Source organism: Mytilus trossulus, chromosome 3 (assembly GCF_036588685.1).
Source record: "Mytilus trossulus isolate FHL-02 chromosome 3, PNRI_Mtr1.1.1.hap1, whole genome shotgun sequence".
Classification (NCBI taxonomy): Eukaryota; Metazoa; Mollusca; class Bivalvia; order Mytilida; family Mytilidae; genus Mytilus; species Mytilus trossulus.
The window spans coordinates 82,099,781-82,157,881 of record NC_086375.1 but is presented as its reverse complement, the minus strand read 5'-3'; the positions used below and the strand labels follow the sequence as shown (position 1 = coordinate 82,157,881).

The window sequence follows — 58,101 nt, the reverse complement described above, 5'->3', positions numbered from 1 at the left end:
TAAAATAAAGGTATTAAGATCTGCAGGAGCCACACCTGCATGAGTTGCCATTCCAGTTGTTGATCATACTTTTAAACTGGTTTAGGAACAAATTTACAGCCAGTAATATCAACAGTAAGAGGACACAATGAACGATTTCTCATTCCTTATGCCAGGACTCAAGTTTATCGTCACTCGTTTTTCCCAGATACCATCAGAATCTGGAATGGACTGCCACAACACATAGTAAGCTGCACAACCCTTGAATCGTTCAAAAGGGGTGTGCAAGTGGTCCAGTTTCGATAGATGTACAACCTTGTTTTTATCGTTATTTTAAAAATCACCGTTTTCACTGTAGATAATCCGCACTTACCGCACATTTGTTGTTCTCACATCGAACATGTACATAAAACAGTACGATAATACTCCCCTGGGAGGCCTGTACTATAAAGGAAGAAGAAGGTTAGCTTGTATTTTTTCGACATACTACCTCTCTGCACCTAACGTATACAAATCATGGCTCCGCCTCTGTATTTTTGTGTTTTACTTCTATTTCCTTCTTATTTTATAATATATACAATTTGGCCAACATATTTGCTTTATTTATTTTCATTTCTAAAACCCAGCTTTTTATTTTGTACCGTGATATTTTACCACTTCCCACGTTCTCTTCTCTCTTTTACCCTAGACCACACCTTTTTATATCACCCATATCCCACATCCCAATTGTGTTTCTCTCTTTCATCCCACATTTCCAAAAGCCTGTCTGTCGCCTCTTTTAAATTAGCACTTGTTTGATTTTTTTTCTTTCACAATAATTTTCCGTATATCTTTCCGTCACCAAACAGGAGCTTAGTCTACTAAACGAACTTCCTGTTGTTAATGTTGTCTGCTACCAAAACAAATCAAAGCAATTTACCAGAAATTACGCAGTCAAATGGTCACTTACCAGGACGAAATTTTATATAGTATGACAAGTATAGGAAACGGTGCTGATTTCTTGTTTTATTTACAGTAAGACACATTCAAAAGCCCTTAAATAGGTCTTGAAAAGGCAAAGAAAATCAAGGCAAACCCCATAGGAATTCGACGTGATGGCTCCAAGATTCGCCAGTGGATTTTGGGGCATTCCAACTGCCACAATAGATTGGTGTGAGGACAACTATAGTGTTACAACATATATTGCCGAATTTTGTAAGTTTTATTAATATTTGATCAATGACAATGTATTTTACATGTCAGTTTTCAGTATTGAAAATGAAGAATTTCATGAATATAAATTTGTACATGTCTTTTTCCTGATGGTATTTCAGTCATGGTGTGTTTAGGCAAAATTTAGTCCTTTACCTAAATATTTGTGCTATGAATGTATGTAAATACGGCTCTTCACGGTTAGTTCAGCAATGTTGGATAGGGGGCAGATTTTTTAGAAAGAGGTGGAAATAGTATGAAAGTATAGGAAATCCTATGTGTGTTTCCAAGCAACTGCTCTGTTTCTATGATGTTTTCCCTTATTTTTGCCCCCTATCTAATATGGCCGAACTAACCGTGAAGAGCCCTATTGAAAGCTTATATTTTTATCACTCATTAGGTACATAGTATAAGCAGGATACAGGAATCTGACAAAACAGTAAGCGGGATCCGGGATCAGAACCCCACATGAGATGAGACCCCCATGCCCCCCATGGTAGTTAGAAGTTTTTGATTATTGAATTTTGAAAATGCCCATAGAAAGACAATTGTCAAACTTCTTGAAAACTTTATTCTGATTCCAAGCAGACCAGTAGTTGATCTTACTCTATAATGCTGCATGCCTAGTGAAAGCAGTAAATAACAATTTTAAAGTCTTTTTGAGTGTTAAATATGAAAAAAAATTCTAGAAAAGACATGAAAGATGGTTCAGTTCTTAACTCTATGAGTAACTGTACCATGTCATTATACTCTGATGGGACTCACAATTTCAGCAAGTGATAAAGTCCCTAGAGTAACCTCCAAAATATTCCAGTGAGAACCTTTTATTTAGAGTAATACAATATTCTTTATATAGAAGAAATGCAGTATGATGCCCAACAGGTATGTCTGGTTTTTTTATGAGACATATTTCAAATACATCATTTGTTTTACAATGAGATCAATATCCTCAAGTCCAGTATGTTCTTGTGTCCAGTAGTCGGTTTACTTGGTTAATACAACATAAATGAACATACAAATGAAATTACTGTTCAGCATAAAAATGTTGCTGCTGCTGAATTGCAAATTGAAAAATGGTCCGTTGTCAAGCTTACAAAGAAAATCATGAAACTGAAAAGTAGAAACAAAATAGGCATAAGCATTTACAAATGAATAACCAATTCGATTTAATTGATAAGACATCCTTTTTATTCTTGAATCAAAGGCAGTAAAGTGATTGGATAAGCAAATAGTAAGCTTTCAAATCTATATTTTTTTCTTATAATTGAAGACAGTACCTCTTTGATGAAATGCAAAGTAATTATATATAATTAAATAAAACTTAATTGAATCAGTGATCCATTTACTGATTTAGTATTTAGTTTAACATTATGGATGATATGCATAGTCCTAACGTTTATTTGAACTTAGAAATTTAAATGGGTTTCCAACAGAAATCCAGCTATTGATTTCATGTTGTAAAAATGAACATCAATGACCCATGTTTTGTCAGGAGTGCATTGACATGAAAACCATTCAACTAAAGCTTTTTAAGATGTTGTTATTGAAGACAAGTTTTTAAAATGGACATGATGGAGGTAAAATGTCATATTGGTGATTTCTTCTTTTGTTGTTTATGAGTTATGATCCTTGACTTATTGAAAAACACTTTTTAAGTGTTTTCTGCACAATTAGTTAACAGTTATTCAACTAAACTTATCAAAATTTAATATGTTGTTATTCATGAAAAAAGAGATCAAGTTCCATATGGGCAGTTTTTGCAATTGAAAATCAAGGTTCCATGCATTAAATTGTCTTTGATAGGTTGAACCATAGATACAAAGGCGCTATTACATGTATATCTATGGTTGAACAGTTCTCAAGTGCTGATACAGAACAAGCATCCAAATATTTTCACAAAACACAGTCATTTTGAAATGACTCGAAAGTTGACTTCTGTTTTTAAAACAGTTAATTTATACCAATGAATCAAGAACAATAACACCTGAATGGCAACCCTTTTATCTTCAGTATTGAGCTACAACATATTGAAATGCGAAAAGCACTATTTAGGCAGTCCATAAGTTACAATGCATTAATTTTGCACCCTAAAAATCAGTGTTTTCTTAGCTCCATTATGAGAGACTATATCTCCTGAACACAAAAGTTGAAAACCATTCATTTGGAACTTAACTTACATGATGTTAGCATCAGTAACAACATATAAGAATTTGAAAAGCATTAGTTAAAAGTTGCAAGGTTACAGCAACAGAGTCACTAGATAAAATATAAAAATATATTCAGGATTATTCAGCTAAAACAATAAGTAAACACAGTTTTATGAAGAAAGACATTACAATAACTGTCCTTTAACTGCATGGTCAACAATTATTTACATGTTTAAACATACATGTACTATTGTTCTGGTTTATTAATAATATGGACGAAAAATAAACACATCAACAAATGTACATGTAAAAAGCTTTCTTTTCAATATATATATTGTATTTGATATCTTATCTTTCCATGATAAGCTGCATACTATTTATCTGTATTAGTGACATAATCAAAGTAACCTAAACTGTAATAAATCCTTTGTTTATTTTATACTTCCTAGATTCTGTATTCTATGTTGACATTTTATACCCTCAGGGAATTACACAATAATGTACTTTACACCAATCACACACTGTGAAGTTTGTCTTAATTATTTATCAAGTCAATTATTTCCTCAGCTGTATTAAGTTAGATATTTAACCAAGTTCACTGAAGCTGGATATAATTACACTATGACATTTAGATTATATATTGGCTTTACTAGTCATGTAGTTACTTTTCTTATTTTTATCATGTTTTTATTCGTTCGTCAAAGACGGGACGTATTATGGTATACAAATGTCCGGTGTCCGTCTGTCTGTCTGGCAGAGAACGACTTATCCAAATTTCATGAAACTTAATATAGTTGTTTCTTATGATGGTCAAATGATCTGTATGATCTGCAAAAATGCAGCTACCGTTGATTATTTTTTAGCAACCCCAGACCTCCTTAATATTATTTCAAACTCTGATGTACTACATTTTAGTAATTTATATTCTGACGCCCACTGTCCTTTGGACATTTCTATAAACATCAACACTACAACATGCATCTGTATTGTAATGCATGTAATACTCGAACGGATATCCAACCAAAAAAAGAACAGATTAAGAAGTGGAATTTAGCCCAAGCGGATGCATTTAATGAATACTTGGATCTTGCAAAAATTGAAACTATTGATAATGCTTTGGATCTACTGACACATGCCCATGTTAACTTAAATATTATTAATGATACTGTAAAGAATATTGGTGATGTATTTGTCAACGCAGCAAAACAAACGTTTGGAACTTACAATCCAAAAATTGATAAATCTGATAAAAGAACCTACAATGCGCAAAAAGAGAAATCGAATAAACCATGGTTTGACAACGAATGCAGGCATAAAAGAAAAAAGACGAGGCGCACTCAAAGATTATACAGACTGTGTAAATCCGAAGAAAATAAAAGAATTAAAAACCAAAGCGAAAAAGAATATAAAAAGATCTTAAACAAATGTATTAAAAAATATAGGATCGAAATGAGAAATAAAATGAAAAATATGAAAACAAAAAACCCAAAGGAATATTGGAAATTACTGAATGGTGGACATAAACAAAAACAACCAAATATACCTATACAAATCTTATATGACTTCTTTAAGGAATTAAACGAGACAACAAGCAACGATGCAAATGGAAACACACAACAAAATGATCATGATGATACCGATGTACAGAAAGAGTCGAACGAAATTATTAATGATGTAATTACAGCAGAAGAGATATTGAAATGTATAAAGAAGCTTAAAAACAATAAAGCTAGTGGCGATGACCTTATTATTAATGAATACATAAAATCAACAGCTGATAAAATGATAAATATATATGTGAAATTGTTTAATATAATTTTTAATACTGGAATTATACCGGAAAGCTGGCTCCTTGGAAATATAAATCCGATGTACAAAAATAAAGGAGATGTGGAGGATCCGAATAACTTTAGACCAATAACGATCTTGAGCTGTTTTGGGAAATTATTCATGTCTGTCTTAAATGAAAGATTATCCACTTTTATTGAAACTTTTTCTATACTTCATAATAACCAGAGCGGATTTAGGAAAAATTACTCCACCACTGATAATTTATTCATATTACATTGTCTTTTTGAAATGATGAAAAACCGGAGAAAAAAACTGTTCTGCGCTTTCATCGACTTCGCAAAGGCATTCGATACTGTCTGGAGAAATGGACTCTGGTATAAAATGAACTTGAATGACATCAATGGTAAAATGTTTAATGTGATATTAAATATGTACAATGGCATCAAATCACATCAAATCACGGATAACATATATAACAATGAAACTTCAATATTTTTCTCTTGCAATATAGGCGTTAGACAGGGTGAAAACCTATCACCACTATTATTTTCTTTATATATAAATGATTTAACAGATTATTTGAATAGCAAAAATATTAATGGCTTATCGTCCATATCTGAATGTTTGGAAAATGATCTAAATGTGTACCTAAAATTATTCATACTACTTTATGCTGATGACACCGTCCTTATGTCAGAGAATAAAGACGATCTTCAAAACCAATTAGATATATTTAGTGAATACTGTGATATTTGGAAATTAAAAGTAAATGTGGCAAAAACAAAAGTTATGATATTTTCAAAGGGAAGACCACCGAGTAACGTACATTTCTTGTATAAAGGAAACCATCTAGACATAGTAAACGAGTTCAACTATTTGGGTATAAATCTTGCCAGGACAGGAACATTTACAAAAGCAAAGAAAAAAATTGCAGAAAAAGCAACGAAAGCCATGTATGGTGTTATACAAAAAAGCCGTTTATTTAACCTTTCAATAAAATGCCAAATTGATCTGTTCGACAAAATAGTTAAACCTATCCTTCTGTATGGATGTGAAGTCTGGGGATCTGAGAAAAATGATGTCATCGAACAAGTTCACCTGAAATTTTTAAAACATATTTTGCACTTGAAAAAATCAACACCAAGCATAATTGTGTATGGTGAAACGGGTAGATACCCACTTGACATTAGCATAAAATGCCGAACTATTTCGTTCTGGTGCAAACTATGTTCAGACGTAAACAAACTGTCTTCATTAATTTACAAGACTGCATATTACCAACACTGTGTGAAAAATCAAGGCATTAAATGGATCAAGTATGTTCAAAATATTCTTAACAGGAGCGGGTTTTCAAATATTTTTCTACAACAAAATGGACATTTCTCAAAGTGGCTGAATCAGAGCATCAAAATGAGGCTAATCGACCAATACAAGCAGACGTGGTACTCTTCAATACAAGACTCACCAAAATGCATTAACTATCGACTGTTCAAAATAACATTGGAGTTTGAGAATTACTTGAATATTCTTGAAGATAAACATTTGTTTACATTATGTAAATTCAGAGCAGGTAACCATTCGTTACCTATAGAAAAGGGAAGATGGCAAAACATTGCCCGAAATGAAAGAACATGTTCGTTGTGTAGTTCCGGTGAGATAGGCGACGAATTTCATTATTTGTTTTGCTGTTCGCATTTGAAGAACGAAAGACAAGTATTTCTACAAATCAAGTTTTCAAATAATCCAAATATAATTTCATTTTGCTCATTATTTAATAGTAAAAAACAATCTGTCTTAAGGAAGCTGTGTTTATTTATTAAGTGTATTAATAAAAAAGTTTGTCCCTCCATGTAAATGTAATCGCATAAGCATCTTACCGATCATTTTTCCTTCTTATATCATTAATTATACATCTTACTTTTAAAACATGTATGTCATCATATTAACTGTATTTGTTACCTTAACTATTGTGTCTGTGTTTATATTGTATGTTTCTCTGTAAACTTGTATCTAGTTTTGAGAGAATAAAGTATCTATCTATCTATCTATCTATCTATACTTTTTGGTGAAAATAAGATTAAAACTTTTTGAGTTACGGCACATTGTATCTTAAACAGGGGTGTGGTTTTTTTCACATGTCGCACTGTATCTCAAAAACGATTCTTGATTATGGCTTAAAACTTTAAACACTTCTTAGTTATATTAATCTTAATATCTGTATACTTTTTGGTGATGATTCAAAATTTCATTTTTGAGTTATTGAGTATTTTGTAAAAAAGGGGGATGTTTTTTTTACATGTCGCGCCCTATCTCAAAATCGATTTATGATTATTGCTACAAACTTTACACATGTCTTTGTTATATTAAACTTAAGATCTGTATACTTTTTGATGATGATTCAAAATTTCATTTTTTAGTGATTGAGTATTTTGTAAAAAAAAAGGGGGAGGTTTTTTTTACATGTTGTGCCGTATCTCTATAACAATTTATGATTATTGCTTAAAACTTTACACACTTCTTTGTTATATATTGATCTAAAGATCTGTATACTTTTTGGTGATGATTCGAAATTTTATTTTTGAGTTATTGAGTATTTTGTTAAACAGGGGAGGTTTTTTTTACATGTCGTGCCGTATCTCAAAAATAATTTATGATTATTGCTTAAAACTTTACACACTTCTTTGTTATATTAATCTAAAGATCTTTATACTTTTTGGTTTTGATTCAAAATTTTATTTTAGTGATATTTAGTTTTTTGTAAAAAAAAACCAGGGTGGGGGATTTCCTGCCATGTCTCAAAAACTATATATGGTTATTGGCTATTGCTTAAAACTTTCTCAGAAACTATTTATGATTATTGCATATAACTTCCACATAAGACGTCGGGCGTATCATGCACTCATGGCGCAGCTGTTTATTTTTTATTTCACATACATTCTCTCATGCTGGAAGTTTGAGGTGACACTTTCCTGGCCAACTAAGTTCTATGTAAATTTATCCCTTTCCGAACCCATTGTATAAAAAAAAATTAATCAATGTGTGGTTGCCGGTGATCTCAGAAGATCATTGGATGATTGTAAGGGTCATGACCTTTTTAGCTAACAGGAATGAATCAAATTATGCTATAACAGGTGTTAATGAAATTGACAACTTCGTGCAATGTGAAAGGTACTCGAAGGGGATATTCGGTTGACAAAAAAAGAAAATGTATGTTTTAATCATTAGAGAAACAAATTCTTACATAGTTACTCGTGAATTATCAGATTTATCCAATCTCGATAGTTAAATTATAAATTTTAAAGTCCTGGCCAAGGCGGCTCGGACTTTAAAATTGATAATTTAACTATCTCGATTGGATAATTCCGATAAGCCACTGGTACCAATGTAAGAATTTATATTTCTCCTCTTTCTAAATTCTTTTTTTTTGTCATTTTCATTTTTATAAAGTAAAGACATTTGATGGATTAAATTGAAGTTAATTGAGAAACACAATTTGGAATAACATTACTGTTACATATTAATGCCACTGAATAATAAATAGAATCAGGAAACAAGCTGTTAACTTACTATACTAATCTGTTTCTTAACTCAAATAAGAACATTTCATATAGTTATTACAAAAAATATTACTTCAACATAATTACTGGATATGATTATGCATGTATGAAATTGATAGAAATATTGGGAAATTCTGAACACTTATAGTTATATATTAAATCTTTTTTATCAAGAATAAGTCTTTTTTATAACTTTTTCTGAAATAAAAAGAGACATGGTGTAGTTATTTACACATCAAGAATTATTCTGTAAAATGGTTGCGTTTTTGTATGTCTGGCTATATAAATACTTTATGTCAATGTAGTAATGTTTCCATGGTCTGCTAAAATCATCTGTTGGGATGAAGGACACTGATAATACAGATGTGATCAAATTGTAAGATATTAAATAATTACAGATAAAATCTAAATGAAATTTTGTTATAAAAATCAAGGATTAGTATAGTAGCTATTCAAATCCTTGGTAGAATATAACATCTGAAGTTTATAATGATATTATCAGAGAGTTCACAAATAAGTAAATAAATATATGAGAATTTAAACCTTTTTGTATCATTATAATTATTGTAATTTATAATTACAAATTCTGATCAGTATTGATAATCTAATCTTTATATGAGCCTTGATCATATTTTTTAATCTGATTCTTAGATATAATGTACTTAAAGCAACAAGTTAACTATATTTGGTGTACAGAATGATTGTAAGGTTCACATGTCTGTCTGACACCAGGGTTTATTTGACCTTGACCTCATTGTCACAAGTTCCCTAATGATGATTTAATGAATGATGAGTCTGTAAAGCAGTAAAATATAAATCAAGTAAGATCATACCTGTAGCCTCAGGGGTTTCGGATGACCCCCCCCTCCCCCTTGAAAACAAATAAGCACAGATAAAGTCAATGTTCTGTTCAAATTGTGACTGTTAAAGTCAAGTTTGTGAGTCCAACGAACTCCCCCTTGGAAATTCCTGGCTACAGGCCTGAAGATTAAGAGTAAGTTATTTTTATATTTTCAGGGAACACCATTAGTAATTTCATATTCATCATACCCTCAGTGGCTGCTCTGTATTTTGCCTTCATTGATCACATGGATGACAGATACAAATGGTGCAATGGATCAGTATTAAGTAGGTATTCTCAAATGTCAGATACAAATGGTGCAATGGATCAGTATTAAGTAGGTATTCTCAAATAATGGGAAATATAATAGTTTTAAGATTTTTCTATTATGAAACTTTTAAAAAAAAACCAGACTAATACTGTAGTTCAACCAAACAATATTGTGATTGTAATTTTCACCCTTTAAATCATTTTTAATACAAATTGTACACACAGATTGGATTTTTTAAGTCATCTTGAGAAAAATGAACTTAAATTTTTTTTTTGTATCCTTTAATTACCAATATATACATGGAAAGGTTAAAATTGCATTGATACACCTTGTTCATAATTTAAAAATTATGATTATTCTGTTATCAACCACATTTAATACATTGTATTATATACATGTATTTATTTAAAAGACATGATATTTTTGCAGTAAGATTTACAAATCTTTTTCTCGTAATGTTTGTACAACATGAAGATGTATGACATACTAATTATAGGACAGTTATTACATGTTATTATCCAGTTTATGGATGTTATGTGTCACTGATTTATATAGTATTATGTACTATTTGGTCTAATAAATTGTCAATTAGCAGTAATGTTATATTTATCTGTGTGATGTCACTTCCTCCTCTTACATGTACATGAAGATCTGACTAATTTTTAAAAAAAGATAGAAATCCATATTAAAAAAAAAGAATAAAAAAAATTATTAAGAAAAAATAATTTCTTTATATTGAGAATGTGATAGAAAACAATGTTGTTCTATATTTACAAATATGTCCATCTTCATATAAGTGTAGCTTGATTGTAAGTATTCTGGAAGATAAAAACATTAACAATGTCTTTATTTATATCAAATTTCTTTTAATCACTTGAAGGGTTTCTATTACAAGACCTACCTCTTATATTTATTATTAACTTGTTTTCGTCCTGAACATGCATGAAATATTTGCCACTGGACATTAAGCAACCATCAATCAATCAACCTTTTAATCACTAGGGATTAAAAGCTCACAAATTGGTGCCTCTTTATTGAGATGTATTACCATATAGCAGGTCTAAGTATAAAAGCCCAACAGGGGAAATAACTTGCTTCAAATTGTTATGCAGGATTCTTGAAATGGCTATAGGTACTAACACTGATTATACACATTGAGAATATAAGGAACTGTTAAGGATGTAATTGTGTTTACAGATAACACTGTCCCCAACACTTTGCTTTATATGTATAACACAGTTCTCCTCTTAACGCATTCTTTTGTCACCAGAATCTTTAGTTTTGACTTTGTATAAGACCTTTATTCAGCTAACAATCAATGATGTATTCAACAGAACTAGATTTTCTGATGTCTATAAGCCTGTTGGTGGTTAGGGATGTCTCGCAGCACCAGAAAGTCCCTAAAAATGCTTTATTGTACATTCATGTAGGACTTATCTCAAACGGTGTAAACATGTGCACATTTAAGTATTTCCATATTTGATATGACATTTTGAATGTTTGTTTCAGCCGTTGGTCTTGGATCCTGGTGCTTTCATATGACACTATTATATAGTATGCAGGTAAGGATAAACATTTAAATATATACCCGTTGACTTTTTTATAAAAATGTCATACACAAATGTAAGCTGTCATTTCTAGCATGAATTTTGACTATCAGTTTAAGAAATCGTGACTGAACAGAAAAATGTCAGTTTCTAAGTAGAAAAAAATGGCAGTTTTGATTTAAAGCTAGGTTAAACTACAATTGGGTCAAGATTGACATGAAAAGTATAAAGATCAAGATTATTAACAGTTTTGAAATGCTAGCTTTGCTGACTGTTGTGTCAACAGTACTTGGCTTTATAAATATTTTAATATGATCGTCACTGATTGGTCTTATGTAGACGAAACGTGCATCTGGTGTACAAAATTATAATCCTGGTACCTTTGATAACTATTAAGTTATTTCAGTTGGTCCTGCATATGTGTTAAGGAGACATCAACCTAACATAGAACACATTTAAGGATGAATTTCTTACTCAAGTATTAAAATTATTATAGATGTTATAAGTCTGCATTTTACTTAGGTTTGATATAAGAAATTCATGGAACTTAAAATAAAACTGAAGTTTTTATATAAACTGTTTTTTAGTTTTTAGATTTCTTTATATATATATTTGTATGTCAAACATGAAAATAATATATATTTATGATAATGTTGATGTGAATTGTTATAGAATTATATATATTATATGTTCTTTCAAATATTATATTTAATTTTTCAGCTTTTCGATGAACTGCCAATGATTTATGGATCAGCATTTCTGATTTATTCACAGTATGTATTATTTAGAAACATGGATATTAAAAGGAGTATTTGTTATTGAAAATTTGCAAATTGCAAAACTAGCTTGAACTATTATGTGTGTCGATAAGGTCCTTGGTTAGGGTAAACAATTTGTCCTTCACTACAGATATAACACCATAAACCATTAAAACATGAAAATCTAATAGAGAAACCAATATCATTGTTTACATTAAAACTATTAAAGAGAGTGTCCATTATGACAAGTTGTTTAATTGATATATAAAGTGGTGATATATATAATATGAGAGTGTTATCAATGTCTATTACCAGGTAGTTATAGGTAGACAACTTTATTATATACAGAATTTATTCATGTCATATTATGTAATATTCTGTGAAATCTTGATCCAGTTTTAGGACTTGAGAACTTAATGGTTTAACCGGATTATTAACAGATGGTATTTATTATGTGTTATCAACTCCTTAACATTTTTTGACTGATGATTACCTACTTAAAACCTTATTGAATATTTATAGGCCGGAAAATTAATGAACATACTCATATCATTAATTCATTTGCTATTTTATTCTCGATTTTATTTAAATAATTCTTAAACGTTTTCTAAAAATTATGTTTGAAAGCTGTATAGTAATGCAGTACAGTTACTGAAAGAAGAAATTATCTATCAAAATGACAAGGGTGTGAACAGCAATAGCTGAGCATTAAACCTTCAAGTTTTCAATATACAACTGGTATTTGTATTGATGATTGTAGTGGAGCATATAAACTTATTAACTATGGATAAAAGTAAATGTGAGATTAAGTGAATGACAGCTACCTAACAACACTAATAACCAAAAGACATCTAGTCCTAATTCTAGAGGCCAATAAACCATCCTTATATTTATAGGCTGTCTATACAATACCTAAAAAACTTCATTTTCCTGAGTCTATAAAAATTTGTGAATAAAATCATCAGAAACTGTCAGAATCAAAGATTTTAAATCAACACCCTCCCTATGAAACAAAAAAACTAGATATGACAAAAGACAACTAGTTCAAATGAAATGTTGTCTGTTGTAGAAACATATGAACTCTGAAAAGATATTGTCAAAGTAAGTTTTGAAACAACGAAATTGTATAAAGATGTTTTTGTTATCAAACTGATCTAACAAATAATACTGTGATTTTAGCACATGCCATTATTTCTGCACACAGAATTCCTGCTTTTTTTTAAAAACTAAAAACATGATTCTACGTAAGTATATAAGTATGTCTAAACAAGACATTTCAACTTATAGAGAAAAACATGTTATGTTAACTATTGCCATCACTTGAGCATCCAAAACTCGTTTTCGAAAAATCCCACTGGTCCAATCAAGCCATTATCAAGGTACAGGTTCTTGATAGTGGTTCCATAAATTAAAAACTTTAACAGTTGAAATACAACTTTCAAAGCTTATTTTTTGTTTTAAAGCCTTTTCAACTCTATTTTAGAAAACAAAACAATTCTGCATTTTGAGTTCCTGTCTTTTACTTTAGGGCTATTCCATTTAAACATAGCTCAACCCCAAGGAAGGCACCTGAAATTTCAAGGTACCCCCCATAGAAGTGATATTTTTCAAGTTCGGCAATGGTAGAGAAGTGTTTTTTTCTGTTCCACCACCACCAATAGAAGTGGGTTTTTTTTTACATGCAGACACCTCCTACAGAAGCAATTTTTTTTCTATATAATTTACAACCACCAACAGAAGCAAATTTAAAATTCTTAAATTTTTTTTGTAAAGGCAAAATTGGAGGGTATCAAAATTAATTTAATTTTGAGATGAGAAAGGTTTTTTTTACAACAATCACTGTCAGAACTTTGCTGGGTATATCATGTTGTTTTGTTATATAATCTGTATGTACCTATGTTTCTGGGATGTGGAATGGCATAAAACACTGTCAGAATTGTGTGAAAGTCAAGGGTACAAGTTCACTATATTATTATTTTATCTTGATATCTTAAAATTCATTTTGTAAAATTATTTTGTCATTTTTTTTGTAAGGCAATACAAAGTATTCTGTTCAAATACTCCATGTATACCTGTATATTTTTGTTATCACTTGTTCAATGAATTTATGCAACTGTTTGCACATCATGATTGGATTTAATTGAGTTGTTTGTTAAAATCACATACCCCTGGTTGCAATCAGAGATTGATCAATGATTTGATGTTGGGGGCAATGGAAGGCTGATGGCTTCTAGGCCTAAAAATAGGGAAAATGGGCTAAAAAAGAAAAAAAAATAGTGGAGGGGTGGGACTGTGGGAGCACACATTTGTTAAAAGACATCCTGGTCCACCCCTGGCAAGCACACTGGGGTTTGATAATAAATATTGATAACTTGAACTTTTAATCAGTATTAAGGCAGTCTTTCAATATTAAAGAGATCTTAAAGTTATGCATCTTAAAATTTCTACTTGCACAGTTCACAATCATATAAAACTGAAGCAGCTGTGAATGTGTAAATTGAACTTTGACCTTGAAAATCAGAGAGATTGCTACGTATATTTGTGTTAAATAAAAAATCATGGAATGTTGCAGGAAATTTAGGCCTAAAAATAATAATGTTGTGTTTCCGATCACCCCCTTGAAATTTTGAAGGGACGGTAGGTAGGCATTTTTTTTTTTTTTTTTTTTTTTTTTTTTATATATTAACAACAATGTAAACATAACATTTCATGTATAGAATTTTTGACTTTTAGCTTGACAAAAATAGTTGACGGACAGATAGACATAGACAAAGTGAAAAGTATAGAGCTCATGCGTCCTTGATGCAGCAACTGAAATATAATACAGCAAGCTATAAAAGCTAAATCAAACCCTAAAAAAGGGCAGCACTTCCCCTTAGAAATAAGCTTAAGTTATATATAAAACTCATTTTCCAGTTAACAGACAAAAGTTTGGGATTTAATAGAAAGAGATTGATTTCCCACTTTAAAAATCTCCCCGAGATAACTTTTAGTTTACCCCTTTTAAAATCCCCCTGAAATAACTTTTTGTTCACCCCCTTTAAAAATACCCCTGAAAAAAAAACTAAGTCCAAACCTAACAAAAATTTGGGCAGCACTTCGCCTAGGAAATTAGCTTTTTAAACCCAATTCCCCTATTTCAGGACCAAAAGTTTGGGATTGTCAGAGAAAGAAATTGAGAAGATGTGTGGCAGATTCATTTATAGGAACATGAACCAAACATCATCCCAAACCTACAGATAGACAAATATATATATATATATACACTGTACCTGGCAGGACACTTTCTTGTGTGTTACTTTCTGTAAAATTCAGAAATATTTTTTCTCCGCGAAATGGTCACACTTTCCGCGTTGAACATTGAATAGGACGTGTTGTGTTGCCATGTTCAAACACTGACAAACGAAAATAACTACAGCTCCCGCATATATAATTAGCCAAGAAGATTCCACTTTCCAGTACATTCTAAAAATAAGCCTCGAGTTTAAAATTAGCGTTGTTTTCTTTTGGGGCAATAAAAAGATTGAGGGACTTACAATTATTTTTTTTCCTTCAGAAAAAACGGTCGGTAGGTCAGGTATACAAATTATTTTTTCCCACATCAGCTTTAAAAACTTTTGAGTCGAGGGTCTGAAGGACGGTCGGCAGGGTGACCTTATCAAAATTTGCATTTATTTTTTTGAAACCAAATTGCCTGTAGATTGCTACTAACATACTTAGTCTGAAAGTATATGGTTGCTAGGTACTTTTGTGTTAATAACAGGTCTGAGAGCGTTGCACTTCAGTATAATAATGACCATGATGTGTGTCCAACAAATATGAAGTAAATATTTTATTATTTATCATTTTGTTGCAACAAATGATACCTGTAAGGCCAAAATTTAAAAAAAAATATGTTTGTTTGCAGTAGCCTGACTGAGCCGATTGAGAGCCTCCCGACTGTAAAATTTTTATTGAAAAAAATTTTTTTACGATTTCCGGATTTTTTTCGTTTCTTTTCCGTATCCGGTTGCCTTTTTATACGACCGCAAAATTTGAAAAATTTTCGTCGTATATTGCTATCATGTTGGCGTCATCGTCTGCGTCGTCGTCGTCGTCGTCGTTGGCGGCGGCGGCGTCCGAATACTTTTAGTTTTCGCACTCTAACTTTAGTAAAAGTGAATAGAAATCTATGAAATTTTTACACAAGGTTTATGACCACAAAAAGAAGGTTGGTATTGATTTTGGGAGTTTTGGTCCCAACATTTTAGGAATTAGGGGCCAAAAAGGGCCCAAATAAGCATTTTCTTGGTTTTCGCACTATAACTTTTGTTTAAGTTAATAGAAATCTATGAAATTTTGACACAAGGTTTATGACCACAAAAGAAAGGTTGGGATTGATTTTGGGAGTTTTGGTTTAAACAGTTTAGGAATTAGGGGCCAAAAAGGGCCCAAATAAGCATTATTCTTGGTTTTCGCACAATAACGTTAGTTTAAGTGAATAGAAATCAATGAAATTTAAACACAATGTTTCTGACCACAAAAGGAAGGTTGGTATTGATTTTGGGAGTTAAGGTCCCAATAGTTTAGGAATTAGGGGCCAAAAAGGGCCCAAATAAGCATTTTTCTTGGTTTTCGCACCATAACGTTGGTATAAGTAAAAAGAAATCTATGAAATTTAAACACAAGGTTTATGACCATAAAAGGAAGGTTGGTGTTGATTTTGGGAGTTTTGGTCCCAACAGTTTAGGAATAAGGGGCCCAAAGGGTCCAAAATTAAACTTTGTTTGATTTCATCAAAATTGAATAATTGGGGTTCTTTGATATGCCGAATCTAACTGTGTATATAGATTCTTAATTTTTGGTCCCGTTTTCAAATTGGTCTACATTAAGGTCCAAAGGGTCCAAAATTAAACTTAGTTTGATTTTGACAATAAATGAATCGGTTGGGTTCTTTGATATGCTGAATCTAAAAATGTACTTAGATTCTTGATTATTGGCCCAGTTTTCAAGTTGGTCCAAATCGGGGTCCAAAATTTAACTTTGTTTGATTTCATCAAAAATTGAATAAATGGGGTTCTTTGATATGCCAAATCTAACTGTGTATGTAGATTCTTCATTTTTGGTCATGTTTTCATATTGGTCTACAATAAAGTCCAAAGGGTCCAAAATAAAACTTAGTTTGATTTTAACAAAAATTGAAATTTTGGGGTTCTTTGATATGCTGAATCCAAACATGTACTTAGATTTTTGATTATGGGCCCAGTTTTCAAGTTGGTCCAAATCAGGATATAAAATTATTATATTTTAAGTATTGTGCAATAGCAAGAAATTTTCCATTGTATGGTATTGCACAATAGCAAGAAATCTTCAATTTCACAGTATTGTTCAATAGCAAGACTTTTCAATTGCACAGTATTGTGCAATGGGAAGAAATATCTGATTGCACAATATTGTGAAATATCAAATTTTTTTTTTAATTAGAGTTATCTTTCTTTGTCCAGAATAGTAAGCAAGAAATATCTAATTGCAAAATATTGTGAAATAGCAAGATTTTTTTTTAATTGGAGTTATCTTTCTTTGTCCAGAATCAACTTAAATCTTTGTTATATATAATATACAATGTATATTCACTTTTTACTACCAACTGATAAATTAAAATAATCTTTACCATTCAGTGATAACAAGCAGTTTTTTTACATCTTAATATTTTATGATGTATTTAAATGAGTAGTTATTGTTGCAAACTCCATTAGAAATTTTAATTGAGATTAGTTTTGGAATAAGGGAAAGGGGGATGTGATTAAAAAAATTGGGTTCAATTTTTCTCATTTGAAATTTCATAAATAAAAAGAAAATTTCTTCAAACTTTTTTTTGCGAGGATTAATATTCAACAGCATAGTGAATTGCTCTTAGAGAAAACAAAAATCTTAAGTTCATTAGAACACATTCATTCTGTGTCAGAAACCTATGCTGTGTCAACTATTTAATCACAATCCAAATTTAGAGCTGAATCCAGCTTGAATGTTGTGTCCATACTTGCCCCAACCGTTCAGGGTTCAACCTCTGCGGTCGTATAAAGCTACGCCCTGCGGAGCATCTGGTTCTCTTCTACTTCGATCCCGGTCGCAAATGCGCTTTGAACTAAACCTGGATTCCTGCGTATACACGTGGTTCAAAGCGGTAAACTGATTCGGATGTCAGATGTTTTGGTTTAGCTAAAATTGTCATACAAACGCACAAAAAAAAAACACTCCTAAAACAGCCCCCCCCCCCCAGAGAAGCATTTTCATTCAAGCTAACAATATCCATGTAGAGATGCATTTTTTTATTAATACACGAACCTGGATAGAAGCAATTTATTTCAGACAACAGCCAGGGATAGAATTTTTTTCTTTGCCGTCCGTGGGTACGAGCTATGTTTAAATGGAATAGCCCTTAGGTACTCCTTTTGAAATCACAGAAGTCAGTATAATGTATAGATGTCAGGGGAGTGATACAAGCCTTTGAGAGTCTTAATTTTATTTATAATTTTAAAATTTTTAATGCTTGCTTATAATCCATATTGCTTCTTTCAGTTTAGAAGTAGAGAAACCTCGCAACCATGAAAATATACCATTGAAGATAATTTTAACATTGTATTGTTTAATTGTTACTATAGTAAGTATCATATCAGTAAATTACTCATACTGTTCAAAAAACACTCGGGCCACCTTTTTATTGTCAAAAGTTATCTGATTTGCTTTTTATACGCCCTTCGTCTTTTAGACGGGACGTATTATGGTATACTGTTTTCCGTCTGTCGTCCACACTTCGGACAATAACTCAAAAACACTTTCACCAATTTCCATGAAACTTTGGTGAATTGTTTATATATATTGACGTAAGCTCCCTTTCGTTTTTTTTTAATTTCAGATTTTAAGTTTTGGATTTATGGGGCTTTATTCATAAAAAAGGGGGGATTTTCAACACTTCGGACAATAACTCAAAAAGGCTTTCACCAATGTCCATGACACTTTGGTGAATTGTTTATATCTATTGATGTAAGCTCCCTTTCAATTTTTATAAATTTCAGATTTTAAGTTTTGGATTTATGGGGCTTTATTCATACAAAAAGGGGGATTTTTAACACTTCCGACAATAACTCAAAAAGGCTTTCACCAATGTCCATGAAACTTTGGTGAATTGTTTATACCTATTGATATAAGCTCCCTTTCAATTTTTTTAAAATTTCAGATTTTACATTTCTGTGTTATGAATTTTTATGCTTAAAAAAGGGGGGATTTTCCAATTTTGGGACAATAACTAACACTTTCACAAAATTTTATGCAACTTTGATAAATTGTTTATATCTATTGACCTTAATAGTGCCAATTTTTTTGTGCATTTTTATTTATTATTTGGAGGGGGGTATTTGACAGGGCTCACACTATTTCTAGTTGGTCATATAAATTCATTTAAAGCATAAAAGACAAATTTAAAGAGCAACCGGCGTATCATGCACTAAAGCGCAGCCCTTTATTAGTTATAATGGGACCACATCAAAGCCATTTTTACATGTATGCCACTGTTATATCTTTTCATATTTCACATCAATATTTTAAAATCCTCAGTAAAAATGTTTTTTTTATCATTTCAATTGACTCCTTGTTGTCTTATTTGAAAACAAATTTTCCTTCTTATTAACATGAATAATGCTTGTTTTGCTGTGTCATTTGGAATTTTAATTAACCTTAACTTTTTGTTAGATTTGATTGTTACTTTGTGCTTCACAATATATACTACATGTTTCAATGATGTAGGAGTAGACTGGAAAGAGGGTTAGTGATCAACTTAACGTCATTGTATGCTATGAATAATAATTAGATAAACAAATGTAATGTCAGGGGCGATTAACTGGATGGGATGATTAAAATCCAACTGCTATATACCCTTAGTTAGGCTGGACCTATTCTTTTTAAATACATAGACACTTGCCTAACCATTTATACTATTCTTGTTCTTTATACCCAATATATGAGCATTATGTTTTTTCTGTCTGTGTGTCCCTCAGCTATCTGTCTGTCTCACTTCAGGTTTAAGTTTTTCGTCAAGGTAGCTTTGATGAAGATGAAGTCCAATCAACTTGAAACTTAATACACATGTATGTTTCTTATGATATTATCTTTCTAATTTTAATCCCAAATTAGAGTTTTGACCACAATTTCATGGTCCACTGAACATAGAAAATGATCATAAGCATCAACTATTTGCTGAGCACGGAATGATTGCCGGCTATACATGTCTGTCTGGCAAAGTTCATCTGCAATTGACCCTTTCATAGTTCAGTTGTCAATGTACATTTATGTCTTGCAGTTTGTCTGACCTTGACCTCATTTTCATAGTTCAAATTGCAGTACTCATGGTATTCTAAATTCATTATTAATCGTTGGATACCAATTTTTCCCGGATTTCATGGTTACCCAGGACCCAAGAATTCAAATGTATGCACACTTTGGTAAAACCACAAAAATATGTCCCCAAGAAAATGAATGAATCCACAGTATAATATTTTCATGGTTAAGTTCTTTTCTCAAATTATTTAGTGTGTACGTCTCTGTCGGGCTGAGTTTCTAAGTTTTTCAACAAAATTCAATCATGATCTGTAAAGCAGATAAGACATTGCAGTTTGTACACTCTTGTTATTTGATAACCTATGAACAGTTCATCTCTGTTTGTCAAAGGAAAACTTTTTAGCTGCCTAGGTTATCAAAGCCAAGAGCGCTCTTCTATTTCTTCCGTTTTTCATAGATTCATCAATTCATTCACTATGAAAATGTAAAAAATTATTTTGATGTCCCAGTTATGGGCATTATGATTTTTGGTCTGTGCATCCATTCATTTGTCCGTCTGTTCGTCCTTCTTCTGTCCCGCTTCAGGATAAAGTTTTTGGTCAAGGTAGTTTTTGATGAAGTTGAAGTCCAATTAACTTGAAACTTAGTACCAATGTTCATTATGATATGATCTTTCTAATTTTAATGCCAAATTAGAGATTTTCCTCCATATTCACGATCCACTGAACATAGAAAATGATAGTGCGGATGGGGCATCTGCGTACTGGGGACACATTCTTGTTATGTTTTATTTTCATGACAAATGTGACACAATTCCCATCAATTTATGCCTGGTTTCATGCAAAAAAAAATAATTAATTGATAAAAAGTCACAAATGTGTAGTTTCCTGAGTGTACCAATATTGAATGGTTTGGCAATTGAAGTTTTGTCAAATTTTAGTGCAAGCAATGTGTTTGTGGATCAGAGAACTGTTTGCCAAATCTTACTTAAACTTATGTGCCTAAAGCTTTCAAAATATTTTGTTGCTTTTGCTCAGCTACTTACAGTTAAAATGTTTATATGAATAGATATTTATTTTAAAAGTGTCAACCAAAACTTTACTCTTGACAGTGATTTTGTCTATCAAGGTTATTTCCTTATTCAATAATTCCTAGGATTGATAAAGGATAAACAATAGGAGCTCTAAATAATTTGATATTATATTTTTCAGGTTTATTTGCTTACAAAGCATGTGCTATTTTTTCAGGTAAGGTATTTATTCTAAAACTGTATAAGAATTGAATGCTTCTTTTTATACTTTTATTGGAATGTAAAAGCATTGACCATACTCCAAAGTACATCTTGTATGTAGTGTGGAAGATCTTCATACTAAAAAAATGCCAATCAAGATAACAGAGTCTTATGAAACATAAATGTAATATAAATTAAATTTTTAAAAGAATACAGGAATAAAATCAAGAGGTTTGTAGGCAAATACTGATGAATATTAAAATAAATCAGTTCTTGATTATAAGTGGCTTGTTTTGGTGATTTGCTATCTTTGTTAAATAGATTGAAAAGGTGTTCCACAAAACCTATTTATAGGTAATTTAATAGAAAATGGGGATAAACTTGTAATAGATATAAGAAGATGTGGTATGAGTGTCAATGAAACAACTCTCCATCCAAGTCACATTTTGTAAAAGTAAACCATTATAGGTCAAAGTACGGTCTTCAACACAGAGCCTAGTCTCACACAGGACAGAAGCTATACTTAGTTTTGACGATATAAACTGTAGATCTTAATTCCACAATCCATGTACCTTGCATAGTCAGTTAACTAGGCTTTGGATATTTTGTGACAGTAAAACCAAGATTTACACCCATAAAACTAACTGCTATTTTAACTTTATATTTCAGTTATCATATGGTTTTGTTGTAGTAGCAATGAGTGTTGTATGCTGTAATAATTTTAGGTGAGCTATAGGTAAAAATAATCTGTGAAGCATTAAACATAAATATCCTTAACAGGCCAAAAATGAAAGGACATTGGAACATTTGTTTTGAGGTTTTTGAATTATCTCAAAATTTCTAAAGAACACTTCACACATCACTTAGAAAATGTTTACCTGAACTAACTAGAAATAAAAACAGTCCACACTTATAACTGTATAATAATATATATAAGATTCTTTACCTAACATGCAGAATGAAAACCTTTGATGCATTGAAAAACCTTTAAAACAAAATCACCCATATTTAAGCTAGTATGCAAAGAAAAACCTATGAAAAAACACTCCTGAGTATATACCGGTAACTGTACAACTGTACAAGCATGTACAAGTATGCTTACCTCTGTACCTATCATATATTTAATAGAAATTTCAAAATGGTAAGACAACACCAAAAAAATGCATCACACAGTTTAGCTAACTTACATAAACCCTGAAACTAAATTTCAGAAATCCTTGTATAGTAGTTTCTATGAAGATGCGTTTTCAGATTCATCACTTGACAATTCCCTGTTTACCGAACACTTGTATGATTTTGCACATGATGGCCAAGTTGAAAATTTTTTGTAACATTTTACTCAGGAACTACAATACAAGGATTACTGAAATTTGGTGTCAGGGTTTATATAAGTAAGCTATACTGTGTGATGCGTTTTCAGATTTATCACTCAACAACTTCCTGTTTACAGAACACTTGCGACAGGGGTATCATCAGTGAGCAGTAGCTCACAGTTTCACTTGTTTATAATTTGATACACACTATATCATAGCAATATATTTTTAACTTATATATGTTTTCTGTTTTAGGAAGTATAGAGAAGCTAGAAACATTTTTATATTTGCCACAGTTACATATGCTTTTGGATTTTTTCTATGGGAGATAGATCAAAACTTTTGTGGAGGCCTTAAGTAAGTAAAATATCATTGGATCAAAATTTATCAATTTGAGCAAAACCCATATCATACAACAAGATATATAATGCAATGAAATTACAAATGTTAAACAACACAAACGTGAAACTTACGACCCGATTTATGTTCAAAACAATGAAGGAAAAACAAGTATGATATACAGCAACAATACTCATTATTAATATATCAAATACAAATTATAGATACACATGTGATATACTCATAGTCCACATTAAAATGATTATCACACATACCTATTATCACTTGTACACATACAAATAGTTGAAAAGTTATATAAATAACACATAGCAAAGAGGGTGATAGAGCAGATTATTACCCCAAGAAAACATTGTCAAATGCGGCAAAGGCAAAGTTGACAATGTTTTTTCAAGGGGTTACAATCTACTCTACCACCCTATCAGCTATGTGTTATTTATATTAATCATTTTACTGAAGTTTCTGGTTCTTTTTGTCACTTAAATTAAACTGAAAGTAATAATCAATGACGTCATGTACAAAACAATGTTATAGTTATTAAAAAAAGGCAAAGAAAATGTTGTTTTTTTATTTATGGTGATGAAAAATGTAAAACTTAAGCTTTGTCTTTAGAATCCTTGATATAAATTTTAAAATTCCTCGTCATTTGAATTATCTTTTTTTGATAGGTCTGCATGAAGGGGTAAATTCAGTAAAAAATCTCCAATTGACTTTAATGCTAATCTATGTGTGGAAATAAATTTATACCTGATTTACCTTTAGAAATTAAAAACTTTCATACATCATTCATGAAAGTACAAATGTAGCCCTATCTTTTGCAACAATAAAAACATAGGTTCATGCGGCATTTTTTGGCATCCACATGGCCTTGTTTACAAACAATGTAGATTCACACTGAATTCCTATACTGACCCCAATTACTTTTCAACCCTGTGGGGAAAAAAATTAGTACATTCTGCATTTTTTTTTTTTTTTTTTTCAACTCTAGTTTTGATCCATCTACCAAAAAATATTTATTACAACCATTATCTACAAATCAGAAGAGCTCATGACTTCACTTTTAGACAGAAAGCTCTCCCCTAAATGGGCGGTCCCTGATGACGTATATTTATTTACTGAGTTTACCCCTTTAAGGAATTCAAAAAATTATCTCTCCCTGAGCCATTGGATAAAGTGAATTGTCTCCCTTGTATGAAACAATCAAAATCTGGCATTTTGAAATGAAGTTTAATAAATATTATTGTTACTAATATTATACATAGATTAAGTTAGTTTCACCATTCAGTACCTCATTCCCAAAACTGCAATCACTGATCTCCCCAAACTACCACCAAAGTCTAGAAATGTCTTTTATGTTAGTCACACATTGGACACTACGCACCTATCAATTGATCAGACATATATGTAAATTAATTTAATCTTCTTTCAGATTATGGAGAAGTGAAGTATTGGGACCTTTTGCACCAATATTTGAATTACATGCATGGTGGCATCTTCTAGCAGGAACAGGAACATATCTATCTGTATTGTATAGGTAATCCTATGATATTTTCAAGTCTTTATGAAATTTATATACTAGTTTTAAAATCTGAAATTCCTAGTTCAGCAAGACATAATACCACCATTGTTTTATAGTCTTTGTTAAATTTTCAGTTTTAAAAAAACTGTGCAGAATTTATCTATGTATCATGTCAAATAAAGGAAAACTTGGCATGAGTAAAGTTTTATTTTGCCCAGTTCTACAGCAAAACTTCACATAACATTAAATTGCATATAAGATAATAACCATCACTGGAAGTCACCCTTTTATTTCTGTGTACAAACTTAAGAAACCATGTAACCTCAAAGTTCAAGTTAAAGAAGATTAAGTTAAAGAAGATGGTATTTTAAACACTCAAGATATATGTTAATGAACAAGAATTTCTTTATTGCTATGAACTATATTTTTGATTTACTAAAACTGTCAAATTCAAGGGAATATCTTTTTTAACCCTTTTTTGTATGTTATTGTATGTGACCTGTCTGTTTTTGGTGGTATTACAGCTGAAGTCCATGAAAATTAGTACTAAACAATGAAACCATTTCATAGTCATATTGTGTCTGTATGAGATTCTCTAAATTTACCAATACCAGTGGTACCACATGTTCACATTTTAGGAAAATATATATATGGATTTATTTGGAAATCACATGGATTTATTTGGAAATCAAAATTCATTTTAGGGGACCCTAGACATTTAAGATAGTGAATATTAATAAACCAAATATTTTGGGAATTACTCATGCTGGATATATGAAAATCAGGAACTGAAATTTATTTATCAGATTGTCAGACACTTTATTTTCTGAAGTCAATAAGATTCAGTGTAGCTTTTGATTTCTCGATGGTAAAGATTATATTTTTTTCTGTTTCTAGAAATAACACATTTCTTTCATTTATCCTAGTAGAAATTTATAACTAAATTATACGTGTAAGTCATGGTTGTGTTATACCTCTCTACAAATACACCATCTAGTTATAGTACCAAAGAGATACACTCACAAGTTTTAAAAAAAAAATGATTTTATTTCTGTGCAGACCATCGTTTTATTTAAATCTTATATGTTTCTTTTGATAAATCAAATTATTTGTATATATAAAAAAGAAGATGTGGTATGATTGTTAATGAGACAACTGTCCACAAGAGACCAAAATAACACAGAAATTAACAACTATAGGGCACCATACATTGAACAAATATCAAAGACTTACATTTTTATTTTTCAGTGCATATTTAAGATCTTTAGTATTAGGAAATAAACCAGAAATAAAGGTATGTTTATAACGTTAATTGTATAAAAGACCCATGAATAGCCTTGTTGTTACATTATTATTTCATTTCTATCATCATTATTGTGAAGAATTCTCAATATAATTTTAAAAAGATGTGGTATGATTTCTAATAAGACCAAATGTAATAGATGTGTACATATTTTATACTTGTTGACTGCTTAGAAGTTAGAGTATGGATATTGTACTCTCTTTTTATGCCCCACCTACGATAGTAGAGGGGCATTATGTTTTCTGGTCTAAGGCTCCATTCATTCTTCCCTCCGTCCGTCCGTCCCGTTGTTTGTTCATCCCGCTCCCGGTTAAAGTTTTTGGTCAAGGTAGTTTTTGATGAAGCTGTAGTCCAATCAACTTAAAACTTAGTACACTTGTTGCTTATGATATGATCTCCCTATTTTTTAAGCAAAATTAGACTTTTGGCCCCAATATCACGGTCCATTGAACATAGAAAATGAAAGTGGGATTTTCAAGTTAAAGTTTTTGATGAAGCTGAAGTCCAATCAACTTGAAACTTAGTACACTTGTTGCTTTTGATATGATCTTTCTAATTTTAAAGCCAAATTAGACTTTTGACCCCAATTTCACGGTCCACTTAACATAGAAAATGAAAGTGGGAGTTTCAGGTTAAAGTTTTTGGTCAAGGTAGTTTTTGATGAAATTGAAGTCAAATTAACTTGAAACTTAGTATTTTGTTGCTTATGATTAGGTCCACTTACATTGAAAATGAAAGTGGGAGTTTCATGTTAAAGTTTTGGTCAAGGTAGTTTTTGATGAAATCGAAGTCAAATCAACTTGAAACTTAGTACACATGTTCCCTATAGTATAATCTTTCTAATTTTAATACCAAATTAGATTTTTACCCTATTTCACAGTCCATGGAACATGGAAAATGATTAAGTGGGGCATCCATGTACTTTGAACACATTCTTGTTTTTAATAATAGTTTTGTGTTTTATTATCTTGATTGTTTTCATGCTCCCACTGTAATGGAGGAAGCATTAAGTTTTACCCTTGTCCTTCTGTACATCCGTTAATCCTGAAATTTATTTCCATTCTCTAACTTGAGTTTGCCACAACCAAATGTTTTGAATTATATACACTATGCTTATTACCACAAAACACAGATTAATTTTGAATTTGGGTGGCCTCACTTTTGCCTTTCTAATGTTATCTCCCTTTACAAATGGAAAACTGGCTTCATTTTTCGTTTCCCTCTTCCAACTTTAGTTTGCCTCAACCAAATGTTATGAATCATACTGTGGATTCATTATTATTTGTTGGATACCAATTTTCGTGGCTTTTGTGGTTACAAGTGAACCATGAAATTAAATGTTCAACGTATAACAAAATTTCTATAGGCTTATATGCAGACTTTGGCAAAACCACGAAATTAAATATCCACAAACATGCAAGTTTTCTGTAGTCCACGAAAATTGGTACCCACGAAAACAAATGAATCAACAGTATACACAATGCTTATAACATCTAAACATAGGTCCAGTTTAAATTTAGGTGGTGCCACTACAAAGGTTCTAGTGTTATCCCCCTTTACAAATCTCTATTCTCTAACTTAAGTTTTCCTTATCAAATTGTTGTTTCGACTTGTGTAATTAAGTAAAGATTGTGACATAGGAAGGTAAAAAATCTTTTTGTTTTGCATTCTCAAGCAAATAAAGGGATAAAGTCCTGTAAATTAATGCTTCCATTTATTATAACTTCTAACAAAAGTGTGAAATCTCTACTGAAATTTTTAATGCAAGTTTTTGTTATTCTGAACCTGATTTCATCACATTTATTTTTGTATTGATGAAAACATCTATAATTTTTAATCTAGAGTAACTATTAAAGTGTTGTAATCCAATGTAACATTAGGCATTCTTTATTTTCAGTACTGGAAAAAAGTTTGGCCCTACATTCGTATAACTAATGGTAAAGCATTGACATGATGATGGTATTGTTTAGTGTATGGATGTATTGAGGATGATTCCAGGTGTGATTGATGCTTGGTTGTGACAGGGAGTTTTGTCTGTTGAACACTATATTTTTAACTTATTTCTGAGGGATGAATATAACTCTTATTACTTTGTATACTTTTAACCTGTTCTTTGCTGATAATAAGATTTCACTGTCAATATCAGAGTCAGTTTTATTTGATAGGAAATAGCATAAATAAGTAAATAAAATACCATGACTCGGTAGTTATAAACTAATATAGATAAAATAGTACAATAGTTATAGAAGAATGCTACTAGTATTTTATGTTGGTAGATGTATGCATTTATGTATGAAAATATTTATTTTTGAAGTAATCGATAATGAAAGAGCATAAATTTTCTCAATTGGTGAAACGGGTATTCATTCTGTTGCTCCATATGTTTATAGTTAAAAGATTTCATTTTCAAGTTCAACAAGAAATCTCAACACAGTCATTCAGATCTATGTGGCATTGTGAATAATGAGAATATGCATTTCTATGGTATTAATAATAATAATAATAATTCTTTATTTAAAGAGGGTTACACAGTTAGCTATAAAGCTAATCTTCCCTGAGGCCCTCATATTAGCTGATCTTTATTCAGAATAATGACTTGAGCCAAGAAAATCAAGTATCTGTTTCTTAGACACTGGATTCTGTGGGCATTAGCTGCTGGCCTTTGATCCTTACAAATGATCATGATTTCTTCTACAATTGTATTAAGTTTGAACTCATTTCTTGTGGTTTTAATAATTGTTTGAAGATTAATGAGAAAAGACATGTGAATTATCACAGCTTGAGTTGAGGTTTAAGCAAGGTCAGTGTCATTAAGATTAAGGCATTTCAGCTAGAAGAATATAAGTCACCAAAAAAAAATACATCATTTAAAACTTCATTTTTTTTCATATCATAGTCATGTATTAGGTGCTGAATTTTTAATACATTTGTTATCAATAAGTATGTATGTGTAAGTAAAAGTATAGTTTCTCCCTCCATATGTATAAGGTGGGAGACTAATTGTGTTATCCTCACAGACATTCCATTTGTACATGTATCTATCTGTGAAAATGTCTTGTCAATGTTAAGTCAAGTTTACACAGAAATGAAAAAAAACTATTAGTTTCTTGCCAGTAGGGAAGTTCTAGCAGACTGCTGCACGTGCAGATAAGATTTTATTGTTGATATAACATGATATGATACATTGTCTTATGAGTTTCTATGATTGCAAAAGTGTGCAAGATGGTTATTATTTTTAATCTTATAATGCACAGTCAATGCACATTGTATTTCACAACTAGCATTTAGTTTCATATATATATTTTTATGTTGCCCAGTCTTCACAATTTACCACAAGCTCTAAAGCTCAGTGAAATGTATTCTGCCTAGTACATGTAGTAGGCATGACAAGACATAAAATATTTAACAATTTAATGAAAGAAAGAACAATTTTAAGGCTTGCAAATCAACAAGTGTACGTTAAGACTGGTTGTCATGGTACATAAAATATTGTTAAAACATGACTTAACTACATTATGGTGGGGTGTTTTTTATGAAAAGCTATGCTTTGGCCAAAAAATTAAATCAAAGCGCTTTTCTTTCTTAATGTGTTGACTATAGAATATAATGAGGAATCAGCCTTAGGGAGAACTTGCATTTATGCATATCTACAGTAAAAAAGTTCCAACTTGAAAATAATGAAGCAGGTTGTTTTCACAAATAGAATTAGTGAGTGCAAAGTCCATATTCCTTACTAAGAACTTTGCCATGAACTTTCTGTTATAAAGTTATTCAGCAATATAATTAAATGTGCATATCACATTTTCCTCAAATAAAAAAAAAAAGGTTTATGGTTAAAATATTTCTAAAATTTTGAAAAGTAGTTCTGACATGTTCATATTTTTGAAACACTCCATGTGAATAAAAAATTAACAGTTGCTAAACATCCTATATTAGTGTTCATTTCACTTTTGTATGAAAATCATAAAAACAACATCAGACTCTCTTTATCACAATGTCCATGTATCATCAAAGGAATATATAATTATGGGTATAAAAATTTGGAGTGCACATTTATTTATTTTTTGCCAAAATTATTTTGTAGTGATTTTCCCAATGTTAAAAAATGTGCAACTTTTCTTATATACAGTACACATGTAGTTAATTATGATTTACTTTATTTTTAATAACTAACAGATAACCAATTTCAACATGTAATTTATACTTTTGTGGACTTCAATGGATAGCCTGTTTAGATTTTTATGCCCCACCTACGATAGTAGAGGGGCATTATGTTTTCTGGTCTGTGCCTCCGGTCGGTCGTTCGTCCGTTCGTTCGTCCGTTCCTTTGTCCTGCTCCAGGTTAAAGTTTTTGGTCAAGGTAGTTTTTGATAAAGCTGAAGTCCAATCAATTTGAAACTTTGTACACTTGTTGCTTATGATATGATCTTTCTAATTTTAAAGCCAAATTAGACATTTGACCCCAATTTCACGGTTCACTGAACATAGAAAATGAAAGTGCGAGTTTCAGGTTAAAGTTTTTGGTCAAGGTAGTTTTTGATGAAGCTGAAGTCCAATCAACTTGAAACTTAGTACACTTGTTGCTTATGATATGATCTTTCTAATTTTAATGCCAAATTAGATTTTCTACCCAATTTCACGGTTCACTGAACATAGAAAATGAAAGTGCGAGTTTCAGGTTAAAGTTTTTGGTCAAGGTAGTTTTTGATGAAGCTGAAGTCCAATCAACTTGAAACTTAGTACACTTGTTGCTTATGATATGATCTTTCTAATTTTAATGCCAAATTAGATTTTCTACCCAATTTCACGGTCCATTGAACATGGAAAATGATAGTGCGAGTGGGGCATCCCTGTACTTAGGACACATTCTTGTTTGTATTAGTTTAATTCTGTAGATAGGATTAAGATCTCATCTAGTCGTATATATTTTTCATGACTTGTGTCCAGCTTTAGGAAGTTTTATTAGTTAAACATTTTTGCAGAATTTATGTTTTATGCTTTATATTATCTGTACATTGTTTTTATGTTTGTTCATAAGCTACAGCTAGACTTTTTCATAATTTTTAAATCTTATTATCTGGTGAATTTAACAATGTAATTTTTTTTTTTCTAAAGTAAAGGAAAATGTGAAGAAGGTTCACTTATAACCAATCCATATCTTTCCTCTTTCATTTAAAATGGTTAAGTTTCACTTCAATCTTATTATTGTTTGTCCTTCCAAGGTAAATTATACTGTTCATTTGTCAGGTGTTCATGAAAGAATTTTAAAACTAAATTGTTGTATTCAGAATCTTATTGATCTTTGTTTTACAAAAGAAAGTATAATTATGTGCAATATGAAAATAATATAGGGTAAAGTTTTATCTCCATACTTCTGTTTCTGGGATGGAGGGTAATGAGGAGTTTTTCTGTTGATTCTGAAAGAGTGATGTACGTTCTGCAGTTTTGATCAAATGCATATGAGTTTCTGTGATATTTATTTGTCATTTGCTATGTAATTTACACTTAGAGTAGCATTTATACAATATGTACAAGTTATTTGTTTATTTTGAATACAAGGATGAGAGGTGTGTTTACAGATTAACAACCGTTGACTTATTATTCCCTAAATATATCTAAAAAAAAAGGATTCCTGGTATAATTGAAAGGTTGGTAATAAACCACATTGAAATATATCCCTTTTTCACGATATAAATCAAAGATGGTTTGTATGTACATCAGTATATATACAGTTATTGACTGGGTTTTAGATCAACAGTTGTTTAGTTAGACATGGTTTTAGATCAACAGTTGTTTAGTTAGACAAGAAAACAGAAGTGTTGCCCTAAGGCTAAGGCTGACATTTACTTACAGTTTGTGGGTGTAATTACAATTGATCAAGAATTAGTAGAACTGTTTTGTTATACCTCAACCCTATCAAGTGACATTCACAATACTAGTGAAGACTGATCAATGAAATACAGTATCTAAATAATACGGTCATTTTCATGAAAATCTTTTTAAAATTAATCAGTTCTTTACGTAATGTCTTTATATAGAGAAAACATTGAAATAAGTATAATAAATTTTCTTTGATCTAGTTCTTGATTATAGAATATCAAACTATTTTGTAGTTGTGTTGTTCATATCTACCTTTTCACTAATACATCTTACCATTAGAAAGTAGACAAACAAACTACTTGAAATGTACATGCACTGAATACAAAAGTTGTTGATTTTTTTTTTATCAAATACTGTTCAGGAGGTATTTTTGTTTTTTTCTGTTAAAGATAACCCATGTTTAGAAATTTGAGAATAATTTAGCGCGTCTGGCATACCAAATTGTAATCCTGGTACCATTGATAACTAATAGAGACTTTTGTAAAAAGTGAAAAATTAGATTGTAGAAGGTTATAACATATCAAATTTTAGATGGTTTTCAGAGATTGAATGCATATTTTTTTGGCTTCCTCCTTTATGACAGATATATTTCTTTTTTTTTTATTTACAAGTCATCATGTTATTTTATGTTAACTAGTCACATGAACCATCAGGGATGGCAAAATATTTGTGATAGATATACAGAGAACATAGTTATACAGAACAGTTTAAAAGATGAACATTGTTTCAGTTGTTTGTAAGGGCATCAGAGTAAGACCATAAGTTAAAGCAGTATTATATACAGCTGATTAATAGTTCAATATTTAGGACCATGTTGTTAAACCATATTTATATAGTTTTCATATTTTGAACCAACATAATTTGTTATGCATGGTTATAGTTTTATAATCAATATCAATATGAAAATCAATAAAGTTATTTTGCTTAGTCATTTCAGTTTTGATTTATAAATTGATTCCTTAATATCCTATATTCTAAATTGATTCCTTAATATCCTATATTCTAAATTGATTCCTTAATATCCTATATTTAGGACATCTTATTAGTTTCCTTGATTTTAACATTTCCCTAATAAAGAAATAAACTACAAAATATGTTCACCCAAATTATTATTTGCCTACAACATCCATGTGATAGGAGATATTGTGTTGCCGTTTTGGGGTATGATAGGCTGTGCATTAGCTAGGTCAATCTTTTTCATACATAGGTACAAGATGGCTGGTTGGGCCAAAATGTAGGTACAAGATGGATGGTTGAGCTAGATCTTGGGGGTCCAGCTGAAAAGAAAAAGTCAATAACATAGCTTGACAATCTTCATCAAACAGTTTTGGTAATAATAATCAGGAGAGTAATAAATAATCTGTTCAACTTTAAAACATAAAAATTGGTAGACTTAGCTTCATCCAACATGTTAGTTACCTTATAGACAGGCTTATTGATATTCCCAATTTCGTACCATCATCAATGGTCAAGAGATGTAAATAAATTCGAAGTCGGCAAGATGTTGTTGAAATGTCTTTAACAAAATTTCTTCAATCTCGATATATTCAATCTGAAATCTAGTTAAGATGCATTACTTGTATTAAATCTGTTTTGACCACAGCCAGATTAGCATACCTGCCTTGTCAACACGACATGAAACCCATCTTTCGTATCTGTCAATGGTGCCAGCATAAGAGCAAGAACTGTTTATACTTAAAATATCTTGATTTCATCTTTTAGTTTTTTTTGGTGGCATGTTTTACTTAGACTGAAAATAAACTGACAAACTAAAGACTAAGCAAAACAAACCCCACATAAAAAATGGGGGTGATCTCAAGTATTCCGTAAGGGTAAGCAGATTCTTCTCCACATGTTGCTCATGTTTTTACAAACCCAGTAAAAAGTCTAATTCTGTAGGTTGCATACATAAAAAGGGAGCGTGATTGTAGTTACGACATGAGTAACATATCCGAAATAATTTGCAAAACGAATATTCTAACAACTTGTGATGGCGTCCGTAAAATTCAAAAAGGGATTATTTCAAATGCACTATTTGGAACTCTTTGTTTAATAGCTTCTTAAGAACAGTAAACCTATATGAAGGAAATACAAGCCAAGGAATATCGTATAAATTTGAAGGTATATAATCTGTATGCTGACGCTGCTGGAAAATTGCTTCATAGAAATGGAAAGTTCACAATTGGGAATCTGAAATCACCTCTTCTGTCCTTTATCGTCTTGAATATGTTCGATGGGATATATGCGTACAACATAGCCATCAAATTTTGACTTATTTAGTGAGAGAACATCATCTTTATAGCGGAAACTAAAGTCACAGGATATTGCTTACTTCTTGTCTTTCTTCTGAACAAGTTCCTGTATGAAGTCGGCCTCTTAAGAATAAAGAAATAAGTCGGCAAGAGGGATACAGTTGCTTCCCATGGGAATGCCGATAGTTTGTCAAAAACACGTCATCCAAACGTGACAAATATGTTTTTAACAAGAAATCAAGCATCTTGATAATGTCAGTTTCAAAGATTTTTTGGTTTGAATCAGAGGGAGTTTTTACAAAGTAGGATTTGTCCCTCTCTACTACAAGATACTTGTATCTACGTTTGCCATTCTTTTAAATGAGCCAAACAAACCAAGTCATTCAATGTCTCGTTTAGTTCGGAATGGGGAATAAGTGTGTAAATTGTAAAAAAAAATGTCAAATCTTTTAATACAAGATGAGAGATTCTTAGATTGTATGTACTCTAAAAGATCTTTGGAACTTTTTAGTATCCACGTCTGTTTCACTCCACCTCTAGAATAGGCAGTTTCACAAGAGCCCGGCTTTGATTGTTGATAAAATTGATGTTAATAATTTAGAAAGAGGTTTCGTGGAACACTTGGAAAACCCAGCAGTAGGAAACTTATGAAGTTCAGGTATCAAATGTAGTGATGGAAGATCCAGTTTATAATCTTTGGTTGAAATTACAAAGGAACATAAAACAGACCTATGCTTATCCAGGATTTCCTCTTCAGTAAGTGTCGTGGCGCATAGGTTGAGTTTCCAAGTTTATTGTCAATACCTAATTCATTTATCAAACAGTTTATGTAATGAGATTTACACACAAAAACGATGTTGTTTTGGGCTTTATCTGTGGGGAAAACAGCATAGTCGGCAGTCATGGAGGTAGGACAAACTCATACCCTTAATCCATTTGGAAAGAGGGGAAACTTCGCAAAAAAATCAAAAATTGATATTATGTTCATTCTGTATAAAAATGCTCAAATTCATAGATATTAAAGTTTTATTTCGCTAGATAAGTGATCACCATCGATTTTATATTTAGAGTATTAATTCTCGGGTACGTCTAAACACCGCTCAGGACCTCCTGAGTGCACTCAGGACATACAAAGTGCACTCAGGACCCTTTATAGTCATCGCATTTGCACACAGGATGTATGTATATATTCGTTACATGCTGCTTATATAAGAATTAAATTTTGGTAGAATTTGAAATCGAACTTAGATAGATATGTTAATTTTTTTTAAATAATGAGGGCACGTGTCACTGATTACATAACTACTGAGCCGTGAATTATCCAATCAACAAAATTAATTGGATTATCTTTATTGGTGTTTGTTAATTGTTTTGTTAGTACAATGTTGTGTTTAAAATAGTTGAGATTGTTTAATGTAGTTAAATTTAAATTATGCACTGTGAACATAGTGAATTGTATGTTTATGGGGGGAAAAAAATAAGATAACCCATTCGATGTTCTTTTTCAGTTTATATTTCATTTTGACGGCTAAATTTGTTTTTTTTTTGTATTCTGCAGTTTATGATTAAAGAAAATACAAAAATCTGTAACAAGTTCTATTTTTGTTTTTCTTTGTTATTTTTTTCTTTCTCTCCATATCAACTTAATAAACAAAAACAATGTTTACTAAATATCAAATTTTATTCTCAATAAACAATACACATATACGATAGAACTTATTTAGGACAGTAAACTGACAAGAATTGCGAGGCTGAATTGTTTAGAAACAATACCCAAATATGATGATTATCAAAAATCGGAGACAAATTCATTTTTCAGAATTTATTTTCACATTGAAATTCGTTCAAGGCTTGTATTACTGGACAAGAACGATTAAAATGAGAAATAAAATCTTACTAAATGCGGATTTGTTTAAACATTCGTATTACTCGGGAATTAAATTACTGGACAAGTCCGATAAAAATGAGAAATATAATCTAACTTAATGAGATTCTTATTGTTTGAAAAATTTATTTTGGTCAGTACGGTTTCTATACTTAAAAACGGGCTCTATATACAAAACTATTTAACTTCATGAAAAGTAAATTTATTTCCCTTTTTAACCTCGTTCAAGGAATTTATTACTGGACAAGAATGAGTTTCAATAGGGGAATAAATCTTACAAAATTAAATTTTGTTTGAATCTTAACGACAAGAAAATAGAGAAAACACACACACACACATGCATATATATAAATATTAAATTATTAAAAAACACAATGATACCAATTTAAAAAAGAGTCAACGCTACTATTCGTAATTGTAACTGTTAGCTTTGAAATAAATTATACATGAAAAGGTGTATCACATATTCTTTTATTCTTTTTTTACTATGGAACCGTGCAATTAAAAGCTATTGTAGTATATCTAGAGATATGAAAATACGAAAGAATTATTCATCTTAAATTTTGAACTATCAAAGAATAAAACTAAAACTTTTCCGCCACTTTTTTTTTATTAACTATAAGCTTAAAAGTAAATAATATATTCCGGTTTTTTTCACTATGGAACAATACCATTAAAAAGTCTATTGGAGTATATCTAGAGATATGAAAATACGAAAGAATTATTCATCTTGATTTTTGAATTAAGAATATAACTAACACTTTTCAGTATTGATTTTTCTTTTTATAAAATTCGAAAATCTGTACAAAGAAAATGTTTACGATATATTTTTATCTATTAAGTTAATATACCTTTCTCAATCTCTGGAAACACTCCTCGTAGTTGAAACGGGGTTTTGATCCCCAAAGACGCCACATTTTGCAATAAATTTTATCTATATTTTTGAACGTTTTCAAATGAGACGAATTGAATGAAAATTTCCCAACTTTATGTAGATTTCTCTTATTTCTCAACTGGCTTCAATTATAACAAACAAAACAATATATCTTCTTTTATATTTTTCAAAAGACGTCTTGGTTTTGCTTGTTTGCCAAGCTGACATGTATGAGGTTAGATCCATCACTAATCACATCTAATTATTAAAGATCAAACGACCTAATCAACATGATAATTGGTATTCAATATAATCATCGGTCATGCCTGACATATTTCATAAAAATGGCGCGTGCCGATGAAAACTCAAATAACTTCTTAAATATAAAATTGATTTTATCGAAACCAAAACTATAAGATGAAGAATAAAATTATCTATCGAATGCATACCTTCACCGCCCACTAAAACATAGATTTCATGTCCTGAGTGCACTTTGTATGCCCTGAGTGCACTCAGGAGGTCCTGAGCGGTGTTTAGACGTACCGTTAATTCTCTGCTATCCGCCATTTTGTCTTCTTTCCCCGATTAATGAAATGATATGTCTATAAACCACAAAGAAATAAAACTACAGTAACCGATGTAGTCGTAATTGCGTGTCGATATCTTGTCAATCGTACGGTTGTTTATCCGACTAACTAACTTGATACGGAAAATATTCTTTAAATTACCATGGTCTGTTGTTTTTAAACTTGATATTGGAATGAGGTGAAAAGTCAAAGTTGAAATCATAAATAAGCGTTCCGTGAAAATTGTTTTCGAAAATCTAATTTGTTCATAATTCTTTATAGTAATAAACTGTTTTCAAATAAATTTTGGTTTTTCCTCTTCTGATCACCAGCATGGCTAAAGGTATTACTTCCAAAGGTATTGTGAGGGGTGTGAGGTGACACGTCCAGGTATTCAAGTGATTTCCTGTCGGGCTTGCAAGTTCACGCATCGTTTCACTTCTGCAGGTATTGATCAGTGTACACGGCTGATAACTTTTAACTTTCCATTTTGAACTATCAGATGTATAATGGGAAAATGTAATATATACTCATTGTCAAAAGTGAAAGACATATTGGAACATACCAGAAATATTGATTTAAAAAAATGTACGCACTTGCCGACGATTCGTTTATACGACTGGATAGAAAGTTACGGAACTATAGCGCAATTTAAAATATATACATGTAATCATGTATACATTGAACAAAAGGTATTACTTCCAAAGGTATTGTGAGGGGTGTGAGGTGACACGTCCAGGTATTCAAGTGATTTCCTGTCGGGCTTGCAAGTTCACGCATCGTTTCACGGCTTCTGCAGGTATTGATCAGTGTACACGGCTGATAACTTTTAACTTTCCATTTTGAACTATCAGATGTATAATGGGAAAATGTAATATATACTCATTGTCAAAAGTGAAAGACATATTGGAACATACCAGAAATATTGATTTAAAAAAATGTACGCACTTGCCGACGATTCGTTTATACGACTGGATAGAAAGTTACGGAACTATAGCGCAATTTAAAATATATACATGTAATCATGTATACATTGAACAAAAGAAAAAAAACATATATTTTAAATAAATAGGGGTAAAAGTGTTGTAAATAGACTGGTCCACGTATGCCAACAGTATGTAATCATCGAATGTCGATAGACTATTGTATACCAGAAGAAGAAGAGAACCAATTTGATTTGCATACATAGTCCATCAGCTAGTTCTCAAAAGCGCGCTAGTTAAGGAGTTTGTGTTACACTCCAGGGTACCGCGATTTTTTTTGATATAATTCAACTTCATTATCTTATTGATAAAATACAAGGTGTTAGACTAAAAAAAAAGTGTCCAAAAGAGGATTAAAAACGTCCCTTTCAATGGTCCCCTCATTTAGCAATCACGACTAAGTAATTTGTAATTAAGTTTTTTAATTTAAAGCGATTAAAAAAAAATAAAGTATATGTTTTAACAATTAAAAGAGATACAAAACTTATCATATTAAATGTAACTCGGAAGATTTTTTGTTTAAAATGAAATGTTTTTTACATTACAAACAATCCGATTTTTTGGGTTCAAATTAAGGCATATTTTCACCTTTCATAAAGAAATGCGTTATACAATTACCCGTTTTAGCTAATTAAACTTGAGAATTAATCATTATGCAATGTTTAAATCATTTGCAGTATGTATATATTGTCTAAAATATGAATTATTTGATAACATATATGTACGTGCAAATACTCGTGAAATACCGGAAATCATCAAATTACCGTCTTTGATTCAGTATACAACATGTACAATGTATTCACACATACGCATTATCAATTTGCAACTGACAAAAACATTTAATTGTCGATTTATGATGTTTTTGTGAGACAAATTATTTTATAAAGTGAATGTGTAACGAAATATTTATGAAAAAAATACAAATTAAGGTGATTTTGTTTGCGTTCAGAAAAGGTGCACTCTATCGAACTCAATAAAGGTGTGGTTGATAACATTTTGTGTTGTAGCTATGAAGTGATTGACTTAAGATTGTTAAGTCATTCAATCGACAAACAACGCTTTGAACGAACGTCAAAAAGTCAGTTGTGGGGTTTGGCAATACTTTTTACTCTCTAAGATGGCTTTGTTGGTTTCAGTTTAAATAAAGATTCTGATAATCGTTGGTTGCTAAATGCACATGAAAGAGCTTCAATATAATAAAAATGTCGAGACTTGGTAGGAATGGTTAACAATGGAACAGAAAAACTCGAATGAAGCGAGACGAATCTGATGTTTTGAAATTGTTTCAGACACTGCAGAGCTGGACAATTCCATTATAACATCTGAGCAATAAAATGGCTTGTTCTAGGGTTCTGTTGCTTCTTCGGAATTTATGTGCGACCTTCTTAACGCGTATGAAAAGGGAAAATTTGCTTCAGAAATTTTCATTACGGAGCGGCTTATTCAAAAGTCAACCGATATCTTCAAAACACTCAAACGAAAATCATTGCTTACATTTTTAAAAAAGGAAATAAAAGGCAAGCAATTAATGGCTGATAAGAACAACAAAACATTGAGAGCAGATGAAAAAAAATGTCGCCTGCTTGTCATAGCCCAGACAAGATAGTTGGTTATGCGATAGGTTCTCCAGTTTGATTTAGGTCCTCTTCAAATGTCTCTTGCAAACTTTGATTGTACACTTGTAATGAAAAATTAAACCTGTTCTGAGTGGTCTTTTATAAAAGGCTCATTCCTTAGGAAAGCATGTGGATATTTGATGACATGGCAGTTTTTCAAACAATTACTAGGATACCAAGCAGTTTTTTCGATTTGGCAATTGTTATTTTAAAAACCATCCTTTTAGTTTCAAAAAGGGTCCCTCATTGATTTTGTCACTGAATAGTATCGCACAATATTCATAACGAAATTAGAACGGCAGGTCCTTGGAAGGGCAAATCATTACGATAAGTTCTAAACCATCAGTCACAATCGTGTTCTTGGGAATGGAAGAAAATTTTGTTAGTTGGGGGAAACAAAGTTGCTTTTGTTGAATTCTTTTGTTTTAAAAGAGTAAAGAATCCATCCTATAGATTTACACTTGAATGTATTGATTTATTTGTATCACATGGAAGTATGTGCCACAAAATATATGTTGAAAATGAAATAGCGTAGAATGGTTTGAGCTTATAATCAAACAGGAAGAAGCCGATAAAAAAAATGTTTCTTAATAAAATGCAAAAACATGCAAATGACAAAGGTTACGACTCCATTGCTAAAAAACCTTGTGACACTGTTGTGGAGTTATTGGCTTACTATTTTCACAGTTGCATATCAATTCTAACATGATTGTAAGTCCGACAGATGCATCCCCCAAATGCAGATTATTAAATGTGCAATCAATGTGTGCAAATTTGGTGAGAATGTTTGTAGAAAACTGCCCGGATTTCGCGCCAATACAGGTAGTGATTCAGTAAGTGTTTTGTCTGGTAAAGAAAAAAGCAAAGCATTCGGCTTTTTAACACGTTATGTTGAGTTTTCAGAAGGTCTATTCCATCTTGATGAAACCTTGGAAGAGGTTGGCGAAGAGTTGTCAAAACACTCGAGAGGTTGTTGTGTTCTATATATGGCTACGAAATTAAAAATATCGATAAATAAAGATCAAAACGTTTTGAAATGCAAAAGATGCAATGCTAAAGCACATTAAACAAGCCAACTTTCAGACGAAGACTTAATCTGCTCTTAAACACAACACTTGTCTGATGCCAAACAATGGTTGGATTGTTTAGAGCGCTTTGATCAGTATCAATTTTCTAGACCAACCACCAGCGTTAGATGCTTTTGTAATTCTGATGTGCTGTTCATGTAAAGCTGGTTGTGCCAAAAAAAAAATGTTCATGTGTTCAACAAGGTTTATCCTGAACAGAAAGCTGTATGTTAATGCTCGAAAGCTTATAGATATAAGCATTATCAAATCGTTGATATTGCTAACGATGATGGAAAAGATGATAATGATAATTCGGTTGATGCAGGTGACCAAACTTAAACGATTCTATGGATTGACCTTCTGTGTGACCTTAAAAATGTGGTGATGCGGTTGTTAAATTAAAACAAAATAGAAATTTAGAAACCCTGACAGTTTTGTGTGTTTTAATATGTGAGTTATTTCATGAATGCGATGGATAAATTTGTGACAGAATCGTGCATTTCTGGTTGCTTATGTTTGTGTTTGTCGTTGATTCTATGTTATTGTTTCTTAACTTTAAATTTTTATTCAACAGCCTTTATATACTTTATGCTGTATGTTTCAATGTGAAAAAATATACCATTTTATCAAGAAAATTAGTACGTATGCTTCTTTTCATTCAAAATCATGACTTTTGGAAATTGACCCTCCCCCTTTTTTCTTGGTCCTCTACGATTTAAAAATTTATTAAAAATTAGCCTGCGTTTTAATAAAATATGATGTGTTCCATTTGATAAAAAGTATAGTACTGAATACCTGTTTTTTTTACATTTTTCTGTAAAAATGTGAAAAACAAAATTGTTGATATACCCTGGGAACAGTTAATATATATGTTCCTGATATACCCTGAAATAAGTCCCCTTTAAACCCCTTTTGGACACTTTTTCAAAAGTCTAACACCTCTTAAAATATTCTTCAGATATTACTCTTTCAATTTATACCAAAAAATTGCGGTACCCTGGGGTGTAACACAGAACTGAATTTTCGCCCTACCAGCTGATGGACTAACAGGTCGATGTTTAATTTAGCTTTGGTTCATTGAAGTTGTGGACATAGTAAAATCACAGATTTATATTTCAATAAGATTGTTCTCGAACAAAGGAAGGAATTCGTCATCACAATTGTTATATATGCCACTGGACGAACACTAATTATCCCGAAGGGATGTGAATATTTTGCTGGGAAACTTTTGAGTATCAAAGTTTCAAATTAATTTCGGGATTTTTTTTCTTCTTGGTATTCAATAACAGAAAAAAGAATAAATTACTTGTCCGCTAAATAGGGGTATTCTTCTCAGATGAAAGACTTTTAGTTATTTTTAAAAATAGGGAAATATGACATTAAATTGGTTCTGTCTTTTTTTTAAACATCGTTAAAAAGATGTGTGTCTAAGGTGAACGCCACAAGAACCCTGTAATACTAGTACGAGAGTATAGCATGTAAACATTCCTTCTCAATAATATGGTTGAATTGGAAATCTTTTCATACAGATTGACAACTCATTGTCCGATATGCATGTAATATTTGCCACATGACGCCCATAGTTCTTTCTACCATCATCATCTTATTCTTTGATATTGCTGTCAACATCGATGGTTCACACCCAAACAAAATGGGAGTAATGGACCTTCAGAGCTTCTCCGTGTTATACACTTGTGAAATATATAGACGAAATTTCTGTATTGAAATGAATATACATCTCACAAACAGGATTTTCAAATAACGATTTTGAGTAATTACCTTACAAACCAATATAAACGTATGGCAAGATATAACCATGAAGGAATTTAGTTTTTGTCAGACACAAGAACTCATCACTATCATAAACGTATGCGTATATATGCATACAATTTCAAATATCAAGAACAAGCGGTCGATGTCGATAGTCTGTTTTCTAACTGTTCGAGTTAGACATGACACTTGTTCATTCTTGAAAGCCTTCATACTCCCCGTCTAACGATGGGAACTGTTTCTGATTGTGTTGACTATAAATGCTTGTATGGTAATTATGTCGTCTATCTGTACAAGCGGTTGCATTTCCTCTCCTTTCCCAACAAACAAACTAACGAAACGCTACTAGTCTGCTTTCTCCGGAGCTCATCCTCAATGGCTCTTATACGTCAGGAAACTTACATGTATACTAATAATGATTGTTTTAAAAACAACGATGTATGGACGAACTATTCTAAATTCGTCAATATCAGTTATGCAGGACTAAAATATAACTTTTATTACAACTACTGTATTACTTATTTGGATTAATGACGGCTATCATGTTCAACATTACACAAATATTATCATAGAATAAAAAAAAATCCTCAAAAATCCTTAAAAAAATAATGCCTTACCTTAGGTAATTGGTATTTTTTCACAAAAGGTTCGTGTAAATGATTGTCAAATGATTTAATTATGTAAGAATAAAATGTTAAAAAGAAACTAAAAAAAAAATCATGTATGTTGTATTTTTTTGTCAATTAAAAACTACCAGACTCAAGCTAGCGAACAATAAGCCAGCGAACAATAAGATGAATCAAGCTAGCGAACAAAAAGCCAGCGAACAATAAGAAAACGCGCCAACATGGTCATGCCTACAAACCGAAGACTTGCAATAACACCAAACGGACTTATAAATATGATGACAAATAAATAAATATGATGACAAATAATTTCCAGTAGGAAGATGAAATGTAATAATAATATTCCATTTTAACACATACAAAGTTTAATTATTTATTCGTGTATTACAACTGTAAATACAACTTTTTTTGAAGCCGGGAATCTAAAAATACGTTTTAGCTATTAACCCTTTCTCCGTTCTCTCTGATAAGGGATAATAGCAATTGATAACAACAGATTACAATAAACTAGTGTAGAGATACAATTAGATCTTCAAGTTTATGGAAATTATTCGATTGAAAAGTAAAGCTGATAACCATTGTAGTCACTTTTCGCCTAAGAACTAGCTAGTTCAGGCCTTGAAGTCATAACACTTTGCTCAGTGCTCTGAGCACAAAAATCATGCTCGAAACATGAAATCCAGCAATTTGATTGGCTGATTTTCGAGTTTGAGTACAAAAATCATGCTCGAAAGTTTTATGACCGTGAGGCCAGGTAATTATTCAAAAGTAAATACTAGTAGTCACTAGCAATTTATTTATTACATTCTTATAAGAAATACTACACACGTCCGTCAAATAGAACGAAAACGATTTGACATAAATATTTTGGTAAATCAAAACTAACAATTATTTAGATTCAAGCCTATATAGAATAACTATAATCCGTAAACATTTCGTAGGTCCAAAGTTGGCACACTAGGTACACTCGATAGGCAATTGCCTAAGCTTGCCTGGGCCACAAGATCCAGGTGGGTAAAGTTACGGAATTTTTTTTTCGGAGGTCCAAAGTTGGGGTCGGGTGAGCCTACCCTCCCCCTTCTTTAATTCATAGCCAAGTCCCTACGGCAAAGCTTTTAACCACACTAGGTACACTCGATAGGCAATTGCTTAAGCTTGCCTGGGCCTAAAGATCCAGGTGGGTAAAGTAACGGATTTTTTTTTCTTCGGAGGTCCAAAAGTTGGGGTCGGGTGACCCTACCCTCCCCCTTCTTTAATTCATAGCCAAGTCCCTACGACAAAGCTTTTAACCACACTAGGTACACTCGATAGGCAATTGCCTAAGCTTGACTGGACCCAAAGATCCAGGTGGGTAAAGTTACGGAATTTTTTTTTCGTTCATAAAATTTTCCCTACGGCAAAGCTTTTTCGCCCACTAGGTACAAATGATAGGCACTTGCCTAAGGTTGCCTGGACCCAAATACCCAGGTGGGTAAAGTTACGGAACTTTTTTTTTTAGGTCCAAAGTTGGGGTAGGGTGACCCTACCATCCCCCTTCTTTCGTTCATAAAATTTTCCCTACGGCAAAGCTTTTTCGCCCACTAGGTACAAATGATAGGCACTTGCCTAAGGTTGCCTGGACCCAAATACCCAGGTGGGTAAAGTTACGGAACTTTTTTTTTTGAGGTCCAAAGTTGGGGTAGGGTGACCCTACCATCCCCCTTCTTTCGTTCATAAAATTTTCCCTACGGCAAAGCTTTTTCGCCCACTAGGTACAAATGATAGGCACTTGCCTAAGGTTGCCTGGACCCAAATACCCAGGTGGGTAAAGTTACGGAACTTTTTTTTTTGAGGTCCAAAGTTGGGGTAGGGTGACCCTACCATCCCCCTTCTTTCGTTCATAAAATTTTCCCTACGGCAAAGCTTTTTCGCCCACTAGGTACAAATGATAGGCACTTGCCTAAGGTTGCCTGGACCCAAATACCCAGGTGGGTAAAGTTACGGAACTTTTTTTTTTGAGGTCCAAAGTTGGGGTAGGGTGACCCTACCATCCCCCTTCTTTCGTTCATAAAATTTTCCCTACGGCAAAGCTTTTTCGCCCACTAGGTACAAATGATAGGCACTTGCCTAAGGTTGCCTGGACCCAAATACCCAGGTGGGTAAAGTTACGGAACTTTTTTTTTTGAGGTCCAAAGTTGGGGTAGGGTGACCCTACCATCCCCCTTCTTTCGTTCATAAAATTTTCCCTACGGCAAAGCTTTTTCGCCCACTAGGTACAAATGATAGGCACTTGCCTAAGGTTGCCTGGACCCAAATACCCAGGTGGGTAAAGTTACGGAACTTTTTTTTTTGAGGTCCAAAGTTGGGGTAGGGTGACCCTACCATCCCCCTTCTTTCGTTCATAAAATTTTCCCTACGGCAAAGCTTTTTCGCCCACTAGGTACAAATGATAGGCACTTGCCTAAGGTTGCCTGGACCCAAACACCCAGGTGGGTAAAGTTACGGAACTTTTTTTTTTGAGGTCCAAAGTTGGGGTAGGGTGACCCTACCATCCCCCTTCTTTCGTTCATAAAATTTTCCCTACGGCAAAGCTTTTTCGCCCACTAGGTACAAATGATAGGCACTTGCCTAAGGTTGCCTGGACCCAAATACCCAGGTGGGTAAAGTTACGGAACTTTTTTTTTTGAGGTCCAAAGTTGGGGTAGGGTGACCCTACCATCCCCCTTCTTTCGTTCATAAAATTTTCCCTACGGCAAAGCTTTTTCGCCCACTAGGTACAAATGATAGGCACTTGCCTAAGGTTGCCTGGACCCAAATACCCAGGTGGGTAAAGTTACGGAACTTTTTTTTTTGAGGTCCAAAGTTGGGGTAGGGTGACCCTACCATCCCCCTTCTTTCGTTCATAAAATTTTCCCTACGGCAAAGCTTTTTCGCCCACTAGGTACAAATGATAGGCACTTGCCTAAGGTTGCCTGGACCCAAATACCCAGGTGGGTAAAGTTACGGAACTTTTTTTTTTGAGGTCCAAAGTTGGGGTAGGGTGACCCTACCATCCCCCTTCTTTCGTTCATAAAATTTTCCCTACGGCAAAGCTTTTTCGCCCACTAGGTACAAATGATAGGCACTTGCCTAAGGTTGCCTGGACCCAAATACCCAGGTGGGTAAAGTTACGGAACTTTTTTTTTTGAGGTCCAAAGTTGGGGTAGGGTGACCCTACCATCCCCCTTCTTTCGTTCATAAAATTTTCCCTACGGCAAAGCTTTTTCGCCCACTAGGTACAAATGATAGGCACTTGCCTAAGGTTGCCTGGACCCAAATACCCAGGTGGGTAAAGTTACGGAACTTTTTTTTTTGAGGTCCAAAGTTGGGGTAGGGTGACCCTACCATCCCCCTTCTTTCGTTCATAAAATTTTCCCTACGGCAAAGCTTTTTCGCCCACTAGGTACAAATGATAGGCACTTGCCTAAGGTTGCCTGGACCCAAATACCCAGGTGGGTAAAGTTACGGAACTTTTTTTTTTGAGGTCCAAAGTTGGGGTAGGGTGACCCTACCATCCCCCTTCTTTCGTTCATAAAATTTTCCCTACGGCAAAGCTTTTTCGCCGACTAGGTACAAATGATAGGCACTTGCCTAAGGTTGCCTGGACCCAAATACCCAGGTGGGTAAAGTTACGGAACTTTTTTTTTTGAGGTCCAAAGTTGGGGTAGGGTGACCCTACCATCCCCCTTCTTTCGTTCATAAAATTTTCCCTACGGCAAAGCTTTTTCGCCCACTAGGTACAAATGATAGGCACTTGCCTAAGGTTGCCTGGACCCAAATACCCAGGTGGGTAAAGTTACGGAACTTTTTTTTTTTAGGTCCAAAGTTGGGGTAGGGTGACCCTACCATCCCCCTTCTTTCGTTCATAAAATTTTCCCTACGGCAAAGCTTTTTCGCCCACTAGGTACAAATGATAGGCACTTGCCTAAGGTTGCCTGGACCCAAATACCCAGGTGGGTAAAGTTACGGAACTTTTTTTTTTGAGGTCCAAAGTTGGGGTAGGGTGACCCTACCATCCCCCTTCTTTCGTTCATAAAATTTTCCCTACGGCAAAGCTTTTTCGCCCACTAGGTACAAATGATAGGCACTTGCCTAAGGTTGCCTGGACCCAAATACCCAGGTGGGTAAAGTTACGGAACTTTTTTTTTTGAGGTCCAAAGTTGGGGTAGGGTGACCCTACCATCCCCCTTCTTTCGTTCATAAAATTTTCCCTACGGCAAAGCTTTTTCGCCCACTAGGTACAAATGATAGGCACTTGCCTAAGGTTGCCTGGACCCAAATACCCAGGTGGGTAAAGTTACGGAACTTTTTTTTTGAGGTCCAAAGTTGGGGTAGGGTGACCCTACCATCCCCCTTCTTTCGTTCATAAAATTTTCCCTACGGCAAAGCTTTTTCGCCCACTAGGTACAAATGATAGGCACTTGCCTAAGGTTGCCTGGACCCAAATACCCAGGTGGGTAAAGTTACGGAACTTTTTTTTTTGAGGTCCAAAGTTGGGGTAGGGTGACCCTACCGTCCCCCTTCTTTCGTTCATAAAATTTTCCCTACCGCAAAGCTTTTTCGCCCACTAGGTACAAATGATAGGCACTTGCCTAAGGTTGCCTGGACCCAAATACCCAGGTGGGTAAAGTTACGGAACTTTTTTTTTTGAGGTCCAAAGTTGGGGTAGGGTGACCCTACCATCCCCCTTCTTTCGTTCATAAAATTTTCCCTACGGCAAAGCTTTTTCGCCCACTAGGTACAAATGATAGGCACTTGCCTAAGGTTGCCTGGACCCAAATACCCAGGTGGGTAAAGTTACGGAACTTTTTTTTTTGAGGTCCAAAGTTGGGGTAGGGTGACCCTACCATCCCCCTTCTTTCGTTCATAAAATTTTCCCTACGGCAAAGCTTTTTCGCCCACTAGGTACAAATGATAGGCACTTGCCTAAGGTTGCCTGGACCCAAATACCCAGGTGGGTAAAGTTACGGAACTTTTTTTTTTGAGGTCCAAAGTTGGGGTAGGGTGACCCTACCATCCCCCTTCTTTCGTTCATAAAATTTTCCCTACGGCAAAGCTTTTTCGCCCACTAGGTACAAATGATAGGCACTTGCCTAAGGTTGCCTGGACCCAAATACCCAGGTGGGTAAAGTTACGGAACTTTTTTTTTTGAGGTCCAAAGTTGGGGTAGGGTGACCCTACCATCCCCCTTCTTTCGTTCATAAAATTTTCCCTACGGCAAAGCTTTTTCGCCCACTAGGTACAAATGATAGGCACTTGCCTAAGGTTGCCTGGACCCAAATACCCAGGTGGGTAAAGTTACGGAACTTTTTTTTTTGAGGTCCAAAGTTGGGGTAGGGTGACCCTACCATCCCCCTTCTTTCGTTCATAAAATTTTCCCTACGGCAAAGCTTTTTCGCCCACTAGGTACAAATGATAGGCACTTGCCTAAGGTTGCCTGGACCCAAATACCCAGGTGGGTAAAGTTACGGAACTTTTTTTTTTGAGGTCCAAAGTTGGGGTAGGGTGACCCTACCATCCCCCTTCTTTCGTAGGGAAAGCCATTTCACACAACATTGCATAATTTAGTTGGAAAGTTGATAAATAATATATAGGAACACCGTTTACACTTTAGATGCATTAACATAACACAGAAATGTATCAGCACAATATAAACAGTCAACTGACGACAATAAATACTAAGTAGATCTTAATGAGCGATTTATTTTTGAGGAAAGTCTTTTGTAAAAGTAAACGAATGTCGGCGGCGGACGACTACGGATTACAAACGACAGACATCAATTTTTTTGAAAAGCTCACACTGACCCTGTAGAGCAGGTTAGATATGATAGTGAATGTGAATTTATTAATACATAATCATGATAATATTACTTTAGACTATTATTTTCCACTAAGCTAGCCTAATAACCCCGTATATTTGATTAAGCATTCTTGTTACTGAAAAAAACATGTTGTTAGTGAAACTGATAATACTAATTTGTTTTTCTTTTATAGTATGGAACTGTAGATTCATGTGACATAAACATTTTTTTTTAAATACAGTAGTAGGGAACAACAACAGAACATGTTTAAAAACTTGCCATTTATGTATTACTGGTAAAATTATTAAGCCAGTGATTTCTTTACCAAATTACTTAAAACCTATACTTAATTCTTCCCTAGATAAATAGCTTTGTTGTACTGTAGAAATTTATTTCAAACGGAAAAGAACATCCTCATTTTTACGGAAATATTGTTTACCGTTCCCGGAAATTTAGAAACGATCCTGGTATACTTATCGATCCGTCAAATAAACTTGTTTTAAAAAGTTACCAAATCAACACTGTATATTGTTTTCATGGGTATCAATATCGATTTTATTATCAGTAAGTTAAAAGCAAACTAAATATTACTATTATGTTATATATATATACCAATTCATAGATCTACGATCTGTCGATACCTGTATCGTCATAACACAAGGTCATGTTTTTTCTCTAACTGTTTATGACGTTTTTACACTAAATCCATTGGATGTTGGATGTGTACTGATTGATAAGTTAGTCTCAGATGCATGATTTTTTTCATTAGTTGCTAGTGGCTTTGAACTAACAGTCAGTATACGTAACTGCGAGTACTATAAGGTATGTACTCAGTGTCTTTTCTTGTTTTTAGGATGTACAAGTACCAGGCCACGTCCAATTGTATTTTCAGTATTTGTATTTTTATCCATCTGATGAGTTAAGCTTGTTCAAATGATTTTGATAGTTCGTTGTTATATTGTACTGTTATACCAATGTCCCAGGTTAGTTAGGGTTGGGATCCCGCTTAAATGTTTAACCCCGCCACATTCTGTATGGATGTACCTGTCCCACGACAGGAGCCTGTAATTCAGTAATTGTCGTTTGTTCTTGTGTTTCAAAATTAGTTTTTTCGTTAATTTTTTGTACATAAATTAGGCTGTTAGTTTTCTCTTTTGATTTTTTTTACATTGTCATTTCGGGGCCTTTTAGAGCTGACTAGGTGTAATTGGATGTGCTTAATTAAAGGCCGTACGGTGACCTATAGTTGTTATTTATTTTGTCATTTGGTCTCTTGTGGAGAGTTGTCTCTTTTGCAATCATATCACATATTCTGTTTTATATTTCCAAATTGGAAACATAATGTTCGGCAATGCAAAGAATCAAACAACTGTTACTATAAACAACATTGATTTAAAATCAGAATGTTTGTTTCGCTAAGTTCGTATATTAATGTGAAAAGAATTCTCGTCTTAAGGAGGTTCGTTACTTGGTTTCAAAATAACAAGCTTTTCATAACACTAGTATATATTGATAGGAGATTGACAAAGGAACCAAAAGAGCAAAAATAGAATGAAGGTCAATGTGCTTCTTTCGAGATATTAGCCATTGAAATTTTAGCGGGAATATGTTTTCTCTTGGCTTGTCATAGCTTTATCATTGTTCTCTAAAGCTGTTAAAGATAACAACGATTTTATAAGACTTTTACAGATGGCTTATAATGATACATGTTAAAGATTTATAAAAAGAAAAATGGGGATCAATGAGCAAAATGTGATAGTACATTCAAATGGATAAAACCAGAAATTCTGACAAAACTTCCAAAGAATGACAAGCGAACGTCCTTAATATGCTCACTTCACAAAACATTTTATGCAAGTGTAGATTTTGTCTAGTTCATCTCGCAACTTCAGCATTCGAAAATACCTAATCAGAAAAAATCTACTACAACAGGAAACATCTTGACATTAAACATAGTTAATGTTTCAAAAAGTAAAAATAAACACAAAGATGATGCTAATAAGGTATGTGAAATAAAAAGAACAAGCAGAAAACAAGCATACATCTGCGTGAATTTATCGCGCTGTTTAATATTGCAGAGTTGTAGAAGGAATCTAGTAGTTGTTTGGATGTTGATCCTTATGACATATTTGGTCCACAGTTTTACTATTCTTGATTCATGATACTTAGAAAGAATTGCAAACATCTTGCAAAGCACGATCTCCTTGAAGTTTTAAACTAATCTAATAATGTCTATCAACAAAATGCAATTCAAGAATCATATATTTTTTAACCTTGTAAAGATCGTAACAATGATGATCCAGTTCCTTTATCAGGGGACTATCAGGTGCAGCCTCCATCATCAGCTGTTTCGGCGCTATTCAATACCAACCTCCAGAGGTGTGCCGGCTCAGTTTGACTCTGAAACTGGATGGCCTACGCTGAACCCGATATGTCAGCTGATGTAACTTTTGCACTGTCACTGAAAGATGCTTTCACCAGAGCTCTCTTCTATCATTAGTTCATTATTTCCACTAAATGTCATCAAATCATTTAATATCTCTAATTGCCACTTTTACAGATCTCATCTCTCTCCCCTATCTTCACTATGATGACACTTCCACTTGTCTATACAATTCTGAAATAAACTTCTCACTATCTGCTCCTCCCAATCCTAAGGTTCTGAGAGCTTGTCATATTGTCTATTCCGCAAAGCCCCCTGCACACTTCTTCAATAGCAAAGCACCAAGTTCTCCATCCCTGCTGTTGGCAATTTGATACAAGCTGCTGGAATTTTACCCTTTTCTTTTCGTGTACCTCATACATCCTTTCTTCACAAAGGACTGTCAGTTCCAGCAAGACTGTCTAAACAGTTCTCTGTGACCATAAAACCATATCTGGTCTTATCGATGTTGCTGCTATTGCTGCAAGAAAGCTCATACATTGCTGGATATCTGTAGTAAACTTCCAGTCTGTGGCTCTTGCATGGATCCCATGGCCTTCAGGTGTGCTGACATGCTCTCAAAAGTGATGTGTTATTTTTACCTTTTTCTTCTTCCTCCTGATGAAGTACAACCTCGCTGCTAATGTGTTCAGTGCACTATATCATGTCTCCATGTGTTTCTTACAAATTTTCAGTGCCACTTGACAAGATGACGACAACACATGTTGTAGATATGCTGGTTCGTCTTTGCAAAAGGTGCACATTGAATCTTCTATAAACCCCTATACATAGGGATTCGATGGACTTGGTATTACATCATACACTGATCTCAGATTGAAGCTGAAACGGTATCCCTCTATACTCCAAATATCGCTCCAGGCAAAAGGCCCCGCTTCTAGTTCCTTGCCAAATAAACCATATACCTTGCTGCTTCATGACTTCCGCCTTGCTATTCCTGCTCTATTGTTTTATCTGTCGAACTTCCTGCTTCCTGCTTTCTTCTTGTCCGGATCTTCACTTTGGCTCCTCTAACTTTGGCATCTTTGCTGTTCCTCTACATCAGGACCTGTCGTGTTTTTGTAACTTTAAACTCTTAAGTCCACGCATTAAGTGAGTGGTAATTGCTGTTTAGTCACTGCATTGTATAAGTCAACGCTGCTGACACTTCTTATTACGCCAAACCAACGTCACAACTTTGGACACGGAAAACTCATATACCAAGAACGGCCATAGTGTTCTTGACAAGACAACATGTTGATACATCCAAGCTTTGTTTCTTCCTGGCAGAGACTTTGGTCTGTCTTCTGCAGCCAATCTACCTTTACCAGCTGCCTTTGTATTTATATGGTGGTTTTTCTGTCTACTGGTGTCAAACTTTTACCAAAGCATTTTATCTCCAACTGTTGGTAGAATTTCCCAGCTAATTCGAAAGTTTCATCTCTCATTTTGCCTTAACTCATAAATCAACTTCTTGAATTTACTGGGTTTGAATTTCATTGTTGTCCAACTTATCATTCCTGCCAACTCCTGTAAGGTCCATTTTCCCTCTATTTTTGGGTTTGCTGTAACAGTCATGTCATCTATAAATGCTCTTATTGGTGGTTGTCTTCTACCTGGTGACATTAATGGTCCTCTTCTTGGTTTTTCCACTGACTTCATAATGAAGATTCACAGCTGCTGCAAACAATATTAGGACAATGTACATCCCGTTAATATTCCTTCTCATAGTCTCGGCCAAGCTGTGTTGAAATCTCCTACTGTAAATACTTCTCTTTGTGATCAAAATATTCCTGCAGCATTGTCCTGTTGTGGTTGGCACAAAGTACCTCTTCAATGTCAAATTTACCAGCTTGTGATGAACGAATCCGTACGCATAAGCAAGATATAGCCAAAGTCGCTTTTCTTCTCCTTTGATTCTCTTAAGATCTGTGTCAAAACACTAGTATGTTCAATACATCCGGATACCTCTGGCATGTCTCATTTCTAAACCGATAAGTCTATGCATTCATTACTTAGCAGAAACCTTGTTGTTCTTTGCTAAAACTTGTAGGATTTTACCCTCGATGTTCAGTAAAGAGATGGTTCTAAACAGCTTAACTTTTATGGAGTTATCTCCCTTCGGAATAAAACATCCATCTGTTTAATGCCATACATCTATCATCTTTCTTCTTCCCCAAACTACTCTCAAAGACTGCCACTATCGTCTGCAGGTTAGCTTGGGACATTTCTTGTACCCGATACTGAATACTATATGGCCCTGGTACTGATGCTGCTCTTGCTTTCTTCAAAACATCCTGCACTTCGTTAAACTTCAGTTCTGACTCATCAATTGCAAATAGTTGTATTGGTTTCTCTGGTGTTGCCAGTTTCTCACATTCTTCCAGATCTTCCTCCCGGCTTTCATCACTTTGTGACTTTCTTTGGTGTTCTTCGACTTCATCCTTTGAGTTTCCCAATAAACCAGATCCTCTTGCTCCAAATAATCTCTTCATATGCAGAAAAGGTTGTGCTGTGAATTGAACTCTTTCCTTTGCCCCTTTCTTTCTGTATGTTACCAGTATATGTGTTTTTGCTCTTGTTAGTGTTTTAAATTTTCCCAGGTTTCCTTTCTAAACTGTTGTTACCTTTCCTTCTCCATAGCATCTCTATACCTCTTCTTTAACCTTCTGAAGTCCACTCTCAGTTCCTTTTTCTTCTACTGTCTGCAGTTACTCTGAAGTTGTGTTCTTTCTCTTTTCCCAGATGTAATCAACCCAAAATCTCTCCTTTCCTACGAAGTAAATAATGGACGTCACTGCTCTTACCTTTTCCTGCTAATATTGCTTTTAAGATGTTTTCGAGATCATCATCGAAAGCTTTCCATATCACTGTGTCTGCACTAGTTGACTACTTAATATTTTCCTTCCTTGGCTGTTACATTTCTCTTCTGACTGTTGGTTTTATCAGGTTGATCTCGTCTCCTTCCGTGAGGTGTTCTATCTCTGTAAGCTGATATGTGTCTTATCCTAACCCTAGTTCGCATGGAGGTTATGATCACTGTGATTTGCTTTCTGAATGGTCTGACTAGATATCACTGTGCGTCGATTGCCAGAATGTGGTGGTACACATTTCATTCCACTTTGATGGATCTTCAAAGTTCTAGCATTCTTGCAATATCGAATTATGGTTATGTGATGGATGTATAGAGCTAGCTTCGATATCAAATCGAAATCGATTCGACTATGTCGAAATCGTCGATATCGACATCTGGTATGTCAGAGTTTGTCATAGATGTCTTATGAAAATTTCCTATCATGTCGACATTGTTGATATTTACATCTGGGTATGTCTTTTTGTGTCATGGATGTTTGAGGCAAACATCAATATCGATACGATATCATGTCAACATTGCCTATATTGCCTATATTGCTTTATTGGTACATCTTGGATATGATAGACTCAAATGCATCATCTAATAAGGACAACTTTGTGCCTTAAATTGTATCAGTATCTGATGTAGTTCGGAGCGTTTTCGCATACAGATTTATTTTCAGAAATTAAATCTTTGCCATAGGGATTTTTATATGAATTAAAGAAGGGAGGTGGTAGGGTCACCATACCCAAAAGTTGGACCTTAATTAAAAAATTTCCATCACTATACCAACTGGGGTCTTTGCGTTCATGCAACATTAGGCAAGAGCCTATCTAGTGTTCCTAGTGTGGACAGAAGCTTTGCCAAAGTGACTTTGCTATGAATTAAAGAAGGGAGGTGGTAAGGTCACCCGACCCCCAAACTGGACTTAAAAAAAAGTTCAGTAACTTTACCCACCTGAGTCCTTGAACCCAGGCAACCTTAGGCAAGTGCCTATCAATTTTACCTATTGGGGACAACAGCTTTACCGTAGTGAATTGTTTTATGAATAATGAAAGGGGGATGGTAGGGTAACCCTACCCCAACTTTGGACCTTAATTAAAAAAAATCATTAACTTTACCTACCTGGTTCTTTGAGGCCAGGCAATCTTGGAAAAGTGCAAATCAATTGTATCTAGCTTTTTTTTGAATTAAATAAATGGGCTAGTAGGGTCACCCTAACCAAACTTTGGACCTTTAAAAAAAGTTCCGTAACTTTAACCACCTGGGTATTTGGGCCGAGGCAACCTTAGGCAAGTGCCTATCATTTGTACGTAGTGGGCAAAAAAAGAATTGCCTTAGGAAAAACTTAATGAAGGAAAGAAGAAGGATGGTAGAGTCATCCTACCCCAACTTTGGACCAAAAAAAAGGTACCGTAACTTTACCCACCTTGGGAAAAAAGCTGGGCCGTAGGGATTTTTTTATGAATTAAAGAAATGGGATAGGTCACCCTACCCCAACTTTGGGCCTCAATTAAAAAAGTTCCGTAACTGTACCCACCTGGGTCTTTAGGTTCAGGCAACCTAAGGCAAGTGCCTATTAATAATTCCTTATGGGACAAATGATTTGCCGTCGGGAATTTTTTTTTTAGAATTAAGGGGCATAGTAGGGTCACCCTACCCCAACTTTGGACCTCCAAAAAAAAAAATCAGAATTTTTACCCACCTGGGTCTTTGGGTCCAGGCAACTTTAGGCAATATCCTATCGAGTGTTCCTAGTGTGGACAAAAGCTTTGCCGTAGGGACTTTGCTATGAATTAAATAAGGGGAATGGTAGGGTCACCCGACCCCAACTTTGGACCTCACAATAAAAAGTTCCGTAACTTTACCCACCTTGTTCTTATGGTCCAGGCAAGCTTAGGCAATTGCCTATCGAGTGTACCTAGTGTGGACAAAAGCTTTGCCGTAGGGACTTTGCTATGAATTAAATAAGGTGGATGGTAGGGTCATCCGACCCCAAATATGAAACTAAAAAAAAAAGTTGCGTAACTTTACCCACCTTGATTTTTGGGTCCAAGCAAGCTTAGACAACTGCCTATCGAGTGTACCTAGTGTGGACAAAAGCTTTGCCGTAGGGACTTTAATATGAATTAAATAAGGGGGATGGTAGGGTCACCCGACCCCAACTATGAAACTACAAAAAAAAAGTTCCGTAATTTTACCCACCTGGGTCTTTGGGTCCAGGCAAGCTTAGGCAATTGCCTATCGAGTGTATCTTGTGTGGACAAAAGCTTTGCCGTAGGGACTTTGCTATGAATTAAATGAGGGGGATGGTAGGGTCACCCGACCCCAACTTTGGACCTCAAGAAAAAAAGTTCCATAACTTTACCAACCTGGATCTTTGGGTCCAGGCAAGCTTAGGCAATTGCCTATCGAGTGTACCTAGTCTAGACAAAAGCTTTGCCGTAGGGACTTTGCTATGAATTAAATAAAGGGGATGGTAGGGTCACCGGACCCCAACTTTTGACCTCAAAAAAAAAGTTCCGTAACTTTACCCACCTGGGTCTTTGGGTCCAGGCAAGCTTAGGCAATTGCCTATCGAGTGTACTTAGTGTGAACAAAAGCTCTGCCGTAGGGACTTTGCTATGCATTAAATAAGGGGGGTGGTAGGGTCACCCGACCCCAACTTTGGACCTCAAAATAAAAAGTTCCGTAACTTTACCCACCTGGGTCTTTGGGTCCAGGCAAGCTTAGGCAATTGCCTATCGAGTGTACCTAGTGTGGACAAAAGCTTTGCCGTAGGGACTTTGCTATGAATTAAATAAGGGGGGTGGTAGGGTCACCCGACCCCAACTTTGGACCTCAAAATAAAAAGTTCCGTAACTTTATCCACCTGGGTCTTTGGGTCCAGGCAAGCTTAGGCAATTGCCTATCGAGTGTACCTAGTGTGGACAAAAGCTTTGCCGTAGGGACTTTGCTATGAATTAAATAAAGGGGATGGTAGAATCACCCGACCCCAACTTTGGACCTAAAAAAAAAGTTCCATAACTTTACACACCTGGGTCTTTGAGTCCAGGCAAGCTTAGGCAATTGCCTATCGAGTGTATCTTGTGTGGACAAAAGCTTTGCCGTAGGGACTTTGCTATGAATTAAATAAGTGGGATGGTAGGGTCACCCGACCCCAACTTTGGACCTAAAAAAAAAGTTCCGTAACTTTACCCACCTGGGTCTTTGTGTCCAGGCAAGCTTAGGCAATTGCCTATCGAGTGTACCTAGTGTGGACAAAAGCTTTGCCGTAGGGACTTTGCTATGAGTTAAATAAGGGGGATGGTAGGGTCATCCTACCCCAACTTTGGACCAAAAAAAAAAAGTTCCGTAACTTTACCCACCTGG

The 58,101-nt window shown here is 33.6% G+C and overlaps 1 protein-coding gene and 1 long non-coding RNA gene across 3 annotated transcripts; both read left to right on the top strand.

Annotated features, from left to right (window-relative positions):
- Positions 1-824: 824 nt before the first annotated feature.
- On the top strand, positions 825-28,772 carry LOC134712622 (alkaline ceramidase 3-like). Of its 2 annotated transcripts, XM_063574354.1 has the most exons (11): positions 825-1,173; positions 9,683-9,793; positions 11,287-11,339; positions 12,045-12,097; positions 18,641-18,722; positions 21,607-21,642; positions 22,296-22,351; positions 23,195-23,296; positions 24,726-24,830; positions 26,064-26,109; positions 28,016-28,772. In XM_063574354.1, the coding sequence occupies exons 1-11, from the start codon at positions 1,074-1,076 to the stop codon at positions 28,070-28,072; spliced, it is 801 nt and encodes a 266-aa protein (XP_063430424.1). In that variant the 5' UTR covers positions 825-1,073; the 3' UTR covers positions 28,073-28,772. The 2 variants fall into 2 exon arrangements, with proteins under 2 accessions (XP_063430424.1, XP_063430425.1); XM_063574355.1 differs by lacking the exons at positions 825-1,173; positions 9,683-9,793 and adding an exon at positions 9,814-9,843.
- Positions 28,773-28,809: 37 nt separating this feature from the next.
- Positions 28,810-32,368, top strand: LOC134712621 (uncharacterized). The gene is made up of 2 exons (XR_010106304.1): positions 28,810-31,893; positions 31,926-32,368. It is a non-coding gene; the product is annotated as an uncharacterized LOC134712621 (long non-coding RNA).
- Positions 32,369-58,101: the final 25,733 nt, after the last annotated feature.

Coding starts and splice junctions, on each gene's coding strand:
- LOC134712622 (XM_063574354.1), top strand. CDS start 1,074: ATGGCTCCAAGATTCGCCAGTGGATTTTGGGGCATTCCAACTGCCACA. Junction 12,098..18,640: donor GCATTTCTGATTTATTCACA/GTATGTATTATT, acceptor TGCTTCTTTCAG/TTTAGAAGTAGAGAAACCTC. Junction 21,643..22,295: donor AGCATGTGCTATTTTTTCAG/GTAAGGTATTTA, acceptor TTTATATTTCAG/TTATCATATGGTTTTGTTGT.